We start from the raw sequence: 72,089 nt of genomic DNA, 5'->3' as shown, positions 1-72,089 counted from the left end.
AATGGAATGTGATGGTTCTCAGTTTTCTACGAGTTGCCATATTGGACCCACTTATAGGTCAACCACTTGTTGGATCCCATGCATATTTTCAAGAATGTGGGTAGCTTGCTATGGGACCACATCACAGGAAAGAGAGACACTATAGGGTCACGAATGGATTTGAAGAAGGTAGGTAAGATGGAGGCGCTTTGGCCGCAGTTGAGTGCTGAAGGGGGAGTGTAGCTTCCTCGCGGTCCTTAGGTTTTGTCCACCAAAGAAGAGCGCATTGTGAAGCAAGTAATCAAGTCTATCCGCACTCCGACGGGTATGATGCGTTCTCTCAGGTCCGCATTTTCTAAAGATGACCAATTGTCGGGGCTAAAATCCCATGATTGGAATAAGATATGTCAGGTTTGTGAATAGAATGGATTGTAATTAGCGTGGGCATCTTGCAATTTGAAAAGTGGCCATTATTCATAATGCTTTCTGATTTGTGGCAGTTTGTCCTACCGATCGCGATCGCATGATGCCTTACTCCAGAAATTCACGGGGCCATTTACAAGTTGTCGACTTTGGTGCAATGGATCTCACAGAAAGAGATTAAGACGTTCTCTATTGAATCCGCGAGGCGGGGAGCAGTGGAGACGGTCTGTCTCTTTGAGAAATACCTACCCACTAGCATGCTCACGATACAAGTTCACCTTCTTGTGCATCTTGTGGACGAAGTGGAGATTTCTGGACCTATCCATACACGATGGATGTTCTTCTTGGAGCGCTTCATGAAAACCCTGAAAGGCTTTGTGCGACAATGAGCTCATCGAGAAGGTAGCATGGCGGAAGGTTGGTTGGTGTCAGAGGCGTTAGTACATATCTCACAATGGCTAGCAACGGTGGAACCAGACAATGAAATGCTATGGACGCTGAAGGATGATGATAGACTGACTAGAGATGTGGTGGTTGGAAATGGGGTAGAAAAAAGAATGGATGCTTCAATGGAAGAGAAGGTGAATCGCTTTTGTATGTTGCACCATGCCTCCATGGAGACGTGGCATGCCAAGTACCAGATTGCAAGGCAAGATCGAGAGGAAGTGCGAGCTGAATTCCGACACAGTACGGGTCATCGACTGATTCGATATCTCGAAGGCATGGAGGAGATGCCGTGGTTTATGTCAACATGATGGTTGCATGGAGCCTTGACCGCAACATCCAACGAAGGGACAGAGGTCTCAATGGAGGAGTGGGAGTTCTCGAGGGGATGTAGTCCAAAGGTGATGAGGGGTTTAGAATATGTCGTATCTAAATTTTATATGCGACATCTAATTTGAGTGTTTCAATGTACAGTACAAAATATATGGTGCAGCGTGGTCGTGCGGACGGCATTTTCACGTGGAGCGTATTGACAAAATGCACTCCACAATGGACTGTGGTGTCATGGCAAGGTTTGAGCAAGAGAGCCGGCGACGAGCAACGGATCCAAACACGGTTGTGGATGAGATGGAGTATTTTGGGAACTTGCAAAGTATTATTACGGTGGATTACCGTAGCTTCTCCATGATACTATTCGATGTGCAGTGGTTCAAAGTGGTACTTGGAGGAGCTGGAGCAACAACTCGACGAGGTCCATCTGGATTTCTCGAAATAGATTCCGAAAAAAAATGGATAGATTTGTGCGACACCTTTGTGTTGCCGGCCCATTGTGAACAGGTGCATAGAGTCATTTGCTTGCTAATTGTAATATGATATGGTTTATGTCACAATGGTTTGAACTCACTTTGTACGTGTTTGTGAACATGTAATCTTCTATCCAAACCCCCGAGGGGCCTTGATGGTGGTATGTTATATCTTCAAGTTCTCGAAGTGCGAGAGTATATGATCAAAGCGATGTTTTGGGCATAGATGAAGATAATATGCAAATAGAGGGGTCGATATTACAAGGGGTAGAGGCCACCGCAAGCTTGGAGCCCGCATCGGCTAACAATGATGGAAATACAGGAGTCCAAGAATTTTTTGAGAACGAGGCAGACTCATTCTTTTGTGGTGACATGTCTATCGACCTTCTAGTGTATGCACAGTTGTGTCAGGAGATTAACATGGGACCATAGGATACTTCATTCTTGGAGAATTGTATTACTCAATTCATTGTTTAGATCTTCCATAAAGGTACAAAAGATATGCATTTTAAGAGGGATTTTTCAAAAATGATTTATATTACTGTGCTTTGTATAGTTTAAATTGATTATTCTAACACCATTTTTTATCTGTGCAGGTGACATTTTCAGGATGAGTCGAGGGATGAGCGATGAGGAGTTTCAGGACATGATCGCATGCATGTCTCCAGACCAGCTCGCGAGATTCAAAGAGATGGCAGACCAAGAGCTGTCTCTTTCTTCGTCAGGGTGCTCTGCTAGATCTGCTTCAGCGCGATCAGATGCTTTAGCTTCAAGCAGACGATCTCAACGCTCATGACTTGGGCCAAAGGGAGGGACTGCATCGCGATCAGGGGGATGCTGCTGTGGAGACACGGATGTGGTATCTCCGTCTCATCGTTCAGCTGGAGCTGCATCACCTCCAGGATTTGTCACACTTGTGGGGACGTCTACTCTAGTTACTCTGGCTTTTGCGCAGCCGTCAGCAGGTGGCACCCCTTTTGGTGGCACCCCTTTGAGTGCCACTCCGAGAGAGGTTACCCCCGTCGGTACACCGGATGTAGAGGGGTCTCCTGGATATGCCCAGGAGAGTGGACGGAGATGGGAGAGGACCCATCTTAGGCAGACTCCTAGAGGTTATAGATACCTGGTTAATAGTAGGTTAGGAGCCATCATCATGAATGATGAGGGGAGGACGGTGATGGCTCGCATGAGAGAGTTGTGCCAACAAGTTTTTCGGCACAACGTCCTGGATCATTGGAAGAACATACCGAAGGGGAGCAAGGACTACATAGTAGCATCCTTGCACAAGGAGTTTCCGGTGCCAGCCGCAGTAGATAGATTCTCTACGGGCTGGATGATGGATTGCATGCGTGCATACATGTCACATAGACGATTCGACGCACGTAAGACAATCAAGAGTGGGGCTGCAAAGCCTGAGTGGTTAGATGCAGACGATTGGCGCCGACTGAGGGAGGAGGCTACAGATTCGCCAGGACGTTGGAGTCAGCAGCAGCGGGAGGCGGCAAGGGCACGACTCGAGGTTGGAGTGGTCCATCATCTTGGGAGTGGCGGCCACAGGACATATTTGGAGGACTTTGTAAGTTTCTCTTTTGTTTTGCTTGTTTGTTTTTTTAAAATATTCTTTGTACTGACAATCATGTTTCTAACAGTTAGCATTTTGTTTTCTTTGCAGCACTCCATTACAAATCGCGATCCACAAGGCCTTGAGACTCGATATGCAGAGAGGCACGGTCTCAATGCATTGATCGACCGATTGTATAGATGCGGCGGCCCTGTAAGTCACTCATCTTTCTTGTCCGTAGTTACCATGATATATTTTAATGCATTATTGTATGGTGGATTGATGTGTTGTTTCTTTTTCTGCAGAATCCATTCGATGCTCCTTTGCGGCGGGGCGGGACGAGCTTTTGGGGGACGAGGATTTGTAGCTCGCCCTTGGATCCTTGGAGCTCACACACCTTTAGTTTTTAGTCGCCTCATCTATGTAGACATTTTCTATGTATTAGTGATATCCTTTCATGATTGTACCAATCGCATTTTATGCGATCATGCATTTATTTCATGTATCACATTTATCATTTCAGTATACATTCTTTTTTTTTGCAAGCGCTTTGTATGTAGTAGTGTAGAAACTATTTTGTATGGCTCTCATACAGCACATAGTGCTATATGTGGCAGGGCAGCTTGCTGCCCTGCCACAATTTTTTTTTCCCCGTTACCGTCGCTATTTGCGTCGCAAATTTACTGCTCGCGTCGCTATGTGCGTCGCAAATTTACTGGTTGCGTCACTATATGCATCGCTATATGCGTTGCTATATGCGTCGCAAATAGCAACGCATATAGTGACGCATATAGCAACGCATATAGTGACGCATATAGCAAATGCGACGCATATAACGACACATATAGTGACGCTAATAGCGACGATTCTATGGCGTCGTCAATAACGACGCTTTTTGCGACGACGGGGAAAAATTTTGTTGTTTGTATTTTCATCGCTTTAAACGTCGGTATAAGGTCTATATCTTGTAGTGAATGAGAAGGAGTACATCGAGAAAAGTGTGCCTTAAGGGTGATGGTGAAAAAGCTAACTCTAGAAGGAACACTTACTCTAATGATTTTGTGTAGACTCTCCTTCTCGGACAACATGATTAAAGGGAAGGCAAAGCACTAATTTAGTTAAAGGAAATGAGGTATCAAGGGCTAAACCAGAAGATGACGGGGGGAGGCATTGTTCAATGACTTTCTTAGGGAGTTGCCTTTTCATATGTTCAAGGCGGGGAGACAGGGTGGGAAGTCTTCATGATCATGATCATGTATAAGAAGTGAGAGATTGTAGGCTTGTATAAGAATCATTATTCCATGCCAATGGAGTTGAGGAAGTGACAAAAATTATGGAAATGGTAGAAAATGCTTGGTTGTTTTGGAAAGATAGTTGTTGTGTCCATTGTTGAGGGGTAGCATATTTAGCCATGATCCATTCAGGATTAGCTTCAATAAGACAGGTAGGATACAAGATGAGAAGAAAAAAAATTGCCCAAGAAACTCTTTATGTTATGAAGACATAGTATACAATGAAGAAATTCAATATAACTTGCAACCTATTTTTCAATGAGTCACCTCTCTAGGCAAGATGCAACTCACTCCTCATTAAGACCCTTCATACAATTAATTTCTCTAACTCAAGCTCTTATTTGATTGCCTTAGACCTTCACATTCATCTATGTTTCTATTTATACAACTTCAAATATAAAAGCTTGCTTTTTCCTTCCTTATCCTTAAGACCTTCACATTCATCTATGTTTCTATTTATACAACTTCAAATATAAAAGCTTGTTTACAGTCTCAAAATCTTACTTTTCAAATATAAAAGCTTGCTTTTTCCTTCCTTATCCTTGCTTTTTGCTTTTTCTATTTTTGATTTTTTTGCAAGTCGTACGTAACTAGGACTTGTTTTGGCCATAGCTTTATCATATGAAGTCTAAATATGGACATTCACATACTCGAAATGATCCAAAAACCTTATTCTATAGGCCAATGTAAACAAAAGTGTGAAATTTTTCGTAGAATATAAAAGAGTACACTTTTCATAAAACACATCATTGCTTCATAGTTTTGCTATTGGACATATTGTACTATTCAAAATAGGTTATTGTATGTATTTGGATCTATTCAAAGTTCTTAATAAGTCATTGGAACTTAATATTGGAAATTTAGACCATTTTAGTGGACCAGTTTTGCTACTTAAAAGTCATGTACTAAAGATCGTATTCAAGTACACCATAAGCACATATTCAAAATACTAAGTCTTCTATGGATGTCTTTTCCTTGCTCTTGTTTCATTGAACCTATAGTCTTATTCTATCCACCCCCTATGAAAATCCTCTAAATGGTCCAAGAGTGTAGTCCACTGCAATTGAAAACCCATATATGTGTTCCCAAGGTATCATACATTGGATCATTCTACCTCTAGTATCATAAATCTCAAAATCTGTCTTCATTACATCACAAGTCCAATCACTCCTACTTCGATCGTAAGGTATAGAGAGCTCGATCTTCTTATCCAACATGTATCTCTCTACATATAATAATAGCTCATCCAACCTCTATTGTAACTCAAGCTCTATAAATTCACCAAGACTACATGGTATCTCAGGCTCAAGCTCATATGTCAACACATATTCCATATCCTCATCTTCACTGCCAAACTGCTTATCATTTTTTAGATTCTCCTCTATGTCTTTTAGCATAAGTCCTTTTATAACATACCTTGGCTTATCAATCCTCATAGCATTCCAAGCTTTCTAAATTATCTTGGATCATATGGAAAAATAACAATCATATCATGCTCGGTAACACTCCTAAATCATACTCTTGTATGCATAGTGTTCCTCAATATTCTTGCATGTGCTGCAAAAACACTAGGAAAATCACTAATGGAGTATCTTCACCCCCTCATATCTCACAATGTATATTGAAATCCAAAATATCTTCTTTGTGCTCAGATCTATCTTTTCTGTATCCTACATATGGTCATCTTTAATCAAAGCATCTATCATTTCCATGGTATCATTAGAAGCTACAACCTATTTATTAAGGACTTGTTTTGCTATTATAACATATATAATTACCATCAAAGTATTTGTGTCTTTAAGTAGCTCATAAGTATTGGTCAAGATCTCTATTTCTTTAGCACTCTATTAGTGTCTCTGCCACCATATCAACTCCATCTCCAATGAGAGCCCTAGTAGATGGATCCTTTGTATGAGACATACCCTCTATCAAACATAACTCTTGTTGAAAATGGATAGAACTTGACTATGTTGACTGAAAATGATTTCCCATCTACTCTTTACACTACACAAAGGATAGTCTCACACTCTGGATGTTGAAATAATTCAACATTAAACTATTTTGATTGATGTAATTTAGACCTCTGTAACTCTATCGATTGAAAAAATTCAACCCTCTTCTTTGTTTGTTGAAATAAATCAATAGATGCATCTTCTCACTGAGAAAACTCAACATTCAATATATCTAAGGTATGCTTCCGCACAAGTCTCGATCTACTCCGAAACTTTATTTTCAACATAGCTAAAATATCTGTAGAGCAGATTCTATACCGAAAACCCACATACTTCATTGATACTTTGTTTATGTTTGCAAATAACTCTATCTTCTTTGCTCTTTCTCTTTCTTGCCAACATATTGCCATAGCTCTCTTTTCCTCTCAAGCTTCTTTTCAAGCCATATTCCACAAGTTGAAGCATCTTCTCTACCTACATAAGATGTCTGCATGGTCATGCCCTCAAGAATCTTCTTCATACTACCCTTGCCAAATTTTGGAGTAGTTGGCATACTTGTCTCAATCAAGTAGGATTTTCCATTATGTCCCTAAACAACCAAGTTTATTCTCTTGGCATCTCTAAATGACTCACAATACTTGCATCAGTTCTCTCAACTATCACACTAGATGCATCTCCTGATATATTCCCTACTCTAAATCTTCTTTTAAATACCATTTAATTTTTAAATATCTCATTTCCTTAATCAAATAATTCATAAATATGTTCTCTACCTAAAGTGGGAGCATGTACTATGGGTTGTGATCTTGATGGAGGAGTCTATTGCCAAGGAGGAACCATGGACTATGGAGTCATCAATTGATCATGTCTACGTTGCCTCTTTACAAGCTTTGAAACAACTTCATGAACATTAGCCCAATCATCCTTTAATCTATTTTTTGTTAAATTGCTTTCTAAGAATTTCTCAAGTTCTCCTTGGAATGGAGGGTTTGCTGCTTATAGGAAGAGTAGGACTTTCTCAAGAAGTAGAACAATCTTTTTCATTGCATTAAGTTGATCTATTTTTTCTCAAATTCTCTTTGTAGCTTGATAACAAATAGACCCTTTTTGCTCTTGATAATACATTCCAAGAATGAGTGCTTTACTATGAAATCCAAATCTTCTAAGAAAAGTTCATCTTTTAAGGCTTTCTCTAAACTTGCCCATGTCCTACTATGGGCTCAATATAAAGGGTAAATAAAATTCAGTAGTCCATAAGTAAGTACTCTGTTAAAGTATCATGACATCTCGTTTACTACTACGTTTGCAAACGGTAACTTTTCTTAGTAGACTTGAAGAAAATTTGAGACAAATATTGCATCAAACCTCTTCATTTTTGTAATAACTGCTTGAATTGTCCTTGAAATAGCTTAATCATGTTTTATGCTTTCAAAGGTCCACATAAAGTCATGGATTTCATGTGTCATATGAATGTTAGTGGTGTTGAATATGCTTTCTCCACTCGTCACACATTTTGCTTCATGCTCTCTATCACCTATCTTGTTGATTTTCTATAGCCTTTCATATCCGATTCACCAAAGATGTCGAGGGGTAGCATGTTTAGCCATGATATGCTAGGGATTGGCTTCAATAAGGCAAGTGAGATACAAGACGAGAAGAAAAAACATTGATTCCAAGAAACTCTTTGTATTATGAGGACACAATATACAATGAGAAAATCCAAGATACCTTGCAATCTATCTTTCAATGAGTCACCTCTCTAAGTGAGATGTAACTCAGCCTGGTTAAGACCGTTCACACGATGAATTTCTCTAACTTAAGCTCTTATTTGATTTGCCTAGACCTTCTCATTCATCCATGCTTCTATTTATGCAAATCTATCCCTTGTTTACAAACTCAAACTCTTAATATTCAATCACAAAATCTATCTTTTACCTTTCTTACCTTTACTTTTTATTTTTCTATAAGTCCTAAGTTTGGCTGTGACTTCTTTCACCCATAACTTTGTGATACCAACTATGAATATGGTCATCTAGGTACTCAACACAATTGAAAGAACCTTGATCTACAAGCAAACCAAAGAAGAAATAAGAAAATCTTATCATAATATCCAAAAATAGCCTTGGTCTACAAGCCAACCAAAGAAGAAATACGAAAAGCTTCCTGTAATATTTTTTAAAAATCCATTTTCATAAAACATGTTGCTTTTCTATAGTTTTTTTCTTGGATGACTTGCATTATTCAAAATAGGTAATTGTATGTATTTGAATCTATCCAAAGTTCTCAATCAGCCATTACAACTTAATATAATTTGGAATTTACACAAATTTAGTGAACCACTTCTGCTATCTGAAGATCCTATATAGGTTATTCTATCACAAGTTGGCCAATGCTTTATGGGGTGGATGTAGTGATGAGAACAAGGTTCTATCTCATCTCCAATGAAGAATATATATATTTTATACTTGATGCTTTGAAGACTCTTGATTAGGGATATATTTAAAAAATTGACTATAACCACTCCTAAGATGAATAAAGATTGGATGAAGTGGAGGGCTAAGGAGAGTTTGGATTTAGTTTCAATCACTCCTAAACCATAGAAGTACTTGGAATTAGTGAAGCACTAAAGTCCAGCATTTTCTTATCACAAAAGTGGTGTTTGGGTTCAAAGATATTATCACACATTGTAACCCAAGATTTTACTATTGCACTGCAAAATAAACAAAGCATCTTTTTGTTTAGGCAGTTCTAACTTTCTTTTTCCCTTTCGCCAAAGTCCTCACAAAGATTGGATGTCTTTCTAGCCTATATGAAATTCTTTCCAATAGTATCTACTCATCCTCATTTCCTTCAAGCTCTATAAACAAGTTTAGCTCTTCATCCTCAATATCTCTAAATTTTCAATTGCATACATTAGGGGGAATATGGACTCAAAAAGAACCTTGTAAGAATTTGATTAGGAATCCTTAATCTAGATTAGTCAATCTTCAATGGTCATCATTGCATGTCTTTTTTTTCCCTAGCTCCCCCTACATTCCTAAGCTCCACCCATTTTTTGTGGTGGACTCTACCTAGAAAGGAAGGGTGTCTCCCTCCCTTTCTTTTCACCCTAGTAACTTGCCCTTTTCATCCTCCAAGGGCTAGAACCATCACTCTTCCAAAATTTCCAATTCAACAAAGCGGATTTCTTTTTGTCCCAAAAAATGATTTTTTAATAAAATTTCACAAAAATTAGGTATGTTTTTCTTAAAAGATATCCAATGATATTCTAAGTTGAAGCACTCATTTTATATATACTTTTATGCAGTAAAGGCCCTCTACATCAGTTCATCCTCCAAGAAGAGACCACCACACTTCCAAAAGTATGACAGTAGCAATTTTGTCCCAAAAAATGAATTTATAAAAAAATTCACACGTCTTTCTCAAAATATACCCAATCATATGGCATGTTGAAGTACTCTACCACATTAGTAGATCCGACTAATTTTGACCCCAAAAAGTGATTGTTTTTTTCCCTTCAGAAATCATGGTCTTTTTCATCTCTAGTGGTATCTAACCATATTATATATGCATATAAGCATTTTTCATGCTTTCTTTTACTTTTTAGTCCTTCCAAATCCGTATTATCCCATGAAAACTTGATCTAATCAAATTCCTCTCCTGCTCTAATTGAACCAGTGAGGGACTCAAGTAATCCTAAAAGAAAGATGGATTTGCATGTTTGTGTAGATGAAGAGTATTCTATTGCAAAGTCCCCTTATAACAAGCGTGGGATACATGGAACAATTTCTTTTCAATATCATTTAGAGAGAAAGAAAAATATTGATCTTTGAGTGGATGGTTCCTCATATCCTAATGCTCCTAGCACTTGGCTAAATCCACCTTTCAATTCCACTTCTTCATTGCTTACATTTTTCAAGGATAGTGAAAATGGTCTAATAGGTTATTACAAATGCTTAGATGAAAATATTCATATGAATCAATATTATCAATTGATGTTTATACAACACCCATTAATCTTTGTTACAATCCCAAGATTCTTAAAATGTTTTACAAAAAGCCCTACAAGATCAACAAATCAAAGTGCAGAAACTTGAAGAAGAATTAATGTAATATAAAGAAAACGAACAAGACATGGCAACAAAAATGAAAGAATTTCAACCTTGCAGGATGGGAACAATTCATTAAAATCAATTTAGAGCAAATGGGAAAGCATAAGAACATTGTAAAAGAAAAGTTGAAATGGTACAAGAAAACTGCCATGGGTTATAAGGAAAGAAAACACCAATTACTTTCAATGCTATCTATCCTTGAATGATGAAGCATAGAAAAGGCATGTGCAAGCATGAAGGTTCATTATTTTCAATTGAAAGACAATTTGAATCTAATTTATTCCCTAAAAATATCATTTTTTTTCTTAGGAACTTTTTTGATGATGCTAGGGACTAAGGGATCAAAAAATGGAGCTTCTAAAGGAATTCTTAAAATGCAAGCATTTGATTGGAACTTTGAGAGACCCTTGACATCAAGCCCTCTCGCTTGCTACTTTGAATAAGATTCTTATAGATATTCTTAATAGTTTATCCATAGAAGAAGTTCAAATAGCATGTGATATAGATGTGATCAATCAACAAGGTTATGAGGCCATGTATGGTATGATAGCACCTTCATTGGCTCGTAGTAAAATAAAGCACATGATTTTGCCTCATCCATTTTGATTGAGAGTTGTAAAATGAGTACGAAATATATCCATTGCCGACTCAATGGGAGAGTATTTTTTTTAATCATCGAAAAAATGAAATTGGAGGAAATTAAAGCTTGAAAGATTTGTTATGACTATGATAACTTCGACAATATTTTTGTTGACCTAGTTAAGTTGATATGTTTCGAGGCTCATTTCTACAAGGTGCAATGCTTGGAAGGTTTTTACTTATCCTTATAGTGCATTTATTTCTGATAACTTTTTACCAACTATGGTTGCCAAGTTTTGTTTCAACCTTGGAGTTTGTGATCAATCTTGATGAATGTCAAATTGTAAAGGGATGCAACTTGGAGAGGGTGGGCCTTACATTGATTAATTACACCATGGCCTATGCAAAAGATAGCATGCTTGGCACAAAACGATGCCACTATACTAGAACTAGGATCTATTGTGGAAAGCGAGCTCTCTAGACTCAAGGTCACACAAAACCTAGGGTATATCTGGTCTCCTATTGTGTGTAGTGTGTGGAGCTTATCCATGCGGCGAAGGCGAGAGTGGTAGCCATGGCACACAAAGAGAGAAGGAAGGAGAGCACAAGTGTAGGGAAGTAGAGAATTAAAGTGAAAATGAGTTTGGAGTTATAGCTTTTACGTATCTAAGGTTTTAAATGACGGTTCTTACAAATTTTTAAACCCTAAAGTTTCAAATTAAAACTCTTACCTTAGTTTCTTTATTTCAATACTTTAAATACATCGTTAAAATTACTTATATAGACAAATGCTTTGTTCTACATTATTATATCTTTGAATACGCTTGAATCGATGAGTATATTTAAGTCCAACTCTAGAGAAAATATAGAAAATTTTAAAGAAAAGAAATCTAAAAGACCTTCAAAATCCCTTTGGATCCAATTTAATATTTCAATTTCTAAGCAAAAAAGTGGAGAGAAGCGCTACGTGGAAGGAGTTAGAGAATTTAATGTTAATTGGCACTTGGGAGGTGATCTCAAAACTCTATACTATATGTTCAATTGTGACACCAAGGCATCAACATCATTTCCTTGTCTATTTTGCATGAAAACAAATAAGTCTTCTAAGGTCATAGATAATGTTGGGTGGAAGGGAGGAGCACTGGCCTGAAATAGAAAGGCATCACCAAATAGGTCACATATTGACAAGAATTAGAAAGCCATATTTCCAAATAATATTGAGAATGTCTATTTTTACACTTTACATTGCCTCGTGTGCATATTTGATAAGTTATTGAAGTTGCATATCAATTATATATACCCAATGGAGCCTCCCTCTAGACATGAAGTGGCTATTGAGAAAGTAGAGAAGCTATTAAATTCATTAGGTGTACATGGAGGCAAGCAAAATATTAAAAAGGATTAGAAAACATCACACCTAGCTTATGATGCAATACATAAAATTTTAATGAGTAGAATGAAGGTGAAGAGATGCATGTGCAATATGACTCACAAGCCATCTTAGTTAAAGTGGGAGCTATGGAATGATTTATAAAAATCTAGTATATATTTGGAAAGAGACTCTAGTCTTAATAATACCTAGGCAAAAATTGGATATTGTTTTGATAAGGTAGTATGTATAATGCTAAAACCATCAACAAATCGTTCCACTCAAGTTAAATTTTATACAATGATTAATAATTCTACAAAGCTAGTTGTCAACACATGGGAAGAAACCAACATCACCCACTACATGGTACACCTGCAACTCTATTACTTGCATGTTCTTTAATATTTGGATATGTTAATGCTTCAAATATAATATCAATGCTCCATACCTTTGCAATACATATTATATGATCATGGATTATATTTTTTGGAGAATTATGTGTCTTTGGAAATGTGAAGCATCCAAGGTAGAGAAAAGTCTCATTCAATATAGGTCCTTCTATGTATTTGAATCTATCCAAAGTGCTCAATTAGTCATTACAACTTAATATTGGAAATTTACACTATTTTAGTGAACCACTTCTACCTCTTGAAAATCCTATATAGATCATGTTCAAGTACATCGTAAGCACATACTCAAAATACTTGTATCTTGCTTCACTAAACTTGTAGTCTTATGACATAGGGACTTCAAGCAATAGACAAGAGGGAGGTAAAGTGCTTTGTAATGCTAGAGAATTGTACTTGGCTTGAGCTTGCTCTTGAACTTTTTTCATGTGAGACAATTATATAGTGATGAGAATAAGGTTCTATAAAGCTTGAGCTCATCACTACATCCTCCCCATAATTATCTCTAATGAAGAATATATATTTTATACTTGATGCTTAGAAGAGTCTTGATCAGAGTTATTGATGCCAGGAGGCATATTACACGGTGGATTTCATGCCATGGTGGATTCCGTGAGGTTTTACGATGGATTCCGTAAACTTTTATTACCGTGGCTCATACACAAAGTGTATTCTTTATGCGAGAAGTCGATGGGGAGGCCTAACTTTTTCGAGTGTTTTGTTAATTTAGTGTGTACATGGGTGATTTCATAGCGGGTGATTCCGCAAAATACATATTTAAATTAATAAACATTTATAAGTTTAGAGTGTGCACTCGTGATAAATTAAGGTTAGGATTGATTTCTAACCAATTGATTTATTTATGTAGCTGAAGACTGCTAATCATTCACTTTTCTCGATTTAATTGTATTATTTTACTAACGATTGTGAATGCTTCAGTTGATGTGTAGAGATAGCAGCAGTGGTGGTGGAAAGCATTGGAGGATAGCATTATTCCAGTTATCATCTATATTTTGATGGGCGCATACTTTAGGCATGGCGCCTATATTTTGTCGCACCTATTTATCAAGGCGTTTGATATTTATTTATTATTTTTGTATGTGCATGGGCGCATGATTTAGATATTTGTATTTGGACACTGTATTGGGTATGCCTGACTTCTTGGGCGCCCACCCATTATCTTTATTTCTATTTGGTACTAAAGTAAACTCAAAAGCCAAAAGCATGCTATTTTGTAATTTGGGCTATTATTTGAGCTTGAAGATGATTAATACATAAAATACATGCTTTGTGGAGCGCTCACACAAGGCATGGGGGGAGATTGCATCCAATTGGTCTCTTGTTCATGTCGTGTAAGTCTTCTACATTGATTTGTGTGCAAAAAGTAGAGTTCTTTTGTTCTTGGGGACCTTCTGACGCTCACTATGCGCACTTACGGCATCCGATCTATGCACCAGTGGCATCAGAGTGAAGCTGAGATCGAGAGCTTCCAATCGCTACCCATCTTGCGCGAAGGCGAAGCTCCTGGAACAATCGAGCTCTACAGTGAGTTTCATTGCGAACGGTTGATAAGGGTGGATTCCTAGCAGTCAAGAACCTCTATCTGCAGCCTCTGATCGCTAAGGACCAGCCTAAGGAGGTAGAGGACCACTCCTACATCTCCCTCTCCAAGTCGTTTTTTCAACAGAGAATATAGTAAGCTTTACCTCTATATCCAAAAGTTCTTAAGCTTTAAAATAAAGCTTAGTAAGCCTTATTAGTAAGCTTTAAAAGCTTACTCAATGTGAATTTCAACCACTGTGGCCGCAGCATCTTCTGGACGGAATTGGTGGCGTGAAAAACAGACCCCCCCTCAAAATTCGTCGACAGATTGAAGCTTAAAGCTTAGTTACTTAAGCTCTTTAGTCCTCTAAGCCACCAAGTTAATTTACTTTTGCAAGTCACAAAGGTCAATCAAGTCACAGAAGTCACCACAGACTAACTTCAACAACTCCCATAAAGACTGTTCCTGCGTAGAAGCACAGAATTACTGAATTGCTCCCTGGAAGACTCTGTTCACATACGCAGACTTACTGAACCAGTTTCAGCATATGCACAAGGTCATACACAGTTTTTACGAAGATAACAAATCCCGTAACCACAAAAGATAAAGACCGTAAAAGCCAAACAAAAATATATAAGCCTTGTATATTCGACTTTGAGCTACGCTCATCCCGCTAATCAGATTTTGAGAGTGTGAGATCTTTTGGATTTTTACAAGATGACGGAACAAAATGTGGACGATTTAATGGCTGAAGGTGATCTTCCTAAACCTATGATGGAATAAAAATTGAATCTAATTACAATGCAACTTGATGAAGAACAAAGAGCCCGACAAGCTTTGCAAGTTCAATTGGCCAATTTGCAACGAACTACCACCGACAAAGATGGACCGCAACCCGAAGATCATATCCGACGTACCATTGATACGACACTCGAAGCTCAATCCATCTGTAAAGAAACAAAGATAAGTAAAAGAAATTTCAAATTTCGTACTTTCAATGGATCTTGAGATGGAAAGACAGTACTTGCATTTATCAGTCACTTTGATGATTACTTTCATGAAGAGACATACGCTGAAAAAGATAAAATTAAATATGTCACTAATCATTTAATTGATCGATCATCTCTATGGTGGACTGTGTTTCACAAGAGCATTGATTGTCCCACTACCTGGGAGAGTTTCAAAAAGAAGTTTTTGTAGAATTTCCTTCCTCCTCAATTCCATGAAAAAGCCATAAAACAATGGGATCTTCTACAGCAAAGAGATCGTGAGCCTATTTTCCAATACACTGAACGCTTTTGCAATGCCCTACTGCAACTCCGCATGCTTGAAGACGTACCTCAAGTGACTCACAAGCGCAAGTTTATGTCTGGTTTACTTGGACATTACTACGCTGAAGTCAATATCTTCAAACCAACAACCCTTGAAGATGCAATTTCCTTGGCTCATGACACTGAAGACAAGATTCGCGGAAGGGACAAGCGTCCACAACAATTTCAAGAAAATGGTAACTATGGTTCCAAACAATTCAATTCAAATTTTAGAAGATTCAATCAAAGCCGTTTTCTTCCATCATCATTCCGTAAGTCTTGGACACGACCACCTTCTTTGCCATCAAATACCAATCAAAACCCTAAGCCATCCTCACAGCCAAATCCCAATCTTCCTAGACTTCCTGCAATTGCAAACAATGTATCTAAAGCCAAACCCATAGTTTGTTACAAATGCCATCAACCTGGACATCTAGCAGCCAATTGCCAATCGAAGAAACCACTTGTCCATATCAATTATCTTGGAGCAATGAAAGAAGAAGAACGTGAGAAAATGCCTGACTTTACAGAAGATGATGATGATATTGGTACTCCAGATATTTTGCCAGGTATGCCAACTCCACATTCTTTGTTGACAATGAAATGCTTACTGCATGGTAAAGAAAAGATTATTTTGCATGATGATGGTAGCACACATGATTTTATTTCTGCAAAGTTAGTGAAAGAATTGAATTTACAAACTGTTTCTACACATTATCGCATTAAAGTAGCATTCTTAGGCACAAGATATAATGGAACACAAGAGGTGCATAACTTAGAAACTAAAATTGAAAAATACACTAAACGAAGGAATTTCCTAGTTGTACCTTTGTATTCTAGTGATATTATCCCAGGTATGCCTTGGCGTCATCAGTATAATCCTGACATAGATTATTCCATGCATTCAATTAAAATTTATTTTCAAGGAAAACAAATCACATTGCATGGTATGCATGCTTCTAATAATTTTCGACTGCTTACTCATACTCAAGCTAAACATGCATTACGTAAAAGTAGTAAATCTTATCTAATTTGGGTGAATGAACTTCAAGCAAAGAAAAACATATGCATCTTAGGCATATACAATTCCTTGCTCAATTTAAATATTGTTTTGCTGATGATTTACCACCTCGACTACCACCTTCACATCCTGAAGATCACAAAATAGATTTAATTCCTGGTACACAACCACCATGTAAAGCACCATATAGGCATAACCAAATTGAACAGAAAGAAATTCAAAATCAAGTAGAGGAATTGTTCAACAGAGGATTAATTAGACCTAGTAGTTCTCCATTTGGCGAACCTGTTTTACTAGTAAAGAAGAAGAATAATACTTGTCATACGTGCATTGATTATCGTGCCCTAAATAAAATTACTGTAAAGAATAGATATCCGATTCCTAGGGTAGATGATCTTATGAATAAACTACAAGGTTCTACCATATTCAGTAAAATAGATCTTAAATCTAGTTATCATCAAGTGAGATTAGATAAATTTGATGTGTTCAAAACTACATTTAGAACACAATTTGGACATTATGAATTTCTAGTGATGCCTTTTTGGATTAACTAATGCACCTGCTACATTTAGTCGAATGATGAATCGCATATTTTTGAAATATCAGCATTGTGTTATAGTATTCTTTGATGATATATTGGTAGTCAGTAAAAATGAGCATGAGCATTATGAACATCTGTCTTTAGTTTTCAAGTTATTGAAAGATAATCAATTGTATGCTAATCCAGAAAAGAGTGAATTCTTTTAAACAGAAATTGAATATCTAGGACATATTGTTTCATTAGAAGGTATTAAGGTTGACCCTAAAAAGATAGAAGCAATTTTAAATTGGCCCATACCCAAAAATGTGCATGAGTTACGTTCTTTTCTAGGTCTTGCTAGTTTTTACAAAAAGTTTGTGCGAAATTTTTCATTACTTGCATTGTCTTTGACTAAACTTTTAAAGAAGGGTATTGTTTATCATTGGACTGATAATCAACAAAAATCTTTTGATTTATTGAAACATGCATTAACCCATGCTCCTGTATTACAACTACCTGATTTCAATAGGCCATTGTTTTTAGTTGTTACTGACTCTAGTGGATCTGGAATAGGAGCCGTACTTATACAAGATAATCATCCCATAGCCTACTCTAGTTGTAAACTGAAACCATCCGAATTAAATACTCTACATATGATAAAGAATTGCTAGTTGTAGTACAAGCCTTACGTCAATGGAAACATTACTTAATGGGTTCTGAGTTTATGATTAAAACTGACCAACAAAGCATTAGACATCTCCTTAGTCAACCCCAAATCTCTGACCGACATATCAAATGGGCAGCTTTCATTCAGAGTTTTCATCCCCTTATCCAATATCAACTTGGAAAAGAGAATGTAGTAGCCGACGCTTTGAGTAGAAGATCGACCATTCATAATATTTCTGTTATATCATTTGATTACCTTATCCCTATGAAAGATACTTATCATTAGGATTTTACTTTTCAGGCTGATTGGAATAAATTAGTTGCAAACAATTGGATTCCTATTGATTCACTGTCTTACAATAATGGATTCATGTTTTATGAAAAGAGATTATGTGTTATAGTTCCACTTAGATCATTTGTTTTGAATGAGATTCATTGTCCTCCATATCAAGGTCATAGAGGTATTATATCTACTTTGCGTACATTGACTGAAGATTTTTATTGGCCACATATGGACAGTGATGTATCTAACTTTGTTTGTGAATGTTTAGTTTGTCAAAGAGATAAAAGACACCATGGTAAACAATATGGTTTACTGACGCCATTATCTATTCCATCACGACCATGGGAACATATTTCTATGGATTTTATTACTAGTTTACCTAACACTAAAGCTAACCATGATATGATTTGGACTGTTGTAGATAGGTTTAGTAAACAAGCATATTTCATTCCATGCAAGAAAACTCTAACTGCATCTCAAGCAGCTCAATTGTTTTTGAAAACTATTTTTACTAATCATGGATTACCAAAAGTTATTATTTCTGATTGTGATTCTAGATTTTGTAATAATTTTTGGATTACTTTGTTTTCTAACGTAGGAACAAAGATTGATTTTTCATCTGTATTTCATCCTGAAACTAATGGTCAAACAGAAGCTACTAACAGTACTATTTTAGATCTTTTAAGTGCTTACACTATTTCTAAACCACACACATGGGATACACATCTACATTTACTTCAGTTTGCATATAACAATACACTGCATACAGCTACAAAGAAAGCACCATTTGAAGTTATTTATGGTTAAAGATTGCCTACACCTGTTGCATCTTTATCAAATAAAATTCAGACTGCTGATGATATTGCTAATATGCACGCTACTATTTTCGATGATGTTAAAGATATGATTGCCAAAGCCCAGCAATCATATATAAAACAAGCAAATAAGAAAAGACAGGCCATGAATTTTAAAGTTGATGACTATGTTTGGTTACGAATAGAAAAACGTAGATTACAAAGTGTAGATAGACACCCAGTTGTGAAATTAGCACCTAGATTCTATGGACCATTCAAAATCATACACAAAATCAATGACAATGTATTTAAACTAGAACTCCCACAACATTGGAAAATTCACAACACCTTTCATATTAGTTTATTACGACCCTTTAGAGGCCAATTACATGTACACCCTGTCTATGAAAAACCACCTTTGTTAGATAAAGAGATTGAAATCCTTGAACCTGAAGCTATTATAGATACTGACTTTATAACCACTAGAACTGGTGGTATATATTCTAGATATTTGGTCAAGTTTAAAAACCATCCTGTTAAAGAGGCCCAATGGATGCACGCTAGAGACTTAAATGCTTTCCCTACTCTGTTAGCTCCACATTGACCTAATAGCAATTGAGGACAATTGCTATTCCACCCCGGGGGTATGATGCCAGGAGGCATATTACATGGTGGATTCCGTGCCACGGTGGATTCTGTAAACTTTTATTATTGGGGCTCATACACAAAGTGGATTCTTTGTGTGAGAAGTCGATGGGGACGCCTATCCTTTTCGGGCGTTTTGTTAATTTAGTGTGTACATGGGTGATTCCATAGTGGGTGATTCCGCAAAATACATATTTAAATTAATAAACGTTTATGAGTTTAAAGTGCACACTCGTGATAAATTAAGGTTAGGATTGATTTCTAACCAATTGATTTATTTATGTAGCTGAAGACTACTAAGTATTCACTTTTGTTGGTTTAATTGTATTATTTTACTAACGATTGTGAATGCTTCAGTTGATGTGTGGAGATAGCAGCAGTGGCGGTGGAAAGCATTGGAGGATAGCATGTATTCCAGTTATCATCTATATTTTGACGGGCGCATAGTTTAGGCGTGGCACCTATATTTTGTCGCGCCTATTTATCAAGGCGTTGGATATTTGTATGTGCATGGGTGCACGATTTAGATATTTGTATTTGGACATTGTATTGGGTATACCTGACTTCTTGGGCGCCCACCCATTAGCTTTATTTCTATTTGGCACTAAAGCAAACTCAAAAGCTAAAAATGTGCTATTTTGTAATTTGGGCTATTATTTGAGCTTGAAGATGATTAATACATAAAATACATGCTTTGTGGAGTGCTCACACAAGGCATGGGGGGAGATTGCACCCAGTTGGTCTCTTGTTCATGTTGTGCAAGTCTTCTACATTGATTTGTGTGCAAAAAGTAGCGTTCTTTTGTTCTTGGGGACCTTCTGATGCTCACTACAAGCGCTTACGGCATCTGATTTGTGCACCAGTTATATTTAAAAACTTGGCTACGATCACTCCTAAGATGCATAAAGATTGGGTGAAGTGGAGGGATAAGGAGAGTTTGGATTTAGTTTCAATCACTCCTAAGCCCCCTAGAATTACTTGGAAGCAATGAAGGACTAACATCCAATATTTTCTTATCACAAAAGTGGTATTTGGGTTCAAAGACATTATCACAAATTGTAACCCAAGATTTTACTATTGCAGTGCAAAATAAACAAAGCATCTTTGGATTTAGCTAGTTCTACTTTTCTTTTTCATGTTCTTCGAATTTCTCACAAAGATCAAGTGTCTTTCTAGCCTATATGCAATTCTTTTCAATAGTATCTCCTTACTAAGTCTAACAAATAGTCAAGCAAGGACAACCCTTGGTTCGTATATAAGCTAGTATAGCCATGAAGTTCTAAAAGATTCTACAAGATTCGAGAAAGTAGTAGACAATTCTAAGAAGGTTCTAGATAACTCTTTGGAAATTTCTAGAAGAGGCTTGCATCAATTCTAACATTTATATTGCTTATGTCTTCACTTATGTTAATGATTTTTTGCATGCAAGTTGGTCCAACCACTAAAGTTTCCAAGAGATTCTAGAGCATTCTAAAACATTCTAGAATATTTTAGAAAGTATTAGACGATTTTAAGAAGGTTCTAGATAGCTCTTTGAAAAGTTTTAGATGAGTCTTGTATTAATGCTTACATCAACATTGCTTATGTCAATTATGCTTTTATCATCAATAATGTCATCATCTAGAAATTTCCCCTTAATCTCCCAATTCTAGTATAAATAGGGCTCTTGGTCTACAAGCCCTTCAGTCTTTCTAGCACCAATTGTGAGACTCCTCTAAGGTAAGTCCTATTTGAGTTCTTGTCTTGTTCTACTATTGTCATGTATTGAAACTTGTCTTGTAATTAAGCCACACTCTTGTGAGTATTTTCTTGTAATCAAGTTCTCTTTTAATCAACTTATCTTGTAATCAAGTTCTATTTCAATTTCTCTATTAAGTTCTTCTCTTGTGAGTTGTGAGAGCAATCTCCTAGCTCTAAGTGCACTTGCCATGCTCATAATAGTTCAGCAAGACTATCGTACCATGATCTTACCTAGTCATGATGGAGTTCGTGATGAGAGGTAAAAGGTATTATTGCTTCTTTACAAAGTATCTAGTAGCAAATCCAATAGCTTCAAGAAAATAATACAAAGCTACAAGCAAAGCAACCATAAGCTTTGGGCTTACATATAGAAGACCTACAATGACAACCTCAAGAAATTCAAGAGACTAGCCTACACCAAGTTGCATGTCCATCAAGGCAACCTTCATGGTCAACATAGGAAAGAACCAATTTAGGTCAATCTTCTAGAGAATTTTGATGGCACAAGCTCAAAATGGAGAGGTTTTCACCAATACTACGATTGTTTATACATATGAAATCATATCATTACCCAAATGATGCTTCTCATGTCAGAGCATGGTAGGAACTCTCCGCTCAAATATAGCTCTCTCTTTGTTTTGCACCTTGCTTGAGAAAAAATCCCCATTGGTATATAATATTGAGGCCTTTGTATAAGAGTTATCTACCACATTTGGAAAGTAGATAAAGCAACAATAGTTGAAACAAATATTATAAATCTACACCAAGGGTTCAGACCCCCCCCGGTCTATTTATCAGAATTTTGACAACTTGCATGTGATTTAACATGGCATGAGGATTATTTTATTAGTCAATTCCATTCAAGATTGAAAGATAAATAAAATGAAACAAAAAATTCATGGTTCAAGGTTTTCTGACAAAATTGTTACATGTCATGTGATACACCTTACGTTATCTAGATAGTATAATGTTGCAATATATACATTCTAAGTAATGAGTCTCTAAACTTGAAGCTACCACCAATAAATGGGTTCATAATACACTTTATATGTACATGATTCATAAAATCTATAACTTGAAATGGATACTTGGATATTGTTATAGGATGCATTTAAAAGTGCTTCTTGAAGAATAATAGCCATTTTCTTGAAGATAGCCACCACAGAGAGAGATAGCCACAGAGAGAGAGAAAAGAAAGAAAGAAAGAAAGTTATATTAACGTCTTCTAAAGACCAAAACTGGCCTATGAGAAAAACTGTGATACAACTGATGAGGTCGAGCTATCCAAAATAAAAGTGCTGAATGAAAAGCTAAAAACTGGAAACTGAAAATACGGTGCTGTGAGTGTGATAAGTGTCGTGTATGTGTATGTGCGTATGTAGCTCTGGTACTCCAGATAATGGCTACAAAAGGGGAACAAATGTCGGCTATGATAGGGGAACAACTGTCGCCTGTGATAAAGTGGTGCGATGTGTATATGTAACAGATGCAAGGAGATATACTATCCTGGGATGTAGTAGCAGTCGCCGAAGTCGCTAATAGCAGGTGATCCCTCCTGGATGCAGGATGTGGTACATCGGCGGTGGAGAAAGAGCAAACTAGAGGTCTGAGATCCAATGTGTCGAGTGTCGTCGGATCTCAGTCTGCTCTATCGATGTAGATCAAGAATCCTCCGGATCTCCTGTCGGTGTGGCTGTGGGGTCCGAAACCCATAGATCCTCGTGCAGTGTCAGGTACGCTGGTCCTCAGCCTGCTGTAGTGTGAGCCCGGAGGTCTGGCTGGAGACTGGTACAGTAGCTCTCACTCTGTCTGTCTGAAAGAACTGTGTAATAGTCGTCTGGGTGGGCCCCTCTCTGACTGGGACCCGCTGTGTGCTCTGCTCTCTGATGTGCCATGCCTCTCCCAGAAAATGGCCAAATGATCTCTGATCCATATCAGTCATACATCCCTGAAGTGAGCTGCTCAATGTGTATCTAGATCTCAACTCTAAGTATGCCGGGCATCTGAGAACAAAATGCTCCTCACTCTCCACCTCTGATCTACAAAGGGGGCATATCCTCTCCTCCCGTGGGATACCACTGGCTCTGCCACTCTCAATCATAAGCTGATGTGATGATACCCTGAGCTGTCCAATAAGAACTCTCAATCGGTGTGGCATATAGATCTGCATATATCTCGGAATCTCTATGAATCCCTGCTCTGATATGCTCAAGAACTGTGTATAATAATGTGCCATCTTCGATGGTAGTGGCTGTGTAGGGCTGACCCATGTCCTTTGTATATAAATATGCCATATCTCCTAAGAGAGAGAGAGAGAGAGAGAGGAAGGAAAGGTTTGTCTTATGGTCTTCCAATGGGACTCTTCTTTCACTAATGTAACCACCATAGGTTTTGACTCGAAGAAAAGTTGTAAATGTATACTAGTAAACCATGTAATTAAGATATGTACCATATGTATGTCCATTTAAACTGAGCAGTGCAATTCTTATTAGCACATGTTTCAAATTACAATTTGGATAACACATGCACTTGCTAGTGCGAGTTGTTTCGCAATTCCCATTAGAGAATGAGGATTCTACATAAGAATGATCCAAGCATGTACAAAAGGCTCAAAAATCAATATGCATAGTCATTTTCCGAACATGTCAACAACCTTAACATTAATGATTTGATACGACTAAGTATAAGCTAATGGCACTACTAAAGTAAGTCTCTTGCTTTCATGAATGTGATCAACTATAATATTTATGATGATTGATGTGTAATTTTTGCGCTCTCTTCATTGTAGGTGTCTCTCAACGAAGTTTCTCCCCACACAAACAAGGGATGAACAACTCCTCTAGAAGTCAAGAGTTGGAGAAGCCAATGCTATTTTCCATCTAGTTTGAAGACGACTTAGAGGAATTTAGTTATGGAATGCATGAAAATATAGGAATGGTTTTGTATTCAACATTCAATAATCCAAGGCAATGCTTTTGTGGTATACAATAAACCATACTAGCCGTCGGCGAATATGTAACTTCACCTTTTTGTCACCTCTTTTTACATTGACTTCAATACTAGTAATCATGCTAAGTAGCGATCGACCAATGGAGGTCTGGGTCTTTGGATGAGATACGTCAAGTCGGATTGAGTAGGAGTATTAAAAATTATAGAGCTATCAACGTCGTACAACCATACCTCGGCGCACAGACGTGAAGTTGCTCCGGCACCTCCAAGACCTCATTGTGGTTATTTTTCTCTTGATCTGCTTGTGCAGCAACTACTGTATGCCGCGCGTCCACTTCGCATATTACAGAAGTCTCTTCCAATTAATTTCTATGGCGTCCTATCTACAGTAATCAGTGCTTAATTCTAGACTACCGAACTTGGAAACACGTCCGAAAGCATGCAACACATTCATTCATAGCTCCATAATCTTTAATACTGCTGCTGAAGCCCACTTGACGTATCTCATCCAAAGACCCATACCTCCATCGCTCGATCGCTACTAAAGGTCCATGCCACTTAGCACGATTACTAGTATTGAAGTAAAAGTAGAAAGGAGTGACAAAAAGGGGAACTTACATATTCGCCGAGGGCTAGTATGGTTTATTGTAGAATAGAAAGGCATTGCCTTGGATTATTGAATGTTGAATACAAATTCGTTCTTATATTTTCATGCAATCCATAGCTAAATTCCTCTAAGTAAGCTTGAGCAACATGTGCATCCTTATGAGCAACATGATACTTCTCATGAATGATACCATGATGAGAGCATCTCATTGTAGCTTCATGAGCAGGTTCCCCATCAGCCCAAGACCCTTAACTTTGAATGCCTAGTAGTAGCCACACATATGGGGCTCGTGGACATGAAATGTCTAGGGATTGATATACTGAATGCTAGAGTGACTACATCCTCATCAGCTCCAGTTCTACATGGCACAGTGGTTCCCAATGAGTTTATGGACAAGTCAATGAACGCTATGGTATGGGTTAGTAAAGATCTTGTGCCACCACCAATGCTTGCTTGAAGATGACACCATGAATTACTTCTATGATACAGGGGATGCATTGGATCACAATTATCCTTTTGACCACGGTGATAGTATGGTGACCCATGCTTAGATGGATGACCCTTATGCTCTTAATGCTTATTATGTAGGTTATCCATTTGATCTCGGGGAACTAAATGGTTTTGGAAAAGCCCTACCCTGATCAGCATTTCACCAATGCAGTTCTCCCCCTACTTCAAGGGTGCAATTTTGATTGAGGATTAGCTAAATTTGCCCTAGTCTGCACTATAGACAACTTGTAGATAGCACACTATTTTAGAATAGTTCTTATCTTGTATTAATGGCAGTTAAGTGTCACCTATATGGGTTGAAAGTATGCTTCACAAGCTTCATTTTGACCTGTCATACGCCTCAATCGAAGCTACCCATAGTAAGTTATGACCAATTTTCTCCAACAAGCTTGTTTTGGACAGCATGTTGTCCACTATTTGTTAGCCCCTAATTGTCAAGAATTGGTGGCCAAACTCATATTCTATCAGCTTGCACACGCTGTATACATCATATACACATTTGTATGCCCTGATTCCACATGAGATTGTACTTCACTATACCTATATTCTCCTTTCTAATGCTAAATAGAGTAGTACTCTGCAACCCTCCCTTCCCCTATGAGCCACACCAATGAGTCCTCTTTTCTATTTTTGAGGGAAAAAACCTTCAAGATTGGGACAGAATGTAAATGAGTGAGGATAGATAGGTAGGACATGGGTTAGCACAAGAATACATAGTTATATTGACAGGGTATTTAAGGTATTGAGAGATCCAATTGAGGCATCAATTATCAATAGTCAAGTCTCTTCTACCCTTCCTTCTAGCCTTCATGGCTTCCCTTCACTTTCTCTCTCTTTTCATGTCTTTCTCTCTCTTCTCTCATCTTCTTCCTCTCTCTCTCCCCTCTTTGCAGCCTCTCCCTTCTCTCCTCTCCTAGGTCTCCTTCATTACAATTGGCTTCTCAAAACTAGATGGGAAATAGCATTGGCTTCTCCAACTTCTGACTTTTAGAGGAGATTGTTCATCCCTTGTTTGTGTGGGGAGAGACTTGGTTGAGAGAAACCTACATTGAAGAGACCACAAAAATTACACATAAATCATCATAAATATTATAATTGATCACATTGAAAGCAAGAGACTTACTTTAGTAGTGCCATTAGCTTATGCTTAGTCGCATAAATTGGTAATGCCATGATTTTTAACATGTTTGTAGAATGACTATGCATATTGATTTTTGAGCATTTTGTACATGCCTGGATCATTTTTACGTAGAATCCTCATATACTCTAATGGGAGTCGAGAAACACCTTGCGCTAGCAACTACATGTGTTATCCAAATTGTAATTTGAAACTTTTGCTAATAACAATTGCATTGCTCATTTTAAATGGACATACATATAGTACATCTATCAATTATCTGGTTTACTAGTATACATTTACAACTTTTCTTCAAGTCAAAACTTATGGTGGTTACATTAGTGAAAAAGGTCAAGTCCTACATTAGAAGATCATAACACAAACCTTTTGTTAGATTTTTGTGGTTTTTGATCGGCTCATAATGGCCTGATGTATTTTGTTTGACAAATAGTTGGTTTTGCTTACCTTTGTAGACATTGTTTTCCGTTTTTTGAGATTTTGAGATTATGTATATGAGATTGGATATGATTGGAGATTCTTTTGATCATTTTTGATTGAGTGATATAGGTTTTTCAATAGACTATGTGGTTTTATTGCTTTTTGTTTATTGTCTATTGGCTTTTGTGAGCTTTGTCTTGTATCTCATTTGCCTTATTAAAGCCGATCCCTAGCAAATCGTGGCTAAACACACTACCCCTAAACATATTTGGTGAACCAAATATGAAAGGCTACAGAAAATTAACAAGATAGGCAATAGAGAGCACAAAGCACAACATGTGAGGAGTAGACAAAGCATCTTCAAAAACATTGACATTCATATGACGCATGAAATCTGTGAGTTTATGCAGACCTATGAAAGCATAAAACATGATGAAGCTATGTTAAGGACGGTTCAAGCAATTATTACCAAAATGAGCTGCTTTGATGCAAAATATATCTCAAAATTTCTTCAAGTTTACTAAGAAAAGCTACCATTCATCACAAACGTAGTAGTAAATGAGATGTCACGATACTTTAGCATAGCACTTACTTATGGACTAATGAATTGAATTTATCCTTTATATGGAACCCATCGTAGGACATGGGCAAGTTTCAAGAAAGCCTTAAGAGATGACTTTTTCTTCGAAGATTTGGATTTCATAACAAAGCACTCATTACTACAATGTATTATGAAGAGCAAAAAGGGTCTATTTTTTATTGAGCTACAAACATAATTTAAGGAAAAAATGATCAACTTAATGCAATAGAATAGATGGTTCTAGTTTTTGAGAAATTCCTACTCTTCCTACAAGCAACAAATCATCCACTCCAAGTAGAACTTGAGAAACTCCTAGAAAGCAATTTAACCAAAAATAAATTAAAGGATGATTGGGCTAATGTTCAAGAAGTTGTTTCAAAGCCTGTAAAGAGGCAATATAGACATGATCAATTGATGACTCCATAGCCTATGGTTCCTCCTTCGCAATAATCGACGCCTCCATCAAGATCACAACCCATAGTACATAGTCCCACTTTAGGTAAAGAAGATATTTATGAAGATTTGATTAAGAAAGTGAGATATTTAAATATTAAAATGTCTTTAAAAGAGAATTTAGAGTGGGCTAGCTCTTCTGCCGCTCCACCTAGAACAAAATATATCAAGAGATTCATCTAGTGTGATAGTCGAGAGCACTAATGCAAGTATTGTGAGTCATCTTGAGATGCCAAGAGAAAGAACTTGGTTGTTTAGGGGCATGATGAAAAAATCTACTTGATTGAGACAAGTATGCCAATTACTCCAAAATTAGGCAAGGGTAGTATGAAGAAGATTCTTGAGGACATGACCATGCAGACATCTTATGTAAGTAGAGAAGATGCTTTAACTTGTGCAATACGGGTTGGAAAGAAGCCTGAGAGGAAAAGAGAGCTATGGTAGTAAGTTGGCAAAAAAGAGAAAGAGTAGAGAAGATAGAGTTATTTGCAACATAAAGAGAGTATTGATGAAGTATGGGTGTTTTCAATATGGAATTTGCTACAGATATTTTAGCTATGTTGAAAACAGAGTTTCAGAGTAGATTGAGACTTGTGTAGAAGCATACCTTAGGTGTATTGAATGTTGATTTTCTTGGTGAGAAGAGTAATCTATTGATTTATTTCAGCAAACAAAGAAGAGGGTTGAACTATTTCAATCGATACAGTTACAGAGGTTTGAATTACATCAATCAAAATAATTTAATGTTGAATTATTTTAGTATCTAGAGTGTGAGACTATCCTTGTGCAATGTAAAGAGGAGATGGGCGATCATTTTCAGCTAGCATAGTCGAGTTCTATCCATTTGCAACAAGAGTTATGTTTGACAGAGGGTATGTGTTATGCAAAGGATCCATCTACTAGGGCTTTGATTGGAGATGTAGTTGATATGTTGGAGACACTAATAAAGTGCTAAAGAAATAGAGATCTTGACCAAGACTTATGAGTTACTTGAAGATACAAATACTTTGATGGTATTTATATATGTTATAATAGCAAAATGAGTCCATAATAAATAGGTTGTAGCTTCTGATGATACCATGGCAATGATAGATGCTTTGATTGAAGATGACCATATGCAGAATACAAAATATAGAGATGAGCACAAAGAAGGTAATTTGGATTTTAGTATACATTGTGAGATTAGAGGGGGTGAGGATACTCCATAAGTGATTTTCCTAGTGTTTTTGCAGCACATGCAAGGAGATTGAGGAAAACTATGCACACAAGAGTATGATTCAGGAGTGTCTATCCAACATGATATGATTGATATTTTTCCATATGGTCCAAGAGGATTTAAAAAGCTTGGAATGCTATGAGGATTGATAAGCCAAGGTATGATATATAAGGACTCCTTCTAAGAGATGTCGAATATGCAAATGTAGAGGAGAATCTAGAAAAAGATAAGTAGTTTGACAATGAAGATGAGGATATGGAATATGTGTTGACGTATGAGCTTGATCTTGAGATTCCATGTGATCTTGGTGAATTTATAGGGCTTGAGCTACAATAGAGGTTGGATGGGGTATCATTAGATGTAGAGAGATACAGATAGGATAAGAAGATTGAGCTCTTGATACCTTACGATCCGAGTGGGAGCCATTGTACCTTTGATGTAATGGGGATGTAATGAAGATAGGTTTTGAGGTTTATGATATTGGAGGTAGAATGATCAAAGGTATGATACCTCAAGAACCCATATATGGGTTTTCAATCCAAGTGGACTACACTATTAGACCATCCAAGTGCATAAAATAAGCTTATAGGTTTAGTGAAACAAGAGAAAAGAAAAGACATCCATAGAAGTATTTTGAATATCATGTGCTTATGGTGTACTTGAATAGGATCTTTACAGGACTTTCAGGTAGCAAAATTGGTCCACCAAAATAGTCTAAATTTCCAATATTAAGTTCGAATGACTTATTGAGAACATTGGATAGATTCCTATGCATACAAGGACCTATTTTAAATAGTAGAAGTTTTCCAAGAATAAAACTATGAAGCAATGATGTGTTTTATGAAAAGCTCTATTTTTAATATTCTAAGAATATTTTCACAATTTCGTTTACATTGGCCTCTAGAATAAGGTTTTTTTATTCTTTTGAGTACTTGAATGCCCATATTTAGAGTTCATATGATAAATTTATGACCAAAACAAGTCCTAGTCACTTAGGGCTTGCAAAAAAAAAAACAGAAAAAGAAAAAACCAAGGGTAAGGAAGGAAAATTTAGCAAGCTTTTGTGTTTGAAGAGCAAGAGTTTGAGTCTGGAAACACGAGACAAAGTTGTATAAATAGAAACACCGATGAATATGAAGGTCTAGGACAATCAATTAAGAGCTTGAGTTAGAGAAATTAATTGTATCAAGGATCTTAACGAGGAGCGAGTTGCATCTTGCTTAGAGAAGTGACTCATTGAAAAATAGATTATAAGTTATCTTGAATTTTTTCATTGTATATTATGTCTTCATGATATAAAGATTTTCTTGGATGTTTAATTTTTTTTGCTTCTTGTCTTGTATCCTACCTATCTTATTGAAGCTAATCCCCAATGGATCATGGCTAAATACACTACCCCTCGACAATGGACACAACTATCATTCCAAAACAACCTAGCATTTTCTACCATTATCATGATTTTTGTCACTCCCTCAACTCCATTGTCATGGAATAGTTCTTCTTATACAATCCTACAATCTCTCACTTCTTATACATGGTCATGATCAAGAAGACTTCCCACCCCCTTTGCCCACATTGAACATGTTGAAAGCCAATTCCCTAAGAAAATCATTGAACAATGCCTCCCACCATCATCTTTTGGTAAGCCCTTGATCATGTAGGTTCCCTTTCCCAAAAAATATCATTGGCTTTTACTAAATTAGTGCTTATCCTTCCCTTTAATCACATTGTTCAAGAAGGAGAGAGTCTTCACGAAAATTTCATTACAATAAGTGTTCCTTCCAGAATTAGTTTTTTCCCCATCATCCTTAAGGCACACTTTTCTCAGTGCACTCCTCCTCATTGTCTCTAAGGATAATAGTGATGTCAGGAGAGGCATGGTCACGGTGGATTCTATAAAATTTATTTGTTGACTAGGGCTCGTACACAAGGTGGATTCCTTGTGCGAGAAGTTGACTTGGACGCCTGTCCTTTTTGGGCATCAGATTAATTTAATATGCACGTGGGTGATTCCACAGTGGATGATTTCATAAGATACATATTAAATTAATAGAAGTTTATGAGTTTAGAGTGCGCAATCGAATTAAATTAAGGTTTGGACAGAGTTCCAATCTATTTAATTATTTTGTAGCTAAATACTGCTAGGTATTCACTTTTTTGGGTTTTATCTTATTATTTTCTAACAATTGTAAATGCTTCAGTTGATGTGTAGAGCAGGTAGTGATGGCTTTGGATAGCATTGGGTGTTAGCATAAGTCCAAGCATAAATTTCATAATTATGAATAGTTGTCTTAAGTGTAATATATAATATTATGTATTTATATAATATTTTATTATTAAAATTATTAATCTATTTGTAAGTTAAAAATTTAAACTTCTTTACTAATAATTAGATCATTGTCCTTAGTATTATTAATTAATTTATTTTTAATATAGTTTTTTTTTAGAATATGATATTTAAGATATGCTTTGATTGAAATAAGCTTTATTTATGGAATACCTTGCTATTTTCTTAATGTGGTTAAGTTTTAGAAGGCTTTTCTAGCTTTCCTTATAAAAACAACATGATCGAGCACAAAATGGGAGAACAAGGTGAAAATTAAGTTTTTCATTTGTCCCTCATCCGGAATCGGAATTCAAAGCTTCAAGATTTGTTTTGGGAGTTTTGGCATGCTCCAAACGGGATGGTGATATCAAAACGTCAAGATTTAGAGCACATAATTTTTTGCAACAACTACAACATATTACAAGATATCTCTTCACTCGTAAAACTCTATATTTCAATTGACATTTGTACTTTCTTTATAATTATATGTAAGATATGAATATAAATATCCATATAAAACTATAATATATAATTAAGGATGGCAAACCATGGCTTTTGCCATGGAGGAGGTTGGGCCCGATTGTACGTTTTTCTCTTGTCTTTCTCAATCTATTGAGTTATTCAAATTCTCTTATGTATTATAATGTTGGTTGTATTAAATAGTTGAGATGTTTGATTTGTTAGATTTTTTCACTAAGTTCTATTATATGTGTCATAAAGTTGTTTATGATTGAGATTTGATTTGCTAGATGAATGGTACGAAGTGGAACACATGGCAAATCACGGAACACGTGGCAAGGTACGAAACGGAACACATGGAAAATTGTACCATTTGTCTAGCAAATCAAATCTCAATCATAAACAACTTTATGACACATACAATAGAACTTAGTGGAAAAATCTAGCAAATCAAACATCTCAAATATTAAATACAACCAACATTATAATACATAAGAGTATTTGAATAACTCAATAGATTGCGAAAGATAAGAGAAAAACACATGATTGGGTCCAACCTCCCCATGGCAAAAGCCATGGTTTGCCATCCTTAATTATATATTATAGTTTTACATGGATATTTTCATGCATATCTTACATATAATTACAAAGAAAATACAAATATTAATTGAAATACAGAGTTTTAAGAGTCAAGAGATATCCTATAATATGTTGCAGTTGTTGTAGAAAATTATGTGCTCTGAATCTTGATGTTTTGACATTACCATCACGTTCGAAGCATGCCAAAACCCCCAAAGCGACTCTTGAAGCTCTCAATTCCGATTCTGAAAGAGGGACAAACGAAAAAACTTAGTTTTTACCCTATTCTTCCGTTTTGCTCGCGATCTTGTTGCTTTTGGAATCACGAAGCATGAACTTTACGATGCAATCATTGATATGTTGAAACGAAAAAGAGAGTTTGATGATGAAGTTTTTCAAGCACTAATGCAAGTTGACAAAGACATAGAGAAACAACTTCAGAGGGAATATGATGATGTATGCAATGCTAATTTGGAGCAGGATGATATTGAAAATTGGTTGAATGGGAGTGTAGATAGCAAGATTTTGGAAAAATTGGTCTTATGAGCAACAATAAGCATAAAGAGAAGGCTATCTATAATGGGAATGTCCATCAACAAGTACATTAAGAAAAATATACTCATTTGATTCCAAGCAATCATTATTCACAAATGCATTGGGCTTATGCTACAACAGAGACGATTGTTAAAGTGGGAGAAAGAGAGACACCTTATATAGCTCTCTTGGATCATGGTTTTGAAATCAATTTTATGGCACGTAGCTTGTATGAGAATGGAGGTTGGCCGATTGATGTAGATCCGGGATGTCGTATGCGAGCATCATGGAGTAGGACATAAATTTACAGCTAAAAATTGGTGATACAAGCTTTATTTTTCTTGCATAAAGAACTTGTTTCTTGTAGATGTTGGCAAGGCATGGGAAAACCTTTGTGTTTAAGCTAGATAAAAGTGGATGTGTTGATCCGATCATAGTTGCACCTATGGTGATCTTTACAATATCTCATGTGCCATGGAATTTAAAGCTTATTCTAGTACCTTGTGCATATTTGCCTAAGCTACTAGAGCTTTTGAACGAGAAGAGCCCTCTTCAGCTCCATATTCGAATCTGTGGTTTACATTTCCAAAGAAAATGGTTCTTTAAGGTTTATACATGATTTACAACTAGTTCATAAGATCACCATAATGAATGTTGGATCAGGCCCGATAGTGTGGATGAATTTACAAAAGCATTTACAGACAAGGAAATTTACTCTATGGGTGATTTTTATTCAGGATATGATTAGCTCTAACTTGCATTGGAAAGTCGGGATATCACTACCATGAAGACACTGCTTGGATTTGTTAGGATGTGTTTTGTTCCACAGGGAGCAACCAATTCAGTGGCACATATAATGAATGCTATGCATAAAATTTTGAGGGAGTATATTCCTTAATTGACCTTACCCTTTCTTGATGATGTGCGGATCAAAGGATGTGATATCTATGAGAAGAATGAAGAGTTGAATGAGCATGGATGTAGAAGATTTGTAGCTAATCATATTGTTGATTGTGATAGGATTTTGAGCTCTCTTGAAGAAGTGCATTTGACTTTGTTAGGAGAAAAGTTGATTTTTTAGGAGAAAAGTCGATTTTTTAGGAGAAAAGTCAGTTTTTGGAGTGGAGGAAGTATTAGTTGTTGGGCACATATGTGGACCATATGGGAGAAAGCCCTCACTAGGAGAGTTTGATGCCATAAGCAAGATGCGGGAGACATATTTGAATGTATACGAGGTGAGAAGTTTTTTGGGTTCATGTGTCTTTTACTTGATATGGATTCTGCATTTTGCTCATGTGGCTAAAAGTTTATATCAGCTCTTGAGAAAGGGGCAAAAGTTTTGGTGGGGTATACAGTATACAAATGCAGTTCATAAGTTAAAGAGCTTATTGATTTCAACTCCAATACTAAAGAGAGAAAATTATAAGAATGGGCAGCCTATTATTCTCACTATGGATACAAGCCCAATTTTCATTGGTTTGGTAGCACTAGGTCAAGATGATGTTGATGGAATAGGTATGCCATTCTGTTTGGAGAAAATGTCCTCCATGAATGGCAACGACGGTATTCTCAAGTCAAAAGAGAGCTTTGGGTGTAGTGACAACCCTCAAGTGTGATAGGGAGTATTTTATGGGAACTCATGTAGTGGTAAAGACTGATTGCCTACCTCTATTGGGCATGATAGTAAATTTCTCAACTCTTGATATTGCCATATTACGGTGGATTACATATATAAAGTCACTTAACCCTGATTTTCAGCGTATTGTAGGTAGAGAAAACCCTGTGGTGGACATGCTTTTGTAAGCAAGGGGGTGGACATGCTTTCGTAAGCAAGGTTTGAAGATGAAGAGGACGATGTGATATGTGTTGAAAATGACTTTATGACAAAACGAAATGAGTATGCAATTATTTTTATTGCAGGTACAACTGTTGTAACATAGATTTCAGTAGTAAGAAAAGAGCTTCCATCCATGGAAAAGAGATGGAGTGTAGAGAGAAAGCATCATCAATGTTATGCTTAAGTGAGACCACAATTTTTGAAAGAGTTGGATGAGGATGATTGGCTAAAAATAGGCCAATATCTCAGCCTCATTGCAAAGAAGACCGAGTGGTCAAAAGCTGAATTCAAAAGGATTAAAAGAAAATCTTATGGGTTTTTCTTGAAAGATAGATATTTATGGAAGCATGCAAAGAAAAAGAGAGGAATTAGGAGATATGGTTTATCAACAACAGGTGATGTAGGAGTTTCATGAATGCTTATGGGCTGGAGATAGAGGAGTTTGGGGCACATTTGCCAAGATCAAAGAGAAGTAATGATGGTAAAACATGTATAAAGCTGTGGAGCATTATGTGGAATCATGCAATGTTTGTAAGATGTATTCCATGGTAAAGATGTTGGGATAAAAGGTCTCTAGGCCTACCCGTGTACATTGTGACCGCCCATTCTTTATTCATATATAATATGATAGTGCAATAAGGCTATCAGTTCAATTGGACATCACCTATATGTGTGTGCTCTTCTCTCCCGCATCTTTCTCTTCTCCTTCTCCATTGCCATTGCATCCCCTTCAACTGGTATCAGTAAAGCTTTGGATCAGAGCTTGATCATAGAGCTTGGCCAGCATTACTTCAGCCCAGATTGAAGACCTAGAGCTTGGAGCTTCAATGCCAGCCATGGCTTCTGCCCCCTGAAGTAAGATTTCATCTCCCGTTTGTCCTCGGCCCTCATAGGCTCTTTGCAAGTGTTCCTTGGCTTCATTGGGCACCCTTTATGCCCCCATTTTCCCCCTTATCCTCAAGATAACTAGCAAGCCCCATAGTAGCAGCTCACGTTTTTTTGCACCTATTTTAAAATCTGGCTAAAAAATCTCATTTTTTCTCATATCTTGAGCATTCGAAACCCAATTTAGGCAGGATAAGAGTCTAACTTGGAATTTTAGCATGGTCCGAACGCAATGGCAATGTCAGATCTGCCAAAATCTGATCATATAATGTTCTGTAACATATCTTAGTTGATTTACAACAAGAAAATTTCATGCTCTTAGCTTATGCGATGCTCCTGAGGCTTGATATTTGATACCTAGATGCGTTGGGAATGTTTGCCCAATGTTTTAAGATGCTTTGGGACTTGGTTTGAGCTTCCATAGCTCAATCTATGTAGGGATTTACTGCTATACATTGTTTGGGCAGCAAGGTTTTATCAGGGATGGCTTATGCATAACGCTCTTTCTTGAAATTCAGGTGTCCTATTGGATGTATTGATGCTTGGACATCATGGTTTATGCCCGGATATGCTATTTGAGAGATATTGAGCCTTGATTTGGATGCAGACACTTCATTGTTGATTGGGATTTATGCTACCTTGGTTGACAAGTTATTTTACCTCCAGTTTTGTTATGCCTAATGTCTATGGGTGCTCCCGACTACTCGAAATAATATGCTGATGTATTTGGATGATGCCACTTTGATGTTTATGCTCATGGATGCTTCTTGAGCAAAGAGTAGAGCTCAATTCTTGGTTGAGTGTCCTTTTCTTTGCAGCTAGCACTTCACTTGACAAGGTTTTTACCTCGTGCTACCCATTATGGGACTGATGTCTGATGTGGATGCTTTTGGGTTCCGCTACAGTATGGCAGATGTTTGGGCTTGAATCGACTTGCATTTGAGAATTTTGTGGAGTTTTTTGCATTTGATTGGCTTATCACTTATGTAGCTTGGATGTTATTTGGCCCTTATTGCCCCGATTATGGATCTTGGATTTACTTGGATGCAGATACATGTTTGAGCAATGCTTGCTTCATTGTCTTGGCAGTTGGTTATTGAGCTTTCATTGCTCATTGATGCTTGGTTCTTTGCGGGTTACTCCTTGATCAGTGGACTTCTTGAGAGTGCTTGGGTCTAGCAGTTATGGCTTTGTTGCTTCTGTGTTGTCTAGCTTCTACGCTAGTTGGGCTCTTGTTGCCCGTCCATGTTAGAGAGGAGATGCTATGTATGCTTACCCATCTATGCACATGGTCTACTACTGTATATCTTACAGAGCCACTTGTATGGATGATGGTGTACATGTGTTTGGGATTTTCTTGACTCTTGTGGGATGCTTGGGTCTTTACTTGACTTGGATGTTCCTAGGTGGCATGATGTACTGCAGAGTTATGCGTATGTGTATGGTTATGGGCTGATTTCATGGTTGAATACTGTATGATCTTATGATAGATGTCTTATGCTTTAGCGTATTATGGTTGGTTATGTCATGCAGTTGGCTACGACTCTTCTTCATGTGAGAGCTTTTTCATTCTTGGTTGATGCCTTTATGTCCTCCCATCCATTGAGGCTTTATGAGCCTTTGTAGCATGCTCCTACCACTGATGTACTTGCAAATGATTGTCTTTATGAGAAGGTTCCCTTTGTTGGGATATCCCACAACTCTTTGAGCTCTGTGGATGCTATGGATAGCCCTATTCATAATGACTTGGATTCCTTGTCGTCTTCCACAAATTCTTCTTCTACAGATGTATAATTCCATTGTGGGAAGCTTGGGCATGTTGAAAGAAAATGTTTCAGATGGAATAGAAAGCAGCAGAGACAGAGACGAACTCGACATGAGCAGAGATCAGAGATATAGGAGATGCAAAGGGTGTTACCACTGTTACTAGTGGTGAGCTACATGTTGTTATCCATGATGATGCAGTTGAGCATGTACTCGTGTCATCTAGTTTCCCTAGAACTCTCTTACTTAGTGATACAACCTACACCTTAGATTGGCTATGGGATTCTATGGCATCTTGTCATGTTACTCCACATAGAGCATGGTTCTCTACTTACATGGAATTTGATGGATGCATTTCTTTGGGCCTTGAAAAGACTTATGCTATTCTTGGTATAGGGGACATACACCTAGCTTTGCCTAATGGGACTTCTCTTATGCTTAGGGATGTTTTACATGTTCCCATGCTTAGTAAGAGCTTGATTTCTATCAGTCAATTGCATGATGCAGGTTACTCTATTTCTCTTCAGGATAGGTCATGGAAGATCTATCGTGGTTTCTTAGTTTTGGCTAGAGGTTCTCTGGTTGGTTCTCATTATCTAGTTCATGTCTCTCATGTGGGAGATTCTATGGTTGCAGATATCTAGATACCACATGCATTGTTATGGCATTATCACCTACGCCATATGCACCACAAAGAGATGGGGATCTTGTCTCTTTCAGAGTCATTGCTGCCTCCTATGTCACTTATAGATCTTGATGATTGCCCTGATTGTACTCTTAGTCCTTGCAGAGCCCCCTTGGCTTATGGTGATTGTATGAGGCATGCTCCTCTAGATCTTCTCCATGGTGCAGTATATGGACCTATGCCTTCCTAATCACTTGGTGGAGCGTCATACTTTGTGACCTTTGTTAATCATGCTACCCATCATGTTTGGGATTTTCCCTTGGTGTAGATTGACGATGCTGCAGTTATGCTTGACAGGTTTATGGATTCTACTGGTAGTAGGCCTAGGCACTTATAGATGGATTATGAGAGTCATGCTCTCTCTCCCAGCTTTCAGACCTCTTGTCAGCACACTATGGCATTGATTTCTTTTGCCCACGGTATTATGGGATTTCTCATGGCATGTGCTTGACCTTATAGGCAAACGTTGCTTCTATGCTTATCAGAGCTGGCTTGTCTTATGGCTTTTGGGCTGACGCCCTTATGGTGACAGTCTATTTTGTTAATAGGAAGCCATGATTGACCTTGGATTGTATTACACCCCATGAGGAATGGAGTGGCATGCAACCCTCCTATGATTACTTGAGGATGTTTGGCTGCCAGGCATCTGTATGTATGTCACATGAGCCTATGTCACATAGATGTATCCTCCTTGGTTATGGAGATGGTGACTTTAGGTCCTACAGATTATGGGATTTAGATGCCTAGTAGGTCATACACAACTGGCATGCTATATTCTATGGGATGCAGATACCTCTTGATAAGCATTCACTACGTTTTATGTGACTGATTTTATAGTAGTTACAGTGCCATTACAACAAGTTGTTTATGCTAAAAATGAAGTACTTATTGGCCCAAATGACATAGCTATGCATAGCAGTCAAGGTCAGGATGTTGGTGGTCAATTGCTAGACCCCTTGCAAGCTCATGAGAGCTGTTTTCTTGTAGTTTTGCAAGCTGGATAGCTGGCCATATATTAGTCTTCTGCTTTGACATGTAGTCTTGAGACCCCATTGGAGGAGTGTTTGGGATGTTGGCTCTATTTCACTCATTGACTCTAGAGAGTTTGACTGCTCTACGCTATCTTCTATGTGCCACGTTGATGCTATGCACATCTCTGATGCTTTACAGCCGTGCACTGATGAGTTGTGCTTGCTTTATGAGAAGTATTCTTGGATTGCTCTATTGTATGGAGCTGCGGGATTGTTTCTCTCCTGGATTTCATGGACTCGAGGATGCTTGACTCTTTTTTTGCAGAGGTTCATGAAACTTCTTGTAGAGCTTGCTTTCGATTGGGCATTGGGTGAGATGTCATGATTCCTCACCTTATCTTTTTTTTCTTTTCTTTGTTTTCACTCCTTATCCACATTGGCCTTTTAGTAGGAGGCTATTTGGATAAAAGGCCTCTGAGCCTACTCGTCTACACTGTGACCGCCCATTCTTTATTCATATATAATATGATAGTGCAATATGGCTATCAGTTCAGTTGGACAACACCTACATTGTGTGTGCTCTTCTCTTTTGCATCTTCCTCTTGTCCTTCTCCACTGCCATTACATCCCCTTCAAAAGCATAGAGATGTGTTACAACCGATCTATCTATTCTCTATGCATTAAAAATGGGTAGTTGATTTGGTAACCATGCCTACAGGTTTATGGAATATAAGATATCTTGTGCTTGCATGAGAAGACTTGACAAATCAAGTGGAAGGACAAGCTCTTAGTACAAAGAATAATCAAGCAATTTGGAGGTTCTTAATGGAAGAAGTCTTTTGCAGGTATAGTTGTGTTGGTAAAGTGGTTGCAGATAGAGGATAATTGGATGCAGATGAGGCTCATGACTTCTTCTTAGGATTGGGTATCAAGTTGGCTTTAACTTTAGCCTACAATCTTGAAGCAATAAATGGAAAAAGTGAAAGAGGTCATCGGCCTATCACTAAGGCATTATCAAAGTCATGCAAGGGCAGGATGAAAGAGTGGCCAAGAGTATTACCCTTTGCTTTATGGGCTAATAGGACCACTCATACTGCAACTACAATGTATATGCCTCCTAAATTAATGTATGGACAACATCCGAACATGCCTATTGAGGAGACTATTTCTACTTGGAGTGTTCTACCATGGGAAGAGGGTTTGAATAGAGAAGAGTTGCTGGTCCTATGCATTAGAAGTTAGAAAGAAGGCCCGAAGGCATTGAGACAACCATGAAAAAGTTGAAGGCTACAAGGATCAAGAACAAGAAAATGTTTGACAAGTAGTACAGACTTCGACCACGAGCTATACAAGACAGGGACTGGGTACTGGTTTATGACATCAGCTTGGAAAATCAGCAAAGTGCTAGTTGGAAGATGACAAAGCAGTGGTTTGGTCCATATGTGGTAAGGGTTATTTTTTATGATGCTAGTTATGCATTAAATGAGATGGATGGGACACCTCTAAGGATTCTAATGGCTTGAAAACGTATGAAGCTCTTTAAACGTAGGGAGTATTCAACATATGGGTTGAAGGAGTTGGATATTGAGCATGAACATGAGAATATGGAAGAAGAAGAGGTAGAAGATAAAGACATTAACATGGCAGAGGATACTTCTTCTGACACTGTAGATCTGTAAGACTTTGGCACATATCGGAGGCTAGGAGGGGGTGGATGTCTTGTTGCTATGGGGTCACAGTGTGAAAAACTCTAGAGTGCATGGTAATTTGACTTTCTTATTGATCTAGAGAGCCAGTGCCATACTAGTCATTAGTGTTAGTGTTCGTAGTGTGGATAGTTCAAAAATACTAGATTTTTGGACAAGTTTAGCCAACTTTTTATATTTTAGATACTATCTCTTGTAAATATCCAAAAATTGTAAACAAATTCTAAAATAGGATGACATGTAAAAGAAAGCAAGTAGCTTTTAGTCATTTTCGGGGGATTTTATGTGAAAAGAAGGATTGGCAAAATTGCACAACACGCAATTGCAATTTCAAGTACTCAACTACACTCTGAAGTAGGAGAAGAAAAATGAGTGATCTAGGAGAATTCTGGCCAGGTGTGGAGATTTTAGCCCCCTTTCGGAGTCAATGGAAGTATCAGATTGGCATTGTGAGCAGCGGAGAAGAAGCCATTATTCTATGCACATTTTTGGTCTACAAGAGATTTATCTTCTTAGAATGCAGAAATAAATTGGCATGCTTCACCTATGTGAGTATTCTTCTATATCTTCTATTTATTTAAATTCCTTCTCTTTCATCTACTCCTCTCTTTGAATCTCCCTTCACCCTACTCTCTCTTAACCTCGTGGTAGACTTTCAACCCCAAATGCCTTGACACTATGTCTTTACTCTCAATGCAAGCTGGCAATTAGATAAAAGCCTCATTTGTCCATATAACACATACGACGCTTCAACAAGTGTCAATCTGAGATCATTGATAAGGTGATCTTAGAATTTGGGTGAACGGTAAGAAAAGTGTGTATCCATCATGCTTTACATTCGCAAAGTAGTTGAATATCATATAACAAAATATTAGATGTGCCCATAAAATTTGTACGAGGAAGTGATGCCTCATCCCAAGGAATGCACCTATTGTGGCTAGTTAAAAGAGTTTGTTGGCATGTGATGGATGGAATGCATAAGCAATACACCAATGGGAGGACACAACTTAATCTACACCCTCAATACTAGAGGAAATAGTCAGCCTTCTGGACCTTTCTCCAATCTTGGAGCTTGAGAGAGATAGAGGCAATGATCGATACATTGATGCGCATGGATGCCAAGTCATCTAATTCATTGAGAGAGGAAGCATCCATACCATTATATAATGGGTACTAGTTATCTTACTTAAAGACACTACTTACGCTCCTAAGTGTGTAGGTAAAGTATGGGTGGAGCAATGCGAGTGTGACTAAGTTGTTCAAGTATATTTTATGCTTCGTTGAATTTTTTGACTCCATTATAAAAAACACTTATTATGCTTTTTCAAGACGTCTTCTAAATTTTTTTCAAGTTCTTAAAGTATAATATATTACCACTTAGAAACACGATACTTGAGTCTCGTAATGATGCACGACTAGTGTTACAAAAGCTTGGAATGGACTATGACATCATCCATGCATGTATCAATGATTATGCGTTGTTTTGAGGAGACTATGGAACTATGGAGACATGTCCAACGTGTGGTGCTCACAGGTATCGACAGAACTTGGAAGGGTAAACCATCCCTTAAAAAGTTTTTAGACACTTTTCACTTGTACCATGTATACATCACATGTTTCGTACATTAAGCATGGAGAGCTTGACAATGTGGCATGCATAGAATAGATCCATAGATGGAGTCCAACAAATATCAGTAGATTCACGCACATCGAGCCACATTGACTCCATCTTTTAAGGCTTTGCACGAGAGACAAGGAATCTTTGGCTCAATCTTTCTATGAATGGCATGAATCCATTTGGTCTCTGCACAACCTCTTACAATGTGTGGCATGTAGTTCTTGTTAACTACAATATTCTTCCATGGCTTTCTATGAAGAAATGACACTTGATCCTTAGCTTGCTCTTTCATGGGTGCTACAAAGTCAAGCACATGGACGCCTACCTCCATCCATTAGTTGATGAGCTCAAGATTTTTTGGGAGGAGGGGGTCACTATGGAAGACATGATAAAGAACAATAGTTGACAGTCTGCCAATATACGAACCATTCTCATGTGGACCATGCATGACTTTTTGGGATCTAGGGAGTGCTCACATAAGTTGGCATTTGTTCTCATTGGTGATATCTAACATAGCTCCTTAAAGTTTATGTTGACTAAATATGGGTATTGTGATAGGTTTGGTTACTTCAAATTATCATGCATGTCCATTGTGTGGGCCACAGTTAGATTCCCGAAGGTCACAAACCATGAAGAAGATGGTATATCAAGGACATGCCACTTTCTTGCTAGAGGGTCATGAATTAAGAGAATGTTTTTTTGGACAACTTGGAGCACAAATGAATGGCCAAAGCTAGTACGAGTTAAAAATGATCCACAAGGAGTCACATCGAAATGGAATGCGCAATTTTCTATGAGCTGACATATTGGACCCACTTATAAATCAACCATTTGTTGGATCCCATGCATATTTTCAAGAATGTGGGCATCTTATTAGGGGACCACATCATAAGAAAGAGAGACACTGGAAGGGCACAAATGGATTTGAAGGAGGCAGGCAAGATGGAGGCAATTTGGCTCACTTGAAATGACCTCACACTCCTAGGGTCTTGTCCACTAAAGAAGAGCACATTGTGAAGCAGATTATTAGGTCTATCCGAACCGCGACGGGTATGATGCATTCTCTCAGGTTGTCTTTCTCTAAAGATGATTAGCTACTATTAGGAACTGAAATCCCATGATTGGCATAAGATATGTCAAGTTTGTCTTGACCTTGGTTGCAAGTAGCCTGCATATTTTTCTATTTAGTGTATACTCGGTGTTTGTAATGCTTCTTCATTTCTAGCATTTTTAATTATCAATGTCAATCGCAATATGCCTCACTACAAAAATATGTAGTTTATAGGTTATCGACTCTCTATGATGATGGCGACATTAGTGGGAGGCAATGAGAGCATGATTGGAGGAAAGGGTCATGCATCATCTCGGGAGTAGTGATCACAAGACTTCTATGAAGGATGTAAGTTTTCTTTTTGTTCTTCTCACTTTCTTATTTGCAATATCACTTGTAATAACAATCATGTTTCTAACACATGTATTCTATTTTCTTCACAACACTCTATCACAAACCACAATCCCATAGGTTTGGAGACTTAATATGCAAATAGAAACACTCTCACTACTCATGGATAAAGTGTACGTGTGGGGCCACCCAATAATTCAATCATATTTCTTGTATGTAGGCACTATTTTTTTAAAATGCATTAGGTATGATGGACTCATGTGTAGTTGTTCATTTTGTAGAGTGCATTCAATGCTTCTTTGCGTTGGGATGAGATTTCTAATGGCGAGGATCTATAGCACACACTTGGATTGAAGGAGTGCACACCCTCTTCTTTTTTGGTCTTATGTTCTATGTAGGTATCTTCCATGTACTATTCCTTAAATGTACTTTTCATCCTTTGTATAAAATCGCATCTTGAGATAATTACGTATAGAATTTCATGTTTGTTTTGGCTCTCCATGGTTCCATGTAATGCCATGAGTTATCATCACTAGCCTTGTACTTATTCTATGAATTATTAGTCTTGTGAATCTAAGTAGTTTTTACACTCATCTTGACGACCATTGCATATCCAACATGTAATTGCTTTGCAAATTACTATATAGCACATGCTACTATATGCGGTAGCTTCTTGCCTTGCAGAAATTGTTTTTCCTCTATAACCATCACTATTAGCATTGCTAATTTCTCTACATACATCGCTATTGCTGTTGCTATGTATATCTCAAACCATTGCTATCAAAGTCGCAAATAGAGATGCAAATATCAATGGTTTTTGTGATGATTTTTTAGAGACATTTATACCAATGTTTTTAGCAATCACATGGCCAATTTCTTTGATGAACATTTGTGTTGCTTTGAATGCTGATATAAGGCCTATATCTTGTAGTGATGTGTCTATTAGTATCTTGAAATCTCATATTTAATTGGTTAGTGCTTTCCAATAATTTCAAAGTAAATTCACATGTTACCTAATTTCAACTATTTCATGTAGCCCTTGTAGGACACCTAAATAGATAATTTTGTATCCAAGGCCAAAGTTTCAATGAGGTACCAATTGTCTAGGGCCTCCATGGTTTTCCCACGTTTTTCCACCATAATTTGTGAGTTGAATAGATACCAACCAATAGAGAAAGAATAGATACCATAAATATGGCTTTTCAATGGTTTTTTTCATGCTAAAAACTCAATAAGAAAGAGAAGAAAGCATAGTAAATATAGGAAATAACGTAAACATGTGCATGTATGCATGTTTGTAGTAGATATGAGTGAGATTTGGGACTATTTTACTACTCTTATTTTTTTATTTTCATGATTGAACGCTAAACTAAGAGTTTACAAAGAATCTTGCCTTGATTAGGTGCTATCTCTCTTGCATGTTGAGTGCCAAAAAATAGCATTTTTATGGATAGATTTAGATATCTCTCTCTTTGCTGTTATAGGCGAAAGAGTGCGAGGACTTTGTGGAAATATTTTATGAGATTTGAAGCTCTTCCTTTGGAAATTTATTGTTCTTTGAACACCGTATTAGAGAAATTGGAAATGTCCCAAGTCTCAATTTCAAATAAGGGATAAATATTTGACCACATGGTTGAATCTTGATCCATATTTGAAAGTGGGATTTGCATCTTTTCCTTTGAAAATTTATTCTTCTTTGAGTTATTTGGGTTCAAGTGTGTCACATGGTAATATAGATTTGGTTCAAGGCCCTATGTGTATCGTTTATGTAGATATTGATGTATTGCAATCAATAAACCATTTATATTGAAGTGTTTCGGTTTCCTCTATTGTCTCAAGGTGATACATGACTAAGCTGTTGTCTTGGTCACAAAGTTGTAAGTCTGAAAGTGATAATCAAGTTGTATAAAGATTGAAGCAATAAGTCTTTGCAAGTAATAGAGGATTCTATTTGATTTCTCTCTTGCATACCTTGCTTTCTTACAAATTCTTCTATCTCTCATATGTAAAGTCATATTCTTTGAATCCCAATGGTTTAGGCTTGACACTTCCCAACCATCAATAAGGGATGACACTTCCTCAACAAAATGTATGATTAGGTTTTTTAAAGAAAAGGGTTTCTAGCTAGAAAAAATAAGAAATCTAATATTTCTCTTTAAAAAATAATAGAAAGTGGCACCAACCACACTATAATCAGGCCACAAATCACATCTAGGATGAATGCAAGAAAAGGGATTGATTGCCACTTTTGTGAGTATTAAGACCCCTCTCTCAAATTTTTTATTTATATGTTTGTGCATTTGTTAAATTATTTTTTGTTTTCATATCACCTAGCCATTACTTGAGTTGTACTTTGGTTTATTATAATTGGCTAGCCACTTGGTCAAAAATGTGTGAGTTGTGATTTGGTTTATTATAATTAGTCAACTACTTGGTCATGAATGTATTTTCTTGTGAGCAAGCAAGATGTTGAAGCACCATGCTCTTGTTTTTAAGAATGCTACTCTAATATTTATAATTTTATCAATACAATATGATACTTTTTTTTGTAAAATATTCTTAATCAATTTAAATTTACAACTTGTAGTCAGAACGATATAACTATGAAATAATATGACACAATATTGTTTAGTTAAATAATTTTCAATCAATTTATATTTCTAGTGTCATATTCATAGTAAAAAGCATTCAAATCAATTTGAACTTACAAATTGTAGTTGGAAAAAGGTGATTGGCTTGCTAAACTGGCATGCCTATGGTATCAAAGAATGGACATATATGGTACATCTATCAAGTGAGTATACTTGTTGAGTGGTGTTTGTCAATGGATTTAGATGAGTGAGATTGCTAAAGATAGAGAACTTGTGTATGTGTAGAGAGAGAGAGAGAGAGAGAGAGAGAGAGAGAGAGAGAGAGAGAGAGAGAGAGAGAGAGAGAGAGAGAGAGAGAGAGAGTGTGTGTGTGTGTGTGTGTGGAAAGTGAGAGAGCATGAGAGAGGGAGATAGAGTATGTGTGCATGTGAGTGAATGAGTGAGTGAGTGAGAGTAGGCTAAGTGAGATAAAATGAGGGAGAGAAATTTTGAGAGAAGGTATGCAATGCAAAGAAGAAAATTTGATGATTAAAGTGGAGGCAAGAGAGAGATAATAAATTATCTATATGCAAATAAATATTATGACTTGAGTGATATTGTGTTTTTCATCTATTATACAACACCCTAAAAGAAATTTAAAATAAAAAATCTAATATCCCTTAAGTGATGCTTTTGCATTCCCTCCTTTATGCAACACTAATCATGGACTATGCAATTAGAGAAATGGCATTAATGATGTATCAGATCAACAGTCGTAACTATGATTTTTGTGATGCTTAAGTGATGCATTTTCCCTTTTCACTAGCATCTCCCTTTTCTTGTAGTGAGTCTTTTAGTGCTCTAAGCACACCTACATGCACAATTAGAGGTGCTATTATATATGCTACTTTTGGTATACATCTAGCGTATACATTTACACAACTTAAGGAAACATAATATATAACTACACTACTAAAACCATGAAGGAACATAGACAAAGACCAATAATATTTTGTTAAGAAACATAGAAAATAATACATGGAGAAGTAAATAAAAGGGAAGGGGAAAAAATCTTACATTAAACTTGAATTGGAGAGTCATACTTGACTTGTTAGTGTTTGCCAAGAGTTTTAACGTCGGTTCACAGGTTAGTTAATGTCAAATATTTCATGTAGCCCTTACAAGATACCTAAATAGCAAAGTTTTTATCCAAGGTCAATGTTTCAATGAGGTATGAATTGTCTAGGGTCTCTAGGGTTTCATCTAGGTTTTTCCACCACAAATTGTGGGATGAACTAGCACCCAAAAATAGGAAAAAAGAGACAATATAACTATGGCTTTGCAATGATTTTAAAGGTGTTAAATGTTCTACTTGGTATATATTTTTTGATGTCTTTTAAGTTTCAAGAGGCATAGTTGTTTGTTTTTGTTGGTGTTTTGATTGTGTTATGGTTGTGAACAATTAAATATTTTTGTTTTGAGTTGTACTTGCAAAAAGTCAATTCCTTAACTAGCACTCCTTCACGTTTTGTTTTTGGGATAATACAGTTTTCTTTGATCACCGCTTGCAAAACATATATTTTTATATGCATAGGAGTGTTGAAATTGACTTTGTCTTGGTTGTTTGATTTGAGTGTGACTTACTTTTGATTTCTTGTGATTTTTGATTTGTTGAGATGGCTGATGCTTTTCTTAAGTTCCTTGGAAGTTGGATCAAGGATCCCCAAATTTTTCTATGTCAAATTGAGCTATGTTATTTGATAAAAAGAGTGTCGAACACTAAGGATAAACTCAAGATACTTAGGTATGAATTGTAGGGAACGAAGCATGAAATTGGTTGATTGACTTGAGAGAAGCCTAAAATTGAAAAGACCCTTACAAAAATTGGACTATGAAACTATAAGAACTGGTTTTCTATCTAGATATGGAAAAAAAGAAAGCTAGACTGAGATTTGGGTAAAAATAAAGCCTTCTCTACAAAAAGAGGATCACTATATTGAGGACTTTGCTAGGGAGTTTGAAAGCTTGTGGAAATGATGGAGTTTGAACTTGCTACAAGGTGAAATAGCCCCTGGTATGTTGAAGATATTGTATTTTGTAAATGGGTCGAAGTCAAAAGATGAGAGAGTAAAAGTAGAGGCTAAAAATCCTAAAACTTTTGATAAAGTAGTGAAAATAGCAAAATATCAAGAGAAGAGGACCAATAATAAAAAAGAGTTAGGATTAACCTCACGGTTTGAGGAATCACGAGAGAGTTGAGTTCAATGTGAGTTGAAAGAAAATTATTTGAGAAGAAGAGAGTTAGTTATGCATAACTTGAGAGAGGTCTAATTTATTATTTGTTTAGGAGAGATGAGTTGACTTGTGAAGAATCAATTGAAGTCTATGAGGAGAAAATTCCTAGGGTGGCTGAGGAAAAATTTACTTGTTTGACTAAATATGATTGAACTGAAGATTCTTGGAGGATGAGTTTTTGATAGATAGGGATGAACTAGAGATGGAGTTGAGTCTTAAGGAAGATAGGGAGAGATGAGATTGTTTAAAGAGCCAAGATATTACATGTTCTTTGGGGAAAGATGAATGTCAATAAATCTTTGATATTTTAGATAAAGAGAGAACTGATGATAGTTTTGATAGCTTTGAGACTATTAAAGAGAATATTACTGACTTAGATAGTGAGCTTATTTGACTTGATAGTAGTGAGTGCATAATTGGACATGAGTGTTTAATGTTTGAGATTCAGAGGGAGAGAGAGAGACAAAGACATGGAGATGTAGCATAGAGTAGTGAACTCTCATTGTTCTCTTCTTCTCATTCTTCCATAATGCTTTCTAAAGTCTAATTACAAAAAACCCATAAACACACTAGGCCACTGAGACTGAGCATACCACTAAATGTGGTTGAGTGTAAGCGACTCAATTATCACACCACACATGTAGAGAGATAGCTAAGACGACAGGTGTCTAGATAAGGTCAGTCATGTCGGTGATATTGATCACGAGCTTGATTCTCAACACTCCCCCTCAAGCTCAAGCTAACTGTTGTACTCCAAGTAGCTCCATGAAATGCACAAACCTCTCTTTAACAAGTGATTTGGTAAAGATATCTACTACCTAGTCTTCTGTCTTCACATGGACTAGATCAATCTTTCCAGAAAGTATCATCTCCTTGATAAAATGGTAATGAATTCTATGTGTTTGGATCTAGCATGATAGGCGGTATTGCTAGCCAACATCACACTACTCAGATTGTCACAATGCAATGTAACCTTCCTATCTAACTATATACCCAAGTCGTGTAGTAGTTTCATAGGCCAAACTGCTTCGCATGCTGCGAAGGCTGCACCCCTATATTTTGCCTCCATACTAGATAAAGCATAACCACTGGTTGACCTCTTGTCGTAGAGACAACCAATCCAATCAGCATCCGTATAACATGTCAAGTCGAATAATTTCCTATGCTCATAAAACAACCCATAATCAACAGTACCCTTCATGTACTGCATAATCCTCCTAACTACATCTAAGTGTGGCTTATGAGGTTTCTGCATCTTTTCCTTGAGGCAAACAGACTGATTTTCATGTCTCATTTTCATTCAATGTTGTATATTCCTCATCCATGGTAGCACACCAATTCTCATCTCTAACTGCCTCATCAAATTTCGTAGGCTCTTTGTAGCATGACACTTTAGTCATATATGCATAATGTCTAGCTGAATACCCACTGTATGTCAGCCTATCAACTGGTTTTCTAACCCTTACTGACCTCCTCAACTGTAGTGCACTCTGGGCTTTCCTCTCATGAGGCAGCACATACCTGCTTTGCCTTACATTAGGCATCATAACTAATGGTATGCCCAATTCACTATTAAGACTATCACTACCAGGTGACTCATATCCAAATGTAAGCATGCTAGTCACATCGTCAAACATCTTTTCTTTGCGTTTATCCAATCTCCCCCTCACTGACATATCCATGTCAGTGGATGTAGTAGCACGACTATGGAGTCATCCTGTCCAAGGACTAATTGTAGATGAACCACCGGTCCACTCATAGACATACTAGCTCAAGGATAATTTTTAGCATAAGTAGGGTTGGTTGATCCAAGACCACTGCATTCGGATTACCATACCATGAGGACAACTCATAAAAAACTATATCTCTACTGATTAGGGTTTCTCGAGTGGATAGATCATAGAATTTGTAAGCCTTTCTCTCTTGTGCATAGCCAAGGAAAACAATTTTAACAGCCTTCAGGTCTAACTTCTTTCTCTTTTCATCAGGCACATGTACGTAGGCGATGCAACCAAATACTTTTAGGTGACTAATGTCTTTCTTGTGCCCATACAATTTCTCATACGGAGTCAAATCATGAATACCAGCTATAGGTGTTCAGTTTAGCACATAAACTGCAATAACCATTGATTCAGCCCAATAAACATTTGGCAAATTCTTTTCATTAAACATTGCCCTGGCATCTTCCATAAGAACCCCATTTTTTCTCTTTGCCACACCGTTTTGCTAAGGTGTGTAACTACATGTGAGCTACTTTTTATGTCATATTTATTAAGTTACTTTTCAAACTCTTTGGATACATATTCTCCACCTCCATCAGATCTCAAACATGAGATATAACAACCAAGTTTATTTTTAGCATGCTTCTTAAAGTCCTTAAAGACATCGAGCACCTCATCCTTGTGCTTCAAAATATATAGCCATGTGTATCAGATGAAATCATCAATGAAGGATGCATAATACCTAGCCCCACAAAAGATGTATTATGGGAAAGACCCCATACATCTGAATGTATCAACTACAAAGGCCGAGAACTATTTTTGGCATGTTACATGAATGGAAATCTCACTTGTTTCCCAAATTGACAAGCAAAGCATACATGTCCAAGATCAATGTACTTGAACTTTGACAAGCTCAGTACAACCTCTTTTTGTTGTATATTTTTTAGTTTCTATACATTAACATAAGCAATGTATTTGTGCCAGATTTCTACATCCCGAACTACTCCATTGTCATGGGCAAACATGGTTTCCTTCAATTTCGGGATAGATGCATCCAAAGGAAACATTCTATCATCTCTCTTACCTTTAGCAATCAATTTACAACCATTGCCATATTCTTCAATAAAAAAACCATCCCTATTGAATTTGACTTGCATATTTTTTTCTACCATCTATCCAAGTGACAATAAATTCTTGGTAATAGAAGGTACATGTAGTACATCATGTAGGCTCTTCTTTCTACCATTAGGCATGAGTAACGGAACCACACTTGTATGCTGAATATCATGCTATGTATCATCACTAGTACATACAAATCCATGAGACCCTGCTACTAACTCATTAAACCATTCACCATAAGGAGTCATATGATTGGATGCTCCTGAGTCTATGTACCACTTCTCATATTTGCCTTGCATAGGCATATTCTTAGATACATGCTACTTAGCAAATAGTCTATCTCCCTGGTCATCCTAACTACCATTGGAAGATGCATAATGTCCATGTTGCCTACCTTTTGCCTTCATATCAACTTGCTTTTTATGGAAATCCTTCACAATATGCCCATATCTTCTGCAATAATGATAGTCTTTATCCCTATTAGACTACTCATGCGATTGCCACAAACCCCCTCTGCCTCTAGGTGATCTCCCTTTGCCTCTAAAGGCTCCATATCCTTATTATCCTTGCGTATTTTAGCTATGCCAAGCATTTTGTTGTGTCCATACGTGTTTCGAGTGTCTCCTCAACCCCAAATAACTCCATGAGCTCTACTACCTCTAGCTTGTTGACTAGAGTAAAAAATAGTGTTTCTGCCTTGAGATGTGCTTGAACTTGTATTTAAGCCAAGATTTACTTCCTCATGTAGCAGTAGTGCAAGTAACTCCTCCCAATCAAGGGGTTCTGTTCACACAAAAATAGATGTATCAAATGCCTTATACTCCTTGCCTAACCCATTTAATGTCATTGTAATCATATCATCCTCTGAAACACGAGATCCAATAGTAGACATGTGGTCAACTATGGTCTTTGTTTCGATTGTGTATGCTTAAATGCTCCTGTTATTCCTAGATATGTTGTTGAACTACTACTTTAGTTGTATCTTCCTTGCAAGTGTGACATTACCGTAATTCTTTATGAGTGCATCTCAAGCATCTTTCGGGGAATAGCAATTGGTAATTTGCATAGCCATCATATTAGAAATGCATAAAGAAAACCAATAAAATACTTTACTAGCTCTTTCTGACCACTATCGGTGAGCTCTCTACTGCTCTTGTGTAGGATTCTGTTCAGGCAATTCGGGTTTAGCTTCAGTCCTCGTACATAAATCCCAATAGCCTCTACCAATAAAAAAGTTTTGCATCATAAACTTCCATAGAGAAAAGTTTTTGTTATCAAGCTTCTCTCCCACAATTTGAGTAATATTGTCAGTGCCTTAAGCATTTGTCATATTTTCAACTAAGGTATTCAATTCTATATGCAATTTGTAAGTGCTTAGCTCCCTGCAATAGCTCAAGAAAAGACTTTATGCAGTTCAAGAACAGTTTTTGTGCAGTTCAAAAACAGTTTCCTATAGTTCAGGAATAGATTTTCTACAGTTCAGGAACAGACTTTCTACAGTTTAGGAACAGTCTTTCTGTAGTTTAGGAACAGACTTCCTGCAATTCAAGAACAGACTTCCTACAATTCAGGAATAGTTTCCTACAGTTTAGGAGCAGTTTCCTGCAATTCAGGAGCAGTTTCCTATAGCTCAAGAACAGTTTTCCTACAGTTCAAGAATAGTTTTTCTACAATTCACAAACAGACTTTCTACAGTTTAGGAATAGTCTTCCTGCAGTTCAGGAGTAGTTTCATGCAGTTCAAGAACAGTTTTCCTGCAATTCAGGAACAAACTTCCTGTAGTTTAGGACTAGTATTCCTGACAACCTACTTGTTATAAACTATATTCCGGCAATGACAAAACACAATCAACTAAGCATAAACCAAGCTCAAATTAGCTCAAAACATTCTATGGTAGTGGCAAAACATCCAATAACAAACTCTGTCCATACAAGCATCAATAGATATATAGAACTGATGTTGATATTAACTAGAATTTTCCACAGTTAATGAATACAGCCAATCCATTGCTATAACTAGTACTATTTTCTCTATTAAAATAAGAGTACACAGACCTCAAGATAGCCCCAAAATATCTCTTTCAATTTCCACTCTATGTAGGAGTTGATACATATCCAACCAGTTAGAATAAATTGCATGTATGTCAAGTAAAGATGATAGATATCCTTCTTGCAGACAATAACCAGTCAATATCTCGATATAACGAGCAATAAATCAATCCAAAATTTGGACTTTTAGCAGTCATAGTATCCCAAAAAGCATCTACGACTCAAGTGGTATGATCCAAGCATCACAGATACTTCAACCCTGTAGGTATATTGTTTCCAAATTCACGATAACAATCACTTCACTGTTTCTAGCCTATAAATAAGCTCCAAAACTAAGCATTTAATACTCCAATATCATGCTCAAATGCATGATAATAAGGGCATATACATTGTTAGGATAGAAGCCACCAGTGCCTCGGAACCACCTAATGTTTACTGTAGTAAATAGCCACTCCTCTCAAGTTTGTGCTAAATATTTCAAAATCTGTGAAAAATGTGAAAAAACTTCATTTTGCAAAGTTGTAGACCACGTTGAAATGGTCAAGTATAGTGAGTTGTTTCTCCCAAATCCATTTATGCAGCAAGATATAGCTTCTACAAAAAAATGGAATATAGGCACAGTCTCCTTTGTTGATGTTTCCTTCAGATTTGATGTCTTGATGTCAAATGGCTATTGCCAAGCCTTCAGGCTTTAGGCATTCAGGCTCTAATACCATGTTTGAGATTCAGACAGAGAGAGAGAGAGAGAAAGACATGGAGCTGTAACAGAGAGTAGTGAACTCTCATTGTTCTCTTCTTCTCATTCTTCCATAATGCTTCCTAAAGTCTAATCCCACATAACTAGTAAACACACTAGGTCACTAACTGATCATACCACTAACTATGGTTGAGTCTGACCACCTGAGTTATTACACCACACATGTAGATAGATAGCTAAGACAACAGATGTCTAGATAAGGTTGGTCATGTCGGTGATATTAATCACGAGCTTGATTCTCAACATTTAAGAGATGAAGGGAGTATTAAGGAGGATTTTTTAACCCTTTAGAAGGCCATGAGGAGGAGGGATTAGAAATTGAAAAATTTATTTGATAAAGTTGAGGATTTGGATTTTTTGTTGAAAAAGATTGATGTGGTTGCGTATGGTAGTGAGTTTTTCAATGTGGATGTTGGTCAAGAGAGTATTCAGGTTATGGATTCTAACTCTTGTTGTGATGGTGTTGTTGTCTATGACTCTTGTGAGTCTTGTGATCTAGTTGATGTTGGTGCACAGATCAGATGACGTAAGCGTGCGTAGTGAGCGTCAGAAGGTCCCCAAGAACAAAAGAACTCTACTTTTTACACAAAACTCAATGTAGAAAGCATGCACGACATGAACAAGAGACCAATTGGGTGCAATCTTCCCCCTGGCCTTGTGTGAGCGCTCCACAAAGCATGTATTTTATGTATTAATCATCTTCAAGCTCAAATAATAGCCCAATTTACAAAATAGCACGCTTTTGGCTTTTGAGTTTGCTTTAGTGCCAAATAGAAATAAAGCTAATGGGCGGGTGCCCAAGAAGTCAGGCATACCCAATACAATGTCCAAATACAAATATCTAAATCGTGCGCCCATGCGTATACAAAAATAATTAATAAATATCCAACACCTTAATAAATAGGTTCGACAAAATATAGGCGCCATGCCTAAGGTATGCGCCCATCAAAATATAGATGATAACTCGAATACACGTTTATTAATCTAAACTCATAAACGTTTATTAATTTAATATGTATTTTGCAGAATCACCCGGTATGGAATCACCCATGTACACACTAAATAAACAAAACGCCCAAAAAGGATAGGCGTCCCCATCGACTTCTCATACAAAGAATCCACTTTGTGTAATAATAAAAGTTTACGGAATCCACCATAAAACCTCACGGAATCCACCATGGCAATGAATCCACCGTGTAATATGCCTCCTGGCATCAGATGTTGGTTTGAGTAGCCCTGGGGAGGCTTTTGTTTGTGAAGTTACTGATGTTGTTTTGAGTAGACCTAACCTCATGCTTCTTGATAATTGTGTGGAGGATTGTATGGTTGATTTGGGCATCAATGATGAGTTGAAAATTTCATTCCAAAGTCTTTCAGTGTCTTTAAGTTCTCCTAGAGTTTTTGATAATATTTGTAACATTTTGATTAGGGTTTTGAGGGTCTTGAGAGTGACATTGATGAGAATGTGAGAGTAAATTTGAGTAAGGCTTTGAAAAGAATTGAAATTTTGACGGAGGAGAGGTCTAAAATTAGGGAAAAGGAGTTTGAAGGTGTTTGTGAAGTGGTAGTGGGAGATTTAGTAGAGTTGAGGAGTCTTTGGTTAAGATTTATGACCCGAATTTATTGCATTGTCATTATATTACTTGTGATGTTGTAGACATGGAAGCTTCTTCAGTTTCTTATGAAGTGCCTCATGAGGTTATTTATAAGGATACTATGGAAGGTGTTCACCACTCTCTACATATGAGAGACTCAATAGAGTCATGTATTATTGATGAGTTAAGAAGTGTGGTTGGGTGCCTTGGAATGTTTCGATGTGTTGGTGTATTTGGTTCTTCTGCTATTGTCAGTCTGAATTTGACTCCTTTTGATATTGTGCTTGATTTGGATATTGAGTGGAAGATCCTTGCATAGTATGTTTTGGAGAAGTTGTTCATGATTTTATACGATCAAAACCTTGTTTAAAAATTCTAGAAGTAACATGTGAGAAAAAAAAAGGTGATTTGATGATAATTTCATGGATAATTTTTGTTTACCTATAAAGGACTTATTTGAGAGAAACATGCCATTGATTTTCTTGATTTTTAAGTTTTTTTAGAAGATTGTGGATAGATCATTAGGCTTGATTTTTGATTAGGTCATCAATGTTGCATCATTTTATGAAAGCAATTGCTACGCATGAATGCTTGTAGACTAGGGGGAGGGCTAAATATATCAAGCATTTTTGTGTAAACTAAAAACCCTAAAAAAACATTAATTTGGTAGGATTTTTGTTAACTTGATTGTTTGCGTGTCTATTTAAATTTTTATTTTGTATTTAAAATTTTAATATTTGTCTAGCCTAGGAATTATTTTTGTCTTTTTTTTTAATTTGTTGAGTGTGAAAACTTGATATCCTTCGTCAAGATTGGTGTTTCCTTGGACGAGTTGGAGTTAGAGTTGATTGATTATCAATGAACATTCTAGAACACATATATTTTCTTGCCTATACTAGTATACGACAAAAAAATTATGGATTCACAAGCACTTTACATTACACTTGTCAAAAAATACACTCTTTATTTGGGTATCGTCCCTTGATTTATATCAATTACTCCCATGCCATGTGTTGGATTGATGCACCTTTCACACCATTGTTAAGCATTAACATGTCATGATGCCCATTGCAGCTATATGCAATCAATCCTAGTTACACACGTACTCCAAGGAGCACAACTCATTATGCATACACTCTTTCTTGCATGCCTTTCAGGACCTAAAATGGGCCCGACACTGGCTATAGGCACTAGTCAGCCCTCTAACACTCACAAGATGACCCACATGGCTCTAGAAGCGTCCAAAGGACACACTGCCCTAGTTGCTAATGTAGATATTGTGTTTGTAGTGGAACTTTGTCCAACAATTGCCATTTCCAAATCCTTAGAGGGAGATCCCACACATCTTTGTGTAGTACACCAATGTGATATAAACATAAATGAGGCACCCCTCTGGCTGAACGTCATGGTCCCACTGCAGCTCTCCTACACCTCGAGGATTAGCCCCAACATGTTCCACTCTTATTTTAAATGATCCAGGAGATATAAATTTTCTCACTTAATAATTTCCCAAATAACCCAAATTCCTAAATCTACATCTTAGATGTCTCACAACTCAGTGTGGGTCATGTGTATAGGAAACCAATCGCAATGCATCTAAGAGTTTCCATGTCATATGCATAATGCAATTGTGGACGACACACCTCATGCTCAAACATTTTATGATAAAATAACAACAACCTGAGGTGCAAAAATAATCCTTTAATTATTTCCAACCTACTCGTGATTGCAATGTTGCTAGAGACTAGCACCAAGTTTGCTCCTACTACTAGTCTCTCTTAAATTTAAATGGTGATCGGCCTGTATGCTATGCATAATCAAATTAATTGTAATTTAAAACATTTTCAACGACCACTCACTTTTACAACCCCTCTTCCCTCTTACCATTTAGGTTTTGCATTTGTTGGATACGTGTAACATTCCTTTTTGTGTACTTTTTCATGTAAAAATTGATAAAAACCGTACTCTAACATAGAAACCAGACTTTAATGAGTCTTATCTCTCATACTCTAGCCTTGTTATACATTCACAAACATAAAATATATTTTTTTCTAATTTTTTTGGCATAGAAACTAAAATTTTCTATATTTTTCACTATTTTTTCATATTGGTTCACACTTATTGGTTTTTCTTGATTAGATATACTCATCATTATTTTCATATTCATTTTCATCTCATATGAATCCAAAAAACCCAACAAAATCCCCAAATTTCATTATTTCCATGAAAATTGCAACTCGCGGATTTTGCATGTTTTGTTTTAAATTGTTAAACGACTAATTTTTTTGGTTTTGTTCAATATATTTTATAATTTTTGGCATTTTCAATCAAATCCATTTACAAAAAAATTCATCAAACATCTTTCATAAAACGAATAAAATGAGTATTTATACATAGAAACCCAGTTTTGGAGAATCGTATTTAGTGGTTGGGAGGCCCCCACTGATGCTTATTTTCTTTAGCTGACACTCTATCTAACTCTCATTTATGATCTCCTCCGCTCTGGTACCATCATTCCATAAAAAGCGTCCATCAAACCCCATCCCCTTCTCTCAAAGAATCATGCATGTGAACATACATCAAGAAGAGAGAGGAGAGTGAAAGACTAAAAATCAGAATTTTGATTCCCTCCATGAAAATAAAAGTGATCATGTCTCAAATAAAGCCCTCAGAGAGTAGATCAGGAATGTGTACTCCATTCTTGATCAATCCTAGCATCGAGATTCACAAATCTCCCCTCCCTTCTCATGATGGGTTTTTTTGGTTTTTTCCTTCATAATCAAGGTTAAGGTTCCAAACTTAAAATATCTAGTGTATCTCTTTGTTTTCACGCTGCAATCAAAGTGGTTTTTTCACTTTTGGAGGCCCGGCAAACTAATTGGGATTTGAGATTTTTTGGCTCACGGATCATGTAGTTGCTTCATAATGTGAAACCTTGCGGGGATTAAATGGGGGGTCAAAAGGCTTCGATCGACAAACCGAGACTTGCATTGGGTTTCTGGCATCAAACTCCATCTAGAAAAACTCTAGCTCATCGATCTCCAATTGTTTCATTTTGCATGAAAATTTGGTCTTTTACAACCTCACGGGCTCTTTTCCGCTTCAAAAATGGTCTTTAAAATTTGCTCTCAATGCATGAGAGTTGGGATTTTCATCACCAAAATAGGAATAGTTGGATGAGTGGGAAAGGTGGTTGGGTGCGTTTGAGGGTCATGAAGAACACATTTACTCATGAGATGGGTCGTTTTTTAGGTCAACATCATAAGAACCATTTTTTGTTGAGAGATTGTGAGACTTGGGTGGGTGGAGCAGAGTACAACATTTTTCTTTGCTGAGTGATGAGAGGTGAGATTAAGGATCTAAAATAATCAAGGAATTGTGTTTGCATTTTGCATGACGTATAGACACATGTAGATAGGCTAGGCACTCTTTTGTAGTGCATCCATCTTTTCAATTTTAGCATTGCTTGTTTGATTGTATAACATGGATTCAACTTTGCATGTGTTCTTCAAATCATATGTATAGTTGATCATGAGTTCATCTTCAACATCATGTTCTTACATGGACACATTACATATATGATAAAGCACAAAAACAACAAAAGAGTCAAGAGAGATTGATGGAATAAACTTTTTCCTTGGATAATTATGAAGGACACTTATTACTAATTAAGAGAGCTGCAAATGGATGATGAAAAATGTTATAATGCCAAGGAAAGTGAGAAGAACATGATGAAGAAGATAATAACACTGACCACAATAATGATGATGCACATGCTATGGAAGGATCATAGGCTATTCCTTGTCTCTTTCCCCCTGAAATTGAAGTGCAAAATCATGAAGATAATGCACATACTAAAGGGAAAGTAAAGTGTGATGAAGTCCTCATTCTTATAGTCAAAGTAAGGTTTCAAACCAAATAGGTTCTAAAGTACTTGATCATGGTGGGCTTAGAGGTTCATATGTTGGATATGAAATGCTTTACATATTTGAACTATACATATGAAAGCTCATTATCTTTGATTGTAATCTTTGCAACAAAATCATGGAATTTGCCATATCAGAGGAGGTATACACATTTTGAGTCCTCTTGGAATTCTGGTTTATTTGTTGGACCGCATAGTGATTATTTGAATACTTTCATACATATGTACAGAAATAATGTAGATTTTAGCTATTAGCAAAAAAGTTAAATGTTTACAGGTAGATCAAAATAGTTTTGCCTACTTGGGAAAATTTGGAGAGATCACAGTCTTATGACATGTAGTTTAGTTGTTAACTTCTGCAAATATAGTGGCCTGGCCTGGGCAAATGGCAAGGATGAAACTTTTTTTGATGTAGGAATGGTCCCACTTGTGAGATTTCAAAGAGGTAATGTTGTACAAGTGATTAATCCAAGGATTCAAGATGCTGAATCAAAAGGAACATATTAGAATATTCAGCCTCATGTAAGATCCTAAATTAATTCGAGTCGACATGGATGCTACAAACTTACATGCAACAAAAAATGAGAAAAGAAGAAAGAGTAGTATCAATTACAACTTTGCGCATATAAGGGTGGCGACCAAAACTAAAACAAAAGGCTTAAAGAAGCTTTTTGAAAAGCTTATGAGTTTAAAAAGCTATAAGGATTTTCAATATTGACAACGCTTAGAAGATTTAAAAGCTTTATAGTAAAGCTAAAGTTATTAAAAAGCTTAAAGCTTTCAAAAAGCACTCAACATGTGATGAGTGGACAAAAGGCCTATATAAGAGCTAGAAGAGGCATAGTTGTTCATTTGTGCTAGTGTTTTGGTTGTCAACAATTGAATATTTTAATTTTTGTTGTACTTTCACAAAGTCAATTCGCTAACTTGCACTCCATGATGTTTCATTTTCGGATTTTGTAAGACACTTCTCTTTGAAAACCCTCACTAAACAACTTTTTTGGTGGCCCCATTGAGGTGTGCCAAAACTGACTTTGTCTTGGTTGTTTGAGTTGAGTGTGACCTTTTGATTTCTTATTGTTGTTGATTTACTGAGATGGTTAATGATTTTCCCGAGTTCCATGGAAATCAGACAGAGGATCCCCAAAGTCTTTTAAATCAGATTGAGCTATGTTGTATGATCTAGAGAGTGTCAAACCCTAAGGATAAACTCAAGATACTTAGGTATCAATTTCACAAAAAAGCATGAAATTGGTTGGTTGACTTTGTGAGATGCCTAAAATTGAAAAGACCCTTACAAAAATCTCGGGGAAGTTACTATATGTATATCCTTTATATCTGCATTCAAGGCCTATTTATAAATATCCTTATCTGTGAATTTTTCCGAAATAAAACATAACCCTTTTCTATTCAATCTATAAATAATCCCTTTATATACACCCTTCAATATGTAAAAAATATATAAAAATGGTACTTTAAAAATACATTATTTTGAAACCATGTGATGCACACATATATTCATGAGTAACTTACCCAAGACAAAAATTAGAATATAAAACCATTAGAATTATTTTCTATAAAGAGAATATCAGAGTGGGATTTGAGCAAAAATTGAAACTTGTGTGCAAAAAGAGGATCACTATATTGAGGACTTTTCTATAGAGTTTGAAAGTTTGTGGAAACAATGGAGTTTGACATTGCAAGAAGTGAGATAGCCCTAGGTATGTTGAATATATTATATTTTGTGAATGGGTTAAATTTTGAAGACTAGAGAGTTAAAGTAGAGGTTAAAAACCCTAAAACTTTTGAGGAAGCAGTGAAAAAAGAAAAATATTAAGAGAATAAGACCAAGATAAAAATAGAAATAGGATTAACTTGGGGGTTTCAGGAACCACAAGAGAGGTTGAGTTCAATGCAAGTTGAAAGAAAAGTCTTTGAGGAGAAGAGAGTTAGTTATGCTTATCTTGAGAGAGGTCTATTGTATTCTCTGTTTATGAGAGATGCGTTTATTTGTGAGGAATCAATTGAAGCCTCTAAGGACAAAATTCCTAGGATGGTTGAGGGAAAAAATACTTGTTTGATTGAATATGATTGAAGTGAAGAGTCTAGGAGTGTGAGCTTGTATCCATTAACGATGGATAATTCTAGTCAAGCGATTAGTGACTTATCTAATGAGGAAGAATCAATTGACATTAATTTAGAGCTTGAGGGATATGAGGGTGATTTCTCGATAGAAAGGGATGACCTAGAGATGGGGTTGATTCTTCGAGAAGATAGGGAGAGACTATATTTTTTAATGAGCCAAGATACTTCATGTTCTTTGGGGGAAGATGAAATTCAAGAAAGCTTTAATGTTTCAGATAAAGAGAGAAGTGATAACAATTCTGATATCTTTGAGACTATTGAAGAGAATAGTAGCAACTTAGATAGTGAGTTTATTTACATTGATAGTAGTGAGCACAAAGTTAGACATGAGCGTTTGAGAGATGAAGAGAGTATTAATGAGGACTTTTTATTTTTTCAAAATACCATGAGGGGGAGAAATTAGAAATTGGAAGATTTATTTTGATAAAGTTTAGGATTTGGATTTTTTGCCAAAAAAGATTGATGTGGTTGAGTATGGTAGTGAGTTTCAAAATGTAGGTGTTGATTAAGAGAGTATTGAGGTTATGGATTTTGACTCTTGTTGTGATTTTGTTGTTTTCTATGAATCTAGGAAGTCTTGTGAGTTTATTGATGATGATTTGAGTAGCCGTGGGGAGGCTTTTGTTTATGAAGTTGCTAATGTTGTCTTGAGTAGACCTAGCCTCATGCTTATTGATAGCTGTGTGGAGGATTGTATGGTTTATTTAGGCAACAATGATGAGGAGAAATCTTCATTCGAAATTTTTTAGATTCTTTAAGTTCTCTTAGATTTTTTGATGATATCTGTGATGATTTTGATTAGAGTTTTGAGGATCCGGAGAGTGACACTCATGAGAATGTGAGAGAATTTTTGAGTAAGACTTTGAAAAGAATTGAAAATTTGAGGGAGGAGAGGTCTAAAAATAGCAAAAAGGAGTTGGAAGGTGTTTGTGAAGTGGTAGTTGGAGATTTGGTAGTTGATGAGTCTTTGGTTGAGATTTATGACCTGAATTTATTGCATTCTGATGATATTATTTGTGATGTTGTAGATATGGAAGTTGCTTCACTTTCTTGTGAAGTTTCTTTAGGTTTATTTGTAAGGATACTATGGAAGGTGTTCACTACTCTTTGGGTATGAAAGAATCAATAGAGTCATGTATTATTGATGAGTTAAGAAGTGTGGTTGGGTGTCTTGGAATGTTTGTGTTGATGTATTTGGTTCTTGTGTTGTTGAGTCTGAATTTTGACAAAAGTTGTGGATCTAGAGCATGGCAGATGCTATGGTGGGTGGAAGATGAAGACCAAGCTCATGATGACATAGACAAGTAGAGACAAACTGTTACACAAGTGATTTAGGTTCCAAGATGGCAGCTTGGACTCATAAACACAATCTTCTGTAGGACTAACAAAGACAAGACACTTAACTAAAAGTACAAAGCATCATGACATTGTATTCATTCCATACGAAAGTGATAGTCAAGTACAATGCTTTATAGAAATTGGGTTGTTTCACTCTCCATTGTGCATATGGGATTTAGGATAGCTCTTCTTGAAGCATACATCATTTGTCATTTCTCAACACCCCCCTATGATTAAAAGTCCCTACACTTTTTGGCTTTTGCCCCCCCTACAAAGAACATGTCTTGAGAGACTAGCTCATAAGAAGCCTAGTCAAGTTAAATCTTGAAACTTTACATCTTTGGTAAGCATCTTCTTCTTCTTCATCATTCATGAATTGACCTTGGTGGTGGTCATTCTGCATTTGCTATGCTCTTTTCTTGTGAAAACATTCACTGGCAATATGGCCAGTCTTACCACAATGATGACATGTCATCCAACTTCTCTTGTTGGTGTTGAGTCCTCGACCTCTTCCATTGGGTTCAATAGCTCCTTTGCTGTATAAGAGATTTTCCCTTGAGCTGGTCTCTTTCATACCTTTGCTTTTAAATTTGCTTTCTCCATCAAGCTCTAAGTGCTCAATATCTTTGAGTGAGAAGCTGGGAACATTACTTAGTGTTGAAACAAGGTTCTCATATGGTTCATGATTAACATTGGCAAGTAGCACTGCTATTGCCTCATGCTCATCAATGTTCTTTTTAAGAGTTGCTAGTTGAGTTTTAAGGCTCTTAAACTTATTGATGTGTACAATCATAGATGAATAAAATGGCATAAGTAATTTTACATTTGAGTTCTTTGCTTGTGTACCAAAGATTTTTTCAAGTTCTTCCCATCTCTTCTTTGCATCCCTAATGCCGAAGATGTGATGTAATACATCATTTGATAGAACCCAGGAAATAATACCTAGAGCTTTGTTGTTCATCTTCTTCCATGCCTTTGTTTTAGGCTGGTCTTCTGTAATATCTTCTTTCTTGTCATTTGCATCTTCTTCCTCGTCCTCGAACAAGTCCCAGAATTCTTTCCACATAAGGTGGTGCATGGTCTTCTCCTTCCACGCATGAAAGACTTCACCATTAAAATTTTCTATCTATTCCACTTCAGTCATCTTAGTAGGAGTTCTTACCATGAGAACTCTCGGGCAATGTCTATCCTTTTACAATAAGATTGAGATTTACACAGGATTTTGTCAATGTGACTTTAAATCATCACATAGACTCAGAATATTCTTCAAAACAAGAATTAGAAGGTGAGTTACTTCAAGCATAAATGATGGGATAGTGTCAAATCCCACTATGTAGTATCAAAAGATACTATGGATTTGAAGATGATGATTCTTATTGCTTGATGGTTGATGTTACCCCTTCACCTTGAAATGCCTCCTTGATGGTAAATAAATCAAATATGTGCTAGAAGACTAGATATTATAGGAGATCTTCAATGGTAGGAACTCTTTTTGACTGAAATTGAAGAGCTTGAGATTTGTAGTAGCAATGACGTTGTCCTATTGAGTTTTGATTTCTCCAAATCTTCCAAAGCTAGATGATTGGATGATGAAATATTTGCTAAACACTGAGTGATTACACAGTTTAGAGTGTGCCAAGAGGAGTGAGAAAATGAAGAAAATTGAAGCTTTAAGTGATCTTGACTATGGCTTCCTCGATTAGGGTTTTGACCCAGACCTAGTTATTCACTGATTGTTGGAGCTACAATTGATCATTTTGAAAACCTTTTTTTATGGAAATGAAGCTCTCTTTATGCTCTATAAAATCCCTGTGATCATCATCTAGATCGATACAGAATTGTCATGCACAGAGCAAATAAACATAGGCATACGCAATTTTAGACAGTAATGACAAATTTTGATAATGCTGGGCTGGATGATGAGCAATTTCAGGCTTTAAGGCTACAAGAGAGAGTGTCTTGAGGTTAGAAAGATATCCTTAGAAGGATTTCTGTAAAGATATTGCCTCTAGATAGAGATCCAAGTACTCCATGAAGGGTATGTCCTACAAGCCATAGACTGAGGTTAAGAAAGCTGACATAAGTGACAATGATGAGCTCTAGATAGGGAAATTCAAGTTCTTATGTGATTTAAAAAGGAATAATATTCAGAAGGGATCTTGGAGAGATATTCCTTATAGAGAAAGTTATAGAAGCTTGAAGGAAGATGGGTGCAGACCTCGTTATGGTTCCTAGTGGAGCAAGTGGAGATGAGTTGAGAGATAAGCTCATTGAGTTGACTTGAGGTTAAGAGGGACTGAGAGAGCAAAGAAGGGAGTCATGCCATGCCCATCCGATACCATGTCAAAAGTTGTAGATCTAGAGCATGGAAGATGCTATGGTGGGTGGAAGATGAAGACCAAGCTCATGATGACATAAACAAGTAGAGACAAACTATTACACAAGTGAATTAGGTTCCAAGATGGTAGCTTGGATTCATAAACACAATCTTGTGTAAGACTCACAAAGACAATACACTTAACTAAAAGTACAAAGCATCATGAGATTGTATTCATTCCATATGAAAGTGATAGTCAAGTACAATGCTTTATAGAAATTGGGTTTGTTCCACTCTCCTCACTATGCATATGGGATTCAGGATAGCTCTTCTTGGAGCATACATCATTTGTCATTTCTCAAAAAATTTGACTCCTTTTGATGTTGTGCTTGATTTAGATATTGAGGTGAAAGATCCTTGCATATTATTGTTTCGAGAATTTGTTCATTATTGCTTAGATAAATCTATGGATGAGTTAGGGTTTGATAACAAAGAAAGGGTTGAAGCTTTGTTTAGGAACTCTAGAAGTAGCATGCTTGCTCTTAGGGTGGATGGATGGGATTTGAAGTTTTTGGAGGATGATGCATTTTCTTTTGATGGTTAGGATAGTCTCAAAGCTTTTGTATAAAACAACTTTGGTGATTTTGATGACAATTTCATGTATGATTTTTGTTTTACCTATAGAGAAGTTATGTGAGAGAAATGTGCCATTGATTTTCTTGAACTTTGAGTTTGTTGAGAAGATTATGGATAGATCATTAGACTCGATTTTTGATTGGCTCATAAATGTTGCATCATTTTATGAAAGCAACTACTATGCATGAATGATTTGCAGACTAGGGGGAGGGCAAAATATATCAAGCGTTTTTGCGTAAAATGAAAATTCCTAGAAAAACATTAGTTTAGTAGGATTTTGTTACCTCAGTTATTTGCGTGACTGATTTATTTATTGTTTATTGGTTGCATTTTTGTGTTTGTCTAGGTTAGGAATTATTTTTTTCATTTTGTTTGGATTTGTTGTGTGAAAAGTTTATATCCTTGGTCGAGAGATTCGTGTTTTCCTGGAGAGGTTAGAGCTAGAGTTTATTGATTATCACTGAACATTGTGGAACATGTATATTTTCTTGCCTACACTCTTGCACATCACATGGCATGGGGATTATGGACTCGTGAGCACTTCATTTTGCACTTCTTGAAAGAATGTGCATCTTGCAAAATGCGAACACAATTCCTTGATTATTTTATATCCTTAACCTCTTGAAAGAATGTCAAGGACCCTTTAAATCTTGTAATAAGAGATTAGTGTCCTTGGCTCACCTGATTACCCACTATTAAGCAAATAGAACAGTACTAGGTATGTGTTTCATAAAAGACTTGTAATGCTAACTACTAAATAGTACTTGATATTAAATACATTATACCAACTTGAATAGTGTTAAAAAATAAATTTGAAATGCAAAATTAACTCTATTAAACATGAATAAAGCTATACTAAGATAGTCTTGAACTTAAACTAAAACATTATTTCAACTGAAATTGGATTTAGTAAGTTAGAGAGATAGTAAAATTGGATATTTCTTGGTAGATTACTCATTGGTTCCCAACTCCCAAATGACCCAAATATGCAACAACTACCGTGACAACCCCCAAACATGAAATGATCAAAAACCTCGAACTAGTGCAACTACCATTGAAGATATTGCCCTCTCTTTCTAAGTGGCTTTTTAATGATTAGCGCTTTTACTAAAGACACCTACAACACCCCCTCTAGTTGCTTTTTGTATACATGATGACTACTCAAACAGCCTTGTATTCCCCCTCAAATAATTAGTTCTTGTAAAAATTATCTCACGTCCCACTATTTATTGCCTTGAAACATGGTTACAAATATTTTCTTCACTTTAATCAAATAATTTTCAGCTTTGCAAGAGGATATTTGATACTAAGTTTTCTATAGTAAATTATTTTCTAGTACTAAATAAGTATTGATAAAATTTTATGAGTTGTAAGGCAATAAGAATTGTATATGCTCCTCAATTATTATTTTTTGAACACTCGGTCTATCTACTAGAGTATAGTGGCTATGTATATAGTAGTATTTCAAACTAAAATAGTACTAGCACAAAGTGTACATGGAGGTATAACATAGCTTAAAATCAATAATTGCTGCCCAAAATGGAGGCATAATTTTAATCAAAATCAAAGAATTGAATTATTGGAGTCATTGCTCTCTATTGTAAGCTAGATCAAGAGTTGCATGGATTAAAATACTCCACATACTTCATAATATTTATTATAACTACTATTAATACATTATCTTTCTTATTGAAAGTTACCAAAATCCCATGATTGTTAGTTTCTAGATAAAATAAAAAGGCTAATGTAAAACGAACACTTTGATTACCAAAGATATAGAAATGTGTCTAGTTTTTACTCATAAGAACTTTGTATGCAATGTGTATACATTGTTATCACACAGTATTGTTTGAAAATAATCTATTCATTTGAAACTAATCTATAATGATCACCAACTAAGCTATGTATGTAAGGGGGATACTCATTTGATGGACTTACCAAGATTAGGTGGGATCATCCAAATTCTCTCATTGTCTACTGCCTAGTCCCTTAGTAGTAGATCAACTTTGATGAGATCCATGACATATTGGATGTTCTCAACACCAACAAAATTCCTCTCGATTATTTCTAATAGTGCTAGGAGGGTGTCTTTTTTATTTCTCAAAGCAATCCACTAGATAATAAAACCTTTATAAGGATATCTATACATGAACTGTGAAACAATACCCTTAAATCTATACAGTCTTCGAAAGTATGGCAACATTAGTTGTAGCAACTTTGTCTTAGTGCAATGATCATGATGCGTGCGACGTGCATAGCGAGGCCAATAGCGACGCGAGTAGTAAATTTGCGACGCAAATAGCGACGGTAACAGGGAAAAAAAATTTTGTGGCAGGGCAGCTCACATATAGCACTGTGTGCTGTATGAGAGCCATAAAAAATAGTTTCTGCACTACTGCATACAAAGCGCTTGCAAACAAAAAGAATGTATACTGAAATCGTAAAACTGATACATGAAATAAATACATGATTGCATAAAATGCGATTGGTAAAATCATGAAAGGATATCACTAATACATAGAAAATGTCTACATAGATCAGGCGACTAAAAACTAAAGGTGTGTGACCTCCAAGGATCCAAGGGCGAGCTAGAAATCCTCGTCCCCAGAAAGCTCGTCCCGCCGCAAAGGAGCATCGAACGGATTCTGCAGAAAAAGAAACAACATATCAATCCACCATACAATAATGCATTCAAATATCTCGTGGTAACTACGGACAAGAAAGATGAGTGACTTACAGGGCCGCCGCGTCTATACAATCGGTCGATCAATGCATTGAGACCGTGCCTCTCTACATATCGAGTCTCAAGGCCTTGCGGATCGCGATTTGTAATGGAGTGCTACAAAGAAAACAAAATGCTAACTGTTAGAAACATGATTTTCAGTACAAAGAATATTTCAAAAAAACAAATAAGCAAAACAAAAGAGAAACTTACAAAGTCCTCCAAATATGTCCTGTGGCCGCCACTCCCAAGATGATGGACCACTCCAGCCTCGAGTCGTGCCCTCGCCGCCTCCCACTGTTGACTCCAACGTCCTGGCGAATCTGTAGCCTCCTCCCTCAATTGGTGCCAGTCGTGTGCATCTAACCACTCGGGCTTTGCAGCCCCACTCTTGATTGCCTTGCGTGCGTCGGATCGTCTATGTGACATGTATGCACGCATGCAATCCATCATCCAGCACGTAGAGAATCTATCTACTGCGGCTGGCATCGGAAACTCCTCGTGCAAGGATGCTACTATGTAGTCCTTGCTCCCCTCCGGTATGTTCTTCCAATGATCCAGGACTTTGTGCCGAAAAACTTGTTGGCATAACTCTCTCATGTGAGCCATCACCCTCCTCCCCTCATCATTCATGATGATGGCTCCTGACCTACTATCAACCAGGTATCCATAACCCCTAGGAGTTTGCCTAAGATGGGTTCTCTCCCATCTCCGTCCACGCTGCTGGGCATATCTAGGAGACCCCTCTACATCTGGTGTACCGACGGGGGTAACCTCTCTCGGAGTGGCACTCAAAGGGGTGCCACCAAAGGGGGTGCCACCAAAAGGGGTGCCACCAAATGGGGTGCCACCTGCTGGACAGCTGCGCAAAAGCCGGAGTAACTGGAGTAGACGTCCCCATAGGTGTGACAAATCCTAGAGGTGATACAGCTCCAGCTGAACGACGAGACGGAGACATCACATCTGTGTCTCCACAGCAGCACCCCCTGATCCCGATGCAGTCCCTCCCTCTGGCCCAAGTCGTGAGCGTCGAGATTGTCTGCTCGAAGCTTAAGCATCTGATCGCGCTGAAGCAGATCTAGCAGAGCGCCCTGATGAAGAACGAGACAGCTCCTGGTCTGCCATCTCTCTGAATCTCGCGAGCTGGTCTGGAGACATGTGCACCATCATGTCCTGAAACTCCTCATCCCTCATCCCTCGACTCATCCTGAAAATGTCACCTGCACAGATAAAAAATGGTGTTAGAATAATCAATTTAAACTATACAAATCACAGTAATATAAATCATTTTTGAAAAATCCCTCTTAAAATGCATATCTTATGTACCTTTATGGAAGATCTAAACAACCAATTGAGTAATACAATTCTCCAAGAATGAAGTATTCTATGGTCCCATGTTAATCTTCTGACACAACTCTGCATACACTGGAAGGTCGATAGACATGTTACCACAAAAGAACGAGTCTGCCTCGTTCTCAAAAAATTCTTGGACTACTGTATTTCCATCATTGTTAGCCGATGCGGGCTCCAAGCTTGCGGTGGCCTCCACCCCTTGTAATATCGACCCCTCTATTTGCATATTTTCTTCATCTATGCCCGGAACATCGCTTTGATCATATACTCTCGCACTTCGAGGAGTTGAAGGTATAACATACCACCATCGAGGTTGTCGGGGGTTTGGATAGAAGATTACTTGTTCACAAACACGTACAAAGTGAGTTCAAATCATTGTGACATAAACCATGTCGTATTACAATTAGCAAGCAAATGACTCTATGCACCTGTTCACAATGGGCCGGCAACACAAAGGTGTCGCGCAAATCCGTCCATTTTTTTTCGGAATCTATTTTGAGAAATCCAGATGGACCTCGTCGAACTGTTGCTCCAGCTCCTCCAAGTACCACTTTGAACCACTGCACATCGAATAGTATCATGGAGAAGCTATGGTAATCCACCATAATAATACTTTGCAAGTTCCCAAAATACTCCATCTCATCCACAACCGTGTTCGGATCCGTTGCTCGTCGCCGGCTCTCTTGCTCAAACCTTGCCATGACACCACAGTCCATTGTGGAGCGCATTTTGTCAATACGCTCCACGCGAAAATGCCGTCCGCGTGACCACGCTGCACTATATATTTTGTACTGTACATTGAAACACTCAAATTAGATGTCGCATATAAAATTTAGATAGGACACATTCTAAACCCCTCATCACCTTTGGACTACATTCCCTCGAGAACTCCCACTCCTCCATTGAGACCTATGTCCCTTCGCTGGATGCTACGGTCAAGGCTCCATGCAACCATCGTGTTGACATAAATTGCGGCATCTCCTCCGTGCCTTCGAGATATTGAATCGGTCGATGACGCGTACTGCGTTTGGAATTCAGCTCGCGCGTCCTCTCGATCTTGCCTTGCAATCTGGTACTTGGCGAGCCACGTCTCCATGGACGCATGGTGCAACATACAAAAGCGATTCACCTTCTCTTCCATTGAGGCATCCATTCTTTTTTCTACCCCATTTCCAACCACCACATCTCCAGTCAGTCTATCATTGTCCTTCAATGTCCATAGCATTTCATTGTCTGGTTCCACCGTTGGTAGCCATAGTGAGATATGCACTAATGCCTCTGACACCAACCAACCTTCCGCCATGCTACCTTCTGGACGAGCTCGTTGTCGCACAAAGCCTTTTAGGGTTTTCATGAAGCGCTCCAGGAAGAACATCCATCGCGTATGGATAGGTCTAGCAATCTCCACTTCATCCACAAGATGCACAAGAAGGCAAACTTGTATCATGAGCATGCTAGTGGGCAGGTAT

The sequence above is a fragment of the Lygodium microphyllum genome, chromosome 21 (assembly GCF_053477565.2).
Source record: "Lygodium microphyllum isolate KBCC chromosome 21, Lygodium_microphyllum_v1.1.10, whole genome shotgun sequence".
Classification (NCBI taxonomy): Eukaryota; Viridiplantae; Streptophyta; class Polypodiopsida; order Schizaeales; family Lygodiaceae; genus Lygodium; species Lygodium microphyllum.
The sequence above is the reverse complement of the archived record's forward strand: the minus strand, read 5'-3'. Positions refer to the sequence as shown.